Source organism: Suillus subalutaceus (genome assembly GCF_016647625.1).
Source record: "Suillus subalutaceus strain FC151 chromosome Unknown DFJ58scaffold_98, whole genome shotgun sequence".
In the NCBI taxonomy this organism is placed as follows: Eukaryota; Fungi; Basidiomycota; class Agaricomycetes; order Boletales; family Suillaceae; genus Suillus; species Suillus subalutaceus.
The window spans coordinates 128171-193853 of record NW_024540347.1 but is presented as its reverse complement, the minus strand read 5'-3'; the positions used below and the strand labels follow the sequence as shown (position 1 = coordinate 193853).

At 47.5% G+C, this 65683-nt stretch overlaps 9 protein-coding genes across 9 annotated transcripts; 4 read left to right on the top strand and 5 right to left on the bottom strand.

The window, feature by feature from the left end:
* Positions 1 to 3112: 3112 nt before the first annotated feature.
* On the bottom strand, positions 3113 to 3562 carry DFJ58DRAFT_664579 (uncharacterized protein; the record flags this gene model as incomplete). Its single annotated transcript, XM_041382441.1, has 1 exon — positions 3113 to 3562. One exon carries the CDS (start codon positions 3560 to 3562, stop codon positions 3113 to 3115), a length of 450 nt encoding a protein of 149 aa, XP_041240940.1.
* A 613-nt stretch (positions 3563 to 4175) lies between these two features.
* Positions 4176 to 4666, bottom strand: DFJ58DRAFT_614517 (uncharacterized protein; the record flags this gene model as incomplete). The annotated part of the gene is made up of 2 exons (XM_041380944.1): positions 4176 to 4345; positions 4408 to 4666. Coding segments are annotated over 2 exons (429 nt in total), but the record flags the coding sequence as incomplete, so codon positions are not given.
* Positions 4667 to 7261: 2595 nt separating this feature from the next.
* On the top strand, positions 7262 to 7962 carry DFJ58DRAFT_731061 (uncharacterized protein; the record flags this gene model as incomplete). Its single annotated transcript, XM_041385983.1, has 2 exons — positions 7262 to 7347; positions 7395 to 7962. The coding sequence occupies 2 exons, from the start codon at positions 7262 to 7264 to the stop codon at positions 7960 to 7962; spliced, it is 654 nt and encodes a 217-aa protein (XP_041240938.1).
* Positions 7963 to 8340: 378 nt separating this feature from the next.
* DFJ58DRAFT_664597 (uncharacterized protein) lies at positions 8341 to 11969 on the bottom strand (the record flags this gene model as incomplete). The annotated part of the gene is made up of 9 exons (XM_041382442.1): positions 8341 to 8781; positions 8866 to 9245; positions 9292 to 9681; positions 9730 to 10098; positions 10152 to 10368; positions 10422 to 10619; positions 10666 to 11364; positions 11409 to 11587; positions 11687 to 11969. The coding sequence occupies 9 exons, from the start codon at positions 11967 to 11969 to the stop codon at positions 8341 to 8343; spliced, it is 3156 nt and encodes a 1051-aa protein (XP_041240937.1).
* An 831-nt stretch (positions 11970 to 12800) lies between these two features.
* On the bottom strand, positions 12801 to 15151 carry DFJ58DRAFT_907211 (uncharacterized protein; the record flags this gene model as incomplete). The annotated part of the gene is made up of 9 exons (XM_041395047.1): positions 12801 to 13166; positions 13217 to 13285; positions 13336 to 13435; positions 13494 to 13746; positions 14031 to 14034; positions 14395 to 14656; positions 14717 to 14893; positions 14959 to 15073; positions 15127 to 15151. 9 exons carry the CDS (start codon positions 15149 to 15151, stop codon positions 12801 to 12803), a joined length of 1371 nt encoding a protein of 456 aa, XP_041240936.1.
* Positions 15152 to 16989: 1838 nt separating this feature from the next.
* On the top strand, positions 16990 to 18441 carry DFJ58DRAFT_894305 (uncharacterized protein; the record flags this gene model as incomplete). The annotated part of the gene is made up of 3 exons (XM_041394824.1): positions 16990 to 17262; positions 17321 to 17642; positions 17690 to 18441. Coding segments are annotated over 3 exons (1302 nt in total), but the record flags the coding sequence as incomplete, so codon positions are not given.
* A 17596-nt stretch (positions 18442 to 36037) lies between these two features.
* DFJ58DRAFT_801785 (uncharacterized protein) lies at positions 36038 to 36585 on the bottom strand. The gene is made up of 2 exons (XM_041390904.1): positions 36275 to 36585; positions 36038 to 36207 (listed from the first exon to the last, which is right to left on the bottom strand). The coding sequence occupies exons 1-2, from the start codon at positions 36497 to 36499 to the stop codon at positions 36112 to 36114; spliced, it is 321 nt and encodes a 106-aa protein (XP_041240934.1). The 5' UTR covers positions 36500 to 36585; the 3' UTR covers positions 36038 to 36111.
* A 19464-nt stretch (positions 36586 to 56049) lies between these two features.
* Positions 56050 to 57419, top strand: DFJ58DRAFT_843894 (uncharacterized protein; the record flags this gene model as incomplete). The annotated part of the gene is made up of 5 exons (XM_041393015.1): positions 56050 to 56117; positions 56331 to 56355; positions 56431 to 56459; positions 56766 to 57013; positions 57238 to 57419. The coding sequence occupies 5 exons, from the start codon at positions 56050 to 56052 to the stop codon at positions 57417 to 57419; spliced, it is 552 nt and encodes a 183-aa protein (XP_041240933.1).
* Positions 57420 to 57637: 218 nt separating this feature from the next.
* DFJ58DRAFT_514808 (uncharacterized protein) lies at positions 57638 to 59109 on the top strand. Its single transcript, XM_041380772.1, has 7 exons — positions 57638 to 57667; positions 57715 to 57960; positions 58030 to 58140; positions 58196 to 58309; positions 58368 to 58471; positions 58528 to 58701; positions 58750 to 59109. Exons 2-7 carry the CDS (start codon positions 57884 to 57886, stop codon positions 58932 to 58934), a joined length of 765 nt encoding a protein of 254 aa, XP_041240932.1. The 5' UTR covers positions 57638 to 57667; positions 57715 to 57883; the 3' UTR covers positions 58935 to 59109.
* Positions 59110 to 65683: the final 6574 nt, after the last annotated feature.

The window sequence follows — 65683 nt, the reverse complement described above, 5'->3', positions numbered from 1 at the left end:
GGAGTTGTTTCACGACTCTCCACCGGCTGGACACCCTGGACGTGCCAAAACCTTAGAATTAATTTCCAGAAACTATTGGTGGCCTTCAATGACGAAGTATGTCCATGATTACGTAGATGGTTGTGATCAATGCAAACAAACGAAAGTGTTCCCCAGTAGACCAACGGGACCTTTACAGCCAAATGAAGTTCCAGAAGGACCTTGGCAAACGATCTCATGCGACCTGATAGTGGACTTACCAAAGAGTGAAGGATGCGACAGTATATTTGTTGTTGTTGATCGATTTTCAAAACAATCGCACTTCATCCCCACCACCAAAGACGTAGACTCGAAGGGAATTGCCGAGCTATTTCTAAGAAATGTATGGAAACATCATGGTACACCCAAAGAAAGTGATTTCAGACAGAGGAACACAGTTCATCTCGAAGTTTATAGGACAAGTATCGAATAGATTAGGAACGAAATGGTCTGCCTCGACCTCCTATCATCCCAGGACAGACGGACAAACAGAACGTGTAAACCAAGAAGTTGAACAGTACTTGCGCATGTTTGCCTCATATAGACAGAATGATTGGGTATCTTGGCTGCCAATAGCAGAGTTTTCACATAACAATGCAGTCACAGTAACCGGTCACAGTCCGTTCAAAGTCCTCTATGGACACCCTTGGCAGCACTTTTTAGTGCTTCCCACGGTCTGTCAGACCCAGTTTTCGTGTATGGCACAACATGTCTCTGAGACATCCCTCTCCCCGGAGGGTCTCCCTCAATTCCTTAAGAGTAACCAGTGTACCCTCATGGGCCTCATTGGAGGGTTAACTGGTTAGCTCTGATTATTGCAGAAGGTGCCTAACAGCCTCCACTACGTCAGCATGGGTCTCTCGCCCCTCGTCAACATAACTTGGAGCCTCTCAGGTGTGCTCCTCGGACCTCCACATATGTTTTCCCTTATGTTATATCTTCATATTTATGTCGGAAGGGGTCTCTCGCCACTCGTCAACATAACTTGGAGCCTCTTGTGCTCCTCTACTTATGTTTTCCCTTATGTTTTATTTCATATCTTCGTCACTCACATTTATGTTTTTCCCCACCCGCTACTTCTCATATGTTTTTTTTTGCTTTTGTCGTTGTATTTATGTTGTAAAATGTCACTTTCCAATAAACATATCACGCTCCAGTTTCGCAGCGATTTCGAACAAGTTCTGAAGCAAACCAAAGCAGGCATTGGAGCCGCTATACTGATATTATCAAGACAAGGAAAAATGTAACGACCGCATGTGTAGCTACATAAATAGGGTACGAAAGCGGGACGAGTGTAGGAATGAGCAAACCACCATAGCAAGTTATCAGCATAAACAGACGAAGTAAGCACAAGAAGAAGAACCAAAGAGCAACCCAACCAATGACAAAAGCACGGGTGCATCAAAAGCCGATTATGATGAAGGAGGAGGTGGAGGGAGAGTGTGATCACGACTAAATGCTCGTGGCACAGCATAGTCCGAAGATGAAGATGCAACACTGTGGACGTTGTCCATCCATCTGGAATCCTGGTTACGAGCCCTGCCTTGAGGGTACCCCACTGTCACGGTATGGTCCTCCACCAAATCCCCGACGCTCGTCAAGGTCATTGCGTCGAGCATAGTCCGGACCAGGCACTGGGCTGTATCGGCTTGGGTATGAACGTTCACGCTCACCATGAGCATAAAGGGTGTCGCGGTGTGACTCCAAGGCTGGGGAACCATCCCGTGTGGTGAACTCGCTGTCAATGCGAGGATCAGTAGGTCCATAATAGTTGCGAGGTTGCAGACTAGTGTAGCGGTGATTGTGAGAGTCACGGTGGTACAAGACATCACGAGAGAGGTGAGCATCACGCTCGATCGTAGGAGTCTCTTCACGACGTCGCATGGCATCATGCATGTACCATGGCTCACGAGAATGGGCACGAAGAGGTTGACGAGTGTCACGGAGGGTATCACGTGGGTCGTGATGGGCAGTATCTCGAACATCATAGAGGACCTCATGACGAGGCTCGCGGGGATTGCGAAGAGGACCCCCCTCGTGAAGGTCGTCGCGAGGGTCAGAGATGACCTCCTGATGACGTTCCTGTTGGTGGTGAGGAGGGTTATCCTCACGAGATGATGACGTACAGGGAGCTTGTGATGAGCTTGGTGTAGGTCATGTGGAGGGTCGTGGGGGTTACGAGAGTCACGAACTGCATCGTGAAGACCCTCAATGGGTTTGGCGATGCGAGGGAGTTCCTGCTGCTTGTCCGCTGGCTTAGCATTGTGTGTTACCTCGGCCAAGCCTTCCTGTAAAGATTCTGCCGTGACATTGACCGAAGTAGGGGAGATGACACTCTCAGCAACCTTCTTGCCCTTGTCGACCTCAGATTCGTCTGACTGGCTGTATGCCATGCGGTGAGCACGCTTCATTTTACCTTTGGAGTCCTTGGTGATTCGGCGTGGTTTGACTGGAGGATAGATGGACATTAGTTATGTAGCAAGAAAATGTGAAATCGCTTACCCTTAGTCCGCTCAATATATGGTTCATCTTTAGGTCGCGCTGGAACCACAGCTATCAGCCTTGAGTCAAACGAAGTCAAGTGAGAAAAAAGTGTGCTCACTTTCAGGCTCTGGTGATCCCGCCACACTCGATGATCCCACTGTCAATGGGGACAACGGGCCACCCTTCGTCGGAGAGGTTGATGGTAAGGGAAGTGCTTTGGGTGGTTTCGTCTGAGCCCGTGACCCTTTCTTCCCTACTTTTGAAGTATCAGTCCTTCTCCTCGGATGATGCTTGCCTCTTTGACGCACAAGACGTGTTCGTAGCCTTAGCCTTCAGTTTCCTCTTCTTCCCGCGTGCTTCGTCATACTCGGTATCAGGCTCTTCGACATCCTCGGTCGAAGTAATTGAGATAACCTCGCTCGCTGCTGCAGTTGGTTCCGGCTTTTGAATGATTTTGACTGGGCGTGAGCGTGGTGCTGCCACAACCTTGAATGGGCGCGAGGGCAGGGGCGGTGGTAGTTCTACTCGCATGGTAGGTTTTCGGAGCTTGGGAGCAGCAGGTACTGCTGGGCGATCATCACCCGAGTCGGAGTCGGAGTCGTCGTCGTCATTATCGGAGGGTGGGAGAGGGGCCTGAGGCGCTTTTTTCTTTCTTAACCTTTGTAGCTGCACTGCTGGGCTGGAGACGAACTGGGCCATGGTAGTCGGTATCACCATTAGCAAATAGTCGTCGAGCACCCTCATGAGGCCACTCGGGTGGCGGTGCGATGCCTGTAATGACTGGCCTCTCGGAGGCCATCACAGCTGCTACACATGAGGTTAAAACCCAAAAGTGCATATTAAAAGGTAAACAAAACTCACCTCGGTGTGCCTTGTCAACTTTGAAGACTTGCATGGTTCCTCCCTTCAACGCATCTATCAGCGTTACAATTTCCTTCTGAGTCAGCGCGCCGATGCCCTTGTTCTTCGAGTTTTCATTGTGAGCTTCGCCAGGCAAGAGACACTTATGAGCCGGATAGCCTCTAATACAGAGATTGGCATCAGCAAGGGCGCTTGACATGCCCTTCCAAGGGAAATTTTTATCCCAGGCGCACTTGCCTCCAAGTTGGGCTATTTGTAGTTTAGGTCAAATGAATAAAAGGAGTGTCGACGTTCTAACATACCAACTTGTCTGATAAGTTCGAGCTTGATCCATTTCAAAGCCATCATCCCGTCCCTCAGGAGCCTGAGACTGATCACGATCATGGCTCAGGGTTGAATTTGGAGTTGAAGGGGTCGTTGCGGGTGCCATCGTTGCGGGGTGCCATCATTGAATGCTTCATCCACCGCAGCTAAAGATGTAGTATTACTGTGCGGGCATAAGTCATAGCATAAACAAAATTTAAGTGTACACTCACTACACGTGAGCCTTGAGATGCCCGACGATGGCATCATCGCTTGCACGACATCGTGTCTCCCAGAACTGTCTCTTTAAGTATACGTCAGGATGTAGAGTACAAAGAGACTTACCCCTGCAGCACCTGGCGTGTTATACGAGTGGCCAAGTGAACCATCTTCATTGACTACTTTCCCGCAGAGCACGATCGCTGCTTCAAAGCCTGACTTCATAGCGGCAGACTCGAGCTGTGATTACAACATGAGGGGATGATGGAACTTCGGGAAAGAAAACGTACAATCTGTATCACCCTTCGATAGTGTTTCTGGAATCCATGTCCACGCTGAGCTATTGTTTGAGGCGATGATCCGAGGAGTGATGCCTCCTCATGCATGAGCAGGATATCTTGGTAAGAGTCAGGATAGGCCTCTTTGAATTTGTCGTAACATTGCGTGCGCACAGTTGCACCTATAAGGGTTATAAACGTCCTGCGCAACAAGATATAAAATAATACTTACTTGGCGTGCCACCTCCAGCCTGGGCTTCTTTGCCAATGCGCGCGAGTTCTATCTGCATATGCTCTTTGAAGTAGTTGGCGTATAGGTTCCAATAGTTAGTGCCATTCACGGTGCGTCCACGACTCTTCAAGAATAGGTTGATCAATTGGGAAGTAGGGAGCGTGGTGGATGTAGCGAGCTCAAGAAAGCAGCGCTCTACTGCAGCAAACCCAACATCAAGTGCTGCATTCACCTCTGCAGACCTGCGTCCAGTGACCGTAAGTCCTTCATCATGGGTCACTGGCTCGTGTTCCTCAGGAAAGCGTGCACGAGAGGTAGAAGGATGGCCTCCTAAGTCCATCTGGGAATTGGAACCGCTCAGCAAAGTACCGATAGTATTTGTTGAGGTGGTGCTATCACCATCCTTGAAAGGCGTCGGTGGAATGACATTGGTGGTTGGGAGGGCAGGCAGGTGATCATGAGACGATGATGACGGAACTGGCTGAAGGACGAATGGTGAGACTTTGCCAGCAAGATCCTCAGTCAATCCAGAATGGGTTTGGCCTGTAGCATGAGGATCTAGCGAGCATCCACGAGAGGTCAAACCCGATGAACTCACAGGAAAAGTGTAACTTGGCGGAGGTGCTAGGTGGTCCATATCCTGGGGGACGAAGTGATTTTGCGATCCTCCAGATAAATAAGATTCGAACCCCATCATGCTAAAGGTATCCGAAGAGTTGGGATCCATCCAGGCGTGTGGCTGGTTCATGGAACCAAAAAACACATCCTGGAGCTGTTCAGGAGCGTGTGGGGCAGGAAAGGGTGAGGCATGGCGACTACTACCCACATGGAGCATTGACGATGATGTTTCGCTTGTCGAGATAGCAGCCGGCACCGCATGAGGTAAGTTAGGTGCAGGATCTTGCCCTTCCACAGCGAGGCGTTGATAAGCCTGGCGGCGGGTAGATGCACCTTTGACAAGGCCGGCATCCCGCTCTGTAGCCTTGAGCTTACTCCTGAGTCGCGAAGGAGTCAGCTCAACGGGTGGTGATGGGTTACGACGGCCACCACCAAACTGCTCTTGCATGTAATCGAAGGTATCAGGAAGACCCATGTAACTCGGGTGAGGAGATGATGGGTTATCGGGGATGTTTTGCGTCATGTCTACAGTGTGGTCAATATTGGAAGAAATATATGACAGCACGCGTACTTACTCGTACTATGTGCAGTAGATGCCAATTTTTGCAGACCGTCTATTGGGCGGTTTGCGCAAGAGTATATCAGATGGGAAATCAGAAGGGGCAGAAAAAAACCTACAGCGCCTTCATATTTATGAGGCTGATTTGAGCTGATGCAGACTAAACAAGTTAGAATGGTATGCTAGCATGGAATTAAACAAACGTACAAGATATTTGAATAGGCCCATCTGGCAAGGTAACCAAGAGGGTGTGAGCGAGGCTCTCGGGATGCTCGAGAGGCTAATAAGAGGGTTCAGAACGAAAGGAATGAGGATAACGCTGTACATAATGCTAAATGACTCACGTTGAAATGAAATGCTTGAGCTGGCAACCAAAGTGTAATTCTGCGTGTATATGAAGAAGTGAAAGCAGGAGGCTTACCGGAAGATCGTGAGGGAGGCTCAAGGGTGGCTCAAGAGGCTCAAAAGAAGCGAATACCGCCAACGATCGATCACGACCCGAGTATCCGCATGTTCAGAAAAAAAAGTACAATTCCGAAAAGATTGCTTGTATAAACATGTCATCTACGTTATTTGAAATCATTAAGATTCAGTCATACCGTATCTGTTACGCTTGGCAGGCCGATGTTCACTCTCACTAACATGTAACTCATCATCATATTCAGAAGTCGATGCAGACTGCTCGACAGAAGTGATGGGCGGGATAAGGTTGGTGTGATTAGAAACTGCTCTGGAAGCTGACCGGAGTAGCGGGCGTGATATGGTGCGAGCAGTGGATGATGGTATTGCCCTAGAAGCTGGCCGGGGTGGTGGGCGTGATATCTCTACAAAAACCTGAGTACGACGAGTAGGGTGTATAGCAGGACGAGCAGCAGGTGCAGGAGGACGAGCAGCAGGTGCATGAGGACGCACAGCAGGTGTGTGAGGACGCGCAGCACGTGCTGGAGCTTCCACCCAGCGTCAACTTGGAGACTACTAACTCCTGGGTCCTCCTCTGTCGACACAGCCTTGTCCACAAGCTCAAGCTAGAAGCAATCAGTAATCAGCAGCATCTGAATATTAAACTGACTAAGGACTTACGAGGTGACTGATGGTACAGAAGTGCGTGTCTGTTTGCGTGCCAACATCAACAAAGTGTGAGGATTGAGATATGATTGCAGTCATTCTGCAGCAGGATACAGACAAGGTACGATAGTTGAGACTGTTAATCGATAAGAAGAAGCCATGGAAATTTTCGGAATAATACAGTAGCTTCGAAGTTCAAGGGTACTAGCGCCGAAAAGCAGGCTGGAGGGTTATTATGTAAGCTGAAGTCAGCGCTCAGCCCCATGAGGCTCCATGGAGGCTACTACTAGTAGTGGGAGGCTCCATGGAGGCTACTAGTGGGAGGCTTGTCCGAGCCTCCTGTGGGGTGGACATGACATTGGTGAGCCAATGAGATTGAAAATACATATCGCACTGAATTGAAAACACAAATGTAGAGGGATTGACTGCCAGCCAACTGTCTCAACAGTAGCATCATCGACTGCCGTGGTGCGCCCCATCATGCTAATACAAAATCAAGGCAAGAACATCATGTTTCATGGCTGTATTGCATTTGACGGGTAAGAGGACAGTATCGCAATATGAACTTAAGACCAACTATGGTCTTAACACACTTTTGACCATTCACATTGCCCGGTCTCTAGTATGGGTCGCAAAGCTAAGTACTTCACATTTGAAGAGAAATCAGCAGCTGCACAGCAACACAAGACATTGTATGCTCGGTCAGAACGGTAAGTATTTTGCAATCATTTATTCTTGTTAATCATATGTTTTACAGAGGTAAACTCGTTCGACAAGCTCAAAACGCTCGTGCCTATGCCAAGCATCATGGTCGATGTGGGCCTCGTATCAGATCTGGGGATCTGCATGCTCTTCAGGCGTCTTCCCTAATCCAATATTCAACCCTCTCCCTTCCCGATTCCTATCTGTTTCACCAATCTCTCACTGGATCTGACTTGATTGATCAATCCGATCTCTTGCAGTGGAACAAAGCCCCTCCTTACGACCTTCCAGCTCCACCTGATTCACCAGAGGAAGACCGTTTCACGCAAAACCTCTGCGACGTGACGCATGGCCGGCACTTGCGCGCAGAAAGGGAATCACATGCTCGTCACGCAGCCATATATAACATGGGTGAAATCGCTGAGCTTCTGAAAGAGATCCGAGAAGCACATCAGCGGTTACTTACAGGTTGGGATGAGCTCAATGCTCGTGTTAGCAGCTTGCAGGCATGCACAAGACACAAGGTCATGGCCGAATGCTATCGCCAATGGGTAGCACGAAGGATATTGAATTATCAGAGGGAGGACAATATGCTAATTACTGGGAAGAATCCTTATACGTAGACCTTGTATTACTGTAACTCGAGAGAGCTGGTAATGCAAGCACCATACTCCGCACATAGCGTCGCAGATTGCCCATGTCCTGCTCATGTAGGCCTGTAACACAGGCTGCCACGTATAACAGTGAATATTGCAGCCAATACCCACACGCCACAATCAAAGTCGTTATTCTGAAGACGTTTGGTCTAAATAATACACGATGTCAGACTAGTCAAGAAAGCAAAGCATGAAACTCACATTCAGTGGTCGAGCCACCCACCCTGCAAGATCAATATGAACATGATGGCCGTGTTGACGCAGCAACTGCAAGGAACCGAGCAATCAGTCTCATTATATCCTTTCATATCATGTGTCAATCAGTCAGGTCAGACAAAAGAACTCTTAAAAAATTAATCTCACTTTGACGTCACTTTGCCAAGGGGTCCTGTCGCCCATGCTGTCAAACAGGTAAAGTTCTTTGGTCGACAACTGGATGACGCACATCACCCAGTGTCCAATCCCTGATGGACGATGAATCGGAAGAACCCATATGTCTTTTTCCCAATAACGAATCCACATTGTATGGCGCCAGATGTTGTCGTCTGGGGCATTGTAACGAATGCGGGGAAGATCGTGAGTGGAGAGTATCGCACACCGTGCAGCGGAGGTGTTCAGTTGAGAGCACCACAGGAGAATGGTGCAGTTGTTAATGCATGTATCATTGAGGCATGCAGTAGGAGAACTGAGTATACCGATTTCTTTTGGATCAAACTCTAGACGAGGGATTCTGTCATGCGAAGGTCGTATTCGCGCGAAAATTTTAGCAGGGTCGAGGACACCTGGCTCTTGCGATGGGACGCAGAAGTCATCCACAAGGAGATTCTATGACACGTCATCGTCAACTCCTAACAATAAAAATAACCGTACCTCAGGAAGGTTCCAGCAAATCACAGCATTAGCATCGCGCCCATAATTTGTTGAGTCATCGTCATCTAACTCAATTGCCCCCATCTCACCCTCCAGGACATCGGCCAGAGCTGCTTGTTCAGAGTCGACTTGGGGGCAATGGTCAGGATCGACGATAGGGAGTTCATCACAACCTTCAGAATCAGACACTACCAGCATGCTGGCATTAATCCAATGAAGTGCCATGTTTGGTGAGCCTCCCGAGAGGGTGGTCGCAATGGCTACTGCCTTGCTGACTTCATTAGTAAAGCGTACCGAAGAAGCCAAGCAATTTGACCATCGTGTTTGAAGGCAGATAAAATTGGCATGCCGTTGTTGCAATAGAACTGCGAATGGTTCACCTAAGGGTATATGAGATATGGAAGTTAATAAGAAAGGTTAGCTCACTGTTTGGCGACCGAAGGGCAAGTTCAAGTGCCCCCAACTCATTTCCGAAGAAGCGGCACAGGTTATCGGCCTCAACACCTAGCCGAACCTGCTCCTCTCGACACCGATCACGCTTGAGAAGTGCACGAATGCCATCTCTTGTAGATGTGTCGTCTAACCACCACGGAACCTCTCCATGAGACGGTGTAATCCACACATCCTCCATCAGTCCTGGGTCAGAACGTAGTTCTGCAAGTTTGGTGGGAAGGGGTGCGGGCAGTGGAATCCCCCAGGATGTATCATACAATGAATCAAGCCGCTCACAGTAGGAGTTAAATTTCCTGATAGCGGTCATTAGTGCGGGCTGACGCTTGGAAATTGCTTTACGTGTCTGTTGATGCAGCTTGGTGCCTAAAAGAATCTAATAAATCATTCACAAATGAATCGGCATGAACTTACCTAACGCTTGCTGAGCGCCACCGACTGCTCGATCTAATTTATCCCACTCGAAGAAACTCGCAATCGCACGTTTACGAACGTTCATTTTGAGATCGCGTGCCATGAGAAGGATGCGAACAAATTCGAGATTGATGCCATGAAGCTCAGGAAATCTGTCATGAACATTCAATGAGGAGTAAAGAGCCTCGACCTTGTTCATCAGGCGATTGTGTCCCCTCTCTAGACTTTCGAGAGCCTCTAGTGTATCATCTGAAGCCATATCTTTCTCCAACATCGTCCTGGTGGTTTGCAATGCTTTGTCTGAGGCGTCCAGATCTGCCTGGAGAGCTAAGACTGTGTCCAACTCCTTCTTGAGGCGGGCGGGTGCATCTTGTGATATCATTGAGCAATAGCCACGTCATTTAAAAATGTATAAAACTTACGAGCACGGATAGATAACTGAGATTGCCTTTGCTGCGACCACTCGGCTTGCAATTCTTCAATGGAGACCTCACATTGATCTAGTGCGTCTTGGGCTGCTGAACCTTGCCCCTTGATGCCCCGTCTGAGGCGTCGTTTGATCCAGTCGCCTAGATCAGTTCGCATCTCCGAAGCTATAGCCACTGCTTGCCGATCAATCAACCATAAACAGCGTTGGCGCTAAGCAGTGTTTTAAATTCATTAGTTTTAAATGAAAATAATAGAGTACATACACTAGAAGTGCGCTCAACACCTATCAATCGAACTAAGCGAGACCAGAGGCGTTCGGTCCCTTCACCATCAGATAAGCCAAGACCCACACATATTCGTGGGTTATATACGAGCTGGCAAGCCCACTCATGCCCATATGCGTGCATGGCAGTGGTTGCAAATCGAAGGCGTGAGGTGATGCTTTTGGGAAGAATTTCATGCTGTAAATGGTGTAAGCAATTGTTTCAGTCCAGGATCATAACGTACCTTGGAGAGTGTTCGTGCCAAAACACAGCCGACATCATAAAGAGCTACGACAGTAGCTTCGGGGGGGAGAAGTGAAAAGAAGTGCTGAAGTAAGGCTACCGAATACTTTTGCTGTTCTCCAGGTGAGTCTATGTTGGCAAAAAATAAAGGGATGTCGTGACGACAGATAAGGGCCATGATTCCAGTGTCGTCGAAGCTATCCATTGCCACTTTCTGTTTTTTGCCGTCAGCAGCCTCGTAAGCATTCTCGCATTGGTCAACGGCTTCATCAGGGACAAGGGGAACGTGAGACCTCACTGGTCGCTTACGTTGAGTGTCAATATGGCGCCCAATCGTGTCAACAAAGGTTTTCGGGAGAAAATAAGTAGGGTCATAGAACTTTGGACAGTCTCCAGCAGCACGTCGATGACGGTGATGGAAATTACCGTCCATTGCGACATGAATGTCACCTCCCTCATCTGTAGATCTACCATGAAGAATACCTGCAAAGCAAGCAGGACACCGTTGCACTAGAAGGGGTGCGCATTGAGTGGGCAAAGGTGAATTCGAGACTCGAGAGGATGCTTGAAACTCTGCTATACGATCACGGTGTTGTTGAACGACCGTCTCAACTTGGCGCTCAACTTCAACTTGCAGGATGTCGTACCATTGCACGGCATAGCCGAGGCCTCGTCGGAATGGGTCCTGTATAACTTCGCCCTGGGATGAATCAGTAGTGACCTAGTTATGTAAGTGATTGTTACCTGGGCGTCAGTCATCTGGTAACCCCGCCGGGAGTAGTGATTTTTGAGCGCTGATGCGAGAGCGTTAATCGCGTCACATGAGCGCTCAAACAATGCGCGGTAGAATGAGAGCAGGTCAACAGATACAGCCATTCGAGGCTGTGAAGGCGCGGTCGGAAATAGACCATGGTGAACGAGGACTTGCTGGAGAGTGGAGCAGGTACAACTTAGTACATCTATAGATGTGAACCCTATGTAGATGTCAGCAAAATTTTGATTACTGCAAGACATGGGCTCACGGTCGGAGAATAAACACATCATTGTTGTCCGTTTCGGTGTACACGAAGGCTTCCCACATGCAGATATGACTGGATGTATATTTTCCAGTGCTTTGCCCTGCGTTTGTCTGAAGTACTGGAGTACTGGATCAACAAGGGTTGGTATGAGTGCAATCCAGTTTTTGTAGAGTGAATTGGTGGATTTGTCGGGCACAATCCGCCGTTTGACAGGCGATACTGAGATCTCAAGAGATGGCTGTTCATCAGAGTGAAATTTGCTGACAACAAGATTGTCAGTATCCATGTGTTCCGTAGTCACAGTATCAGATGGTGGTGCTTGTGCCAACAACTGTGGGTGTGATTCCTCGTGTTGCGGCTTCAAAAGTCGTTCCATTGCGTCCAAAAGTCGGCGGCGCTTAGTCTCTGCGCCAGGAAGCTCAACATATGTTTGAGTTTTCCGTTTGTCTCGAGCCTTCCTTGGGCTTACAAAGTGAGATCCTAGGCCAGAAGATGCGAGTTGAGCTTTGCGAGTGCGACGTGGCGTCAAGGAAGACATGGTGAGGGAAAGAAGAGAAGAACTTACAGCGTGAATCGGGGAGGAGCAAGGCTCCCAAGCTCAGTGCATAAGAGATTACTGGAGGTGCACGAGAGGTTTTCTGGAGGTGCACGAGAGGTTTTCTGGAGGTGCACGAGGGTTTTCTGGAGGTGCACGAGGGGTTTCTGGAGGCGCAGGTACATCCTAGGAGGGTGTGTTATTATTAGAAGGCGGGAGGGTGGGTCTCACAGACTACTTTCCCACAACATAGGAACCGGGTCTCAAAGACCATTATTGGTTCCGAAAAGTAATGCCTGAGGTGCCCATTATTTGCACAACTAATTCAGCGGACTTTGAGCAGAGTAAATCAAGCAAAACAAGTAATTATGAGGTACACTAACACAATCCGATGTCACCATTCGTCCGCTGTGCCATCATTCTCCGACTCGTCACTCGAAAACTGCCAAACTATCAAGGCTGTGTGATCAACACCTGTGGCACTGTCATCTGATGGAACATTGGGTTCATCAAGCTCAGCTAGAGCATCTAGGTCACGGACATGAGAATCGCCTTTGGCCTCGTCAGTATAAGTATAGTCAATTAAAGGATATTTGCGCTACCTAGGCCCAATCCTCCGCGCACACCACCCATGTAGTACATGCCGTCCAGTTCCTCGTTAAAAGGTAAATCGCCATGGCCACCTATCAATGGCAATGCATCGGCGGCAACATCTTCGTTTTCTGTCAGTAGTGAGTTTGGATGCGGGTTCTCTGCAAGCTGTACAGCAGACAGGAGGTTCCTGTATACAGTCCAAACTGACGACCGAGTGACTGCAGGACGTCCCATTGCGTCATAGCAATGCTCGATAAAGTCGCCCAGCGTAGGTGGGACAATATTGAATACTGGATGGGAAGTGTTAATGTAGAAATTGCGAACATAGTCGATGCCCTCGTGATCTATAGAAACCTAGTTGGTACAGTAAGCCTTCGCACAGGGTCACTTATGCAAATCAATACCTTAAAGTCCAATGCTCCGAAATCTTCAGGAGAATCATATATAAGATTTGGGACACCGTGTGGGAGTACCTAGAGGGATTGCAGGCGCATATTTTAACAAGACAGAAACAAGTAGATACCTTGTTGCGGTCGCGCCTTTTGGCGCTATTGTTCACTCGATCTCTATAAGCATCAAGCTCCTGCTGCAACCAGGGTATAAAAACCCAACGAAATACCATCCTAGACGTGGACAAATGACATTATGAGCACATAAAAGTGTAAGATGAGTGCTACGTACATGTGAAGGGTATTCCCTAAATCATACCAGCCTTCAATGACCCCTTCATCCAGCAAGGTCTCGAAACCGGGAGTGAACCTACACCGGAGCTGCGACCAAGTAATCTCCGGCATTACATTTTTCTTCGTACGCATCCAACAATGTTGCAGGGTACCTTGGAGGGCTGGGTCGTAACGCTGGTGAAGAAGAGTCTGTGCATTTGCAATGCCATAGTTTTTGGTGCCTAGATCGCTTTGAGTGATCAGCGGCATGTCTGGCAGTTGTGTCAGTGAAGTATTTACAACTAGTATACCTGAAACTCACAACCAAGTTCCGCAATTGTCACGAATTCCAAACACAAATCATTATTCTTTCTTGAACACTCGTGAAACCTCTAAAGACATTCGTAAGACACCCGTTAAGTGCCCGTCACAAGCGCCTGTCGTTAGCGCTCAGTCAGCGTCTGTACCCATAACCTTTACAAACCCTAACCCGAACTCATCCTTCACATATCCGAACTTCTCTATTCCATTAGCGCCCACTACTTTTATCTCCGACATTCCTGATTTCGACTTCCTTTCACAAGTGATCAAGTCATGTGACTCTAGAACCTTCGAGAACCCTTGCACAGCTGTTACACGTTTTATGACATCATAGGTGCAGTTATATTTAGATCATCATACGATTCTCTCTTCTATTTAATGATTGGTTAGTTAGTTCATTCTCAGATTCAGTCTCCATTTCAATATATGTATATAGTTAGCTCGTTGTAGTCAGTAGTTCTTTAGTTCAAACCTCTTTTGTATTAGCTCACTGCTAGCAATCCTAAGACGTCCCTGCTCATATTCTCTTTTCTTGTTGTGATAACCTTGTTTGAGTCCTAGTCTCTGCCCCTGCGTTAATTCGTTATAAGGGTTGTGACAGCAATCGTATCAAGGTAGTAGCTGAGGATTAACTGTGGGTTTCGGTTAGAGTGCCAAACTCGAATCCACATGATCCGCCCTGAAAACGGCTCAATTCCAGTGTGAAGACCGAGCCCAAACCTCAACCATTTATCATGCTGGTCAACAGTAAAGAGATCGTTAACGCCGGCTGCCCAGAAGCACTTCCGTTTCAGTCGTCTGGCTTTACATTGCTGCACTAGTTCGGGCTCATAGGCAGCGAAGTAAGACATCATGACTGACCTAGTATTAGTAGTTACAATGTAAGTCTCTGTGACAAACTGATTAATTGGACAAAATCACTTAGCTACACTCATATTCTTTTCATGAAAGAGTAAACCGATCATCTCTCGTGTTCCAGCATGAGGGAACATCTGACGAAGTTCCGTGACAGCTTCGTGGATGGTCTCTACAGTGTGACCTTGCCAACGCGAGCGTTCAAGGCCCATATCCACACAAATTTGGCGAAACTTTGTGAGTCTAAGATAGATAGAATAGATTTCAGATCAGAAGATGACAGCTAATCATAATGTTCATCCACGCACCCGATACCATAGCGTTCTGTGTCGAAATGTTTCTGTAAAGCATGAACAATCTCTTTATCATTGAGACGTGTCTTCCAATAGCGCAGAATGTGAGGCGTGAGCTCATCTAAGGGGGCTAGGCAAGGTTAAAGTCAAGGAGTAGTAAAGTAAGATGTGTGCCACACGTACGTGTGGGTTTATACTGGTTGGGCATGCTGAGAGATACAGGACAGTCCCGGTTTACCGTGATGCTGTTATATCATCCGAATATCATCTCTGTAACGCCACCTTAACTTTCAACTTGGCATGCAGGTGCGTTCACAAGTATAACACTTACCTTGTTCTAACTTGTGCAGATAAGGACTCAGGCTGCTCCTCGGATATTACATAGAGGTCCGGAGCCATGTTTCTTGTAATGCCACCTTAACTTTCAACTCGGCATGCAGGTGTGTTCATAAGTATAGCACTTACCTTGTTCTAACTTGTTCATAAGTATAGCACTTACCTCGTTCTAACTTGTGCATCTTGCATTGGATCGCCTCTTTCATCATCCCATGTGAATCGCCTCTTTCATCCTCCCATGTAACACCACCTTAACTTTCAACTCAGCATGCAGGTGTGTTCATAAGTATAGCACTTACCTCGTTCTAACTTGTGCATCTTGCACTTTCATTGGATCGCCTATTTCATCCTCCCATGTGGATCGCCTCTTTCATGCCACCTTCATCCTCCCTCTTTCATCCTCCCATGTAGATCGCCTCTTTCATCCTCCCATGTGGATCGCCTCTTTCATGCCGCCTTCATCCTCCCTCTTTCATCCTCCCATGTGGATCGCCTCTTTCATGCTGCAAACATCTTTCTCTTTCATTGGATCGCCTCTTTCTTTCATCCTCCCTATTTTCATCCTCCCTATTCACGCTTTCGCCTTTGCAACTCTTCTTGGCGCCTAACTGGTACCCTTCAAGATGAGGCATTTCATTGATTTCTTGGTACTCTCACATCGCTTTCACATAGTTCTTGGTGCTCTCACTTGATTTGATCAACTCACTCGGTCCAACCAACTTGACGCTCTGAAGTGAGGCTTATGGCGCTCTCACTTGGTATGAACAGCTCTAACTACGGTCTAGACACTCTCTGAACAACTGACGATTTGGTATGACCATGTATTGATTTCCGGCAGTCTTTGAGGCAAGGCTCATGGCGCTCTCACTTGGTCTGATCAACTGACGGTCTAGTATGGACATTTGTTACAGTATTTAACTTGTCGCATCCCCATGTAGAATATAATTGTATCTTGCCTCTTCACCATCGATGGCCTCTCACGAACTTGTGTCACAGTTCACTGAAGACGCATTCGCCAATGAAGACCGCATCTGTGAACGCTCCACCTGTGCTGCCAAAATTCGGAAGGGAGAGCCATGTTTCTACATTGCTACAATAGTCATTGGTCAACGTGGACGCTTTGTTTGTGGACCTTGTCACCGACACTATCAAGGCAAAAGAGCAACATCAATCAGGCCTACCAGTGTTCAGCGTCCTGATGCTCAAGTTATCCGGCAAAACATCAATGCTGCATGGAGACCAGGTTCGTCTGCGTACTTGCATACTGTTTACCTTTACTTATGCGATTTCTCAGCGTCGGTTCAGCAGACACCACGTGTAGTTGCTACTAGTGCCCCTTACGGTCGTTCTGGGCCAGATATAGCCATCCCTTCCAGCTGGCATAACGCCAACACTAATGCCAACGCTATGCAGTCTCTCCCAGTTCCTTACCTGGCAGCTGGTCAGCCTGGCTACTTGGCGAACCATGCACATTATGGCAGTGAACACCAACGCTGGGCTAAGCAAGTATATGCTGCCCCCCCAGCAGAGACCATTAACCCAGAGATTTTGGTTGTTCGGGAAGGCGGAAATAAGAGGAAGGGCGCCCGTGGCATACCATTTGGTGTATGTAGATAGACTCAGAACACTACATTCACTGACATTTTTGAATTTCAGAACATATGCGAAGGCAAGAAAGACGTTGATGCACGTATCGACGCACCCAGACTCATCACACTTGCTCTGGACACCATCTTACCGAAGGTACAAGCTTTCGCAGTAGGCTTTCCATGGTGCCATGACCAATTCGTCATTCGAGACGGTGGATGGGTTGATTTATCAACCCATCCCCCATGTCAACCTTATTTTTACTCTCAATGCATGCATGCAACTCGCAAAGGCTCGCGCGCTATGACATTCAAGTCAAAACAATTCTTATTTTATGTTGTTGTGCCCATGGCTCAATGGGAGGACTATGAAATATGGCTTGATAAAGCTGAAGAGGTCGGTACTCATCAATGACACAGTGGGTACATACTTACATGAAATACAATACCCTTAGGAACGATTCAGCATGCATTTGCAGCCTGGGCTATTCTCTGCAGCTTCTGTGGAAGAGAATGTCCATTCGAGCATCGGTTCGAGCGTCCATTCGAGCGCAGCAACTGATTCGCCGACTATCTCATCATGCGAAGCACTGACATCTGAAGCACCATCCCAAGCACCAGGAAAGCGGTGGTTTCTCTGTGAGATCACTAGTGTCCCATCATCGCCTCCCCTCAAGAAAGCAGCACCTGCCAAGGTTGCTTTCTGTTCTCCAGATCGAGAACAGCTACGGGAAGTTTTGCAGTCTGGTGGGACTGCAGACATAAACGTCCAACAGAGTAAGCATGTCCTGTCACTTCTAGTCCTTCTCTGACGTCATTCCTAGTGCTCACTGTACAGCATGAGAACATCGATTTCTTCCCCATCTTAACGTGCCCGCTATCAGTCATTTTAGAGGACCCGGAGCTTCATGCTGCCTTCCGTGCGGATACTGAATTGAGCCACAGTGGCTGGCTTACAGTTCAGATTTCCACAAACGATATGCTCGGCATCGGAGGCTTCAAGACTGCCCATCCTGGTTTCCTGACACTTTTATCAGCCCCCGAAACTCTCCTAGGTGCGCACTCACGCCAAAAGGTTGCAGTCAAGCGACCCTTTTACAAGAAGTACCCTCTGGGCGGCAGCAAAAACCCGATGAATTTCGTCTTTGGACGTTATACAATAAGTGATGAGCTTCCAAAGCTATTCAGGGAGGCAAATGTGTTATACTGGGCGCGCGCATTGCTAACATTTTCATACGAATACATCGACCATTGTGTTTCTAACTCGTCTGAACCTCCGCCCTTTCATATCCCTCGCTTGCGCTTTGTTGAGGCTGGTCTTGCATTATCACATGATCATGCACAATCTGGCCACCACAAATCAAAGTCGCCGGCCATGCCTCGGGCTGTGTACCTCGTTGAAGAATTGATTACTGACGAATTCCTCAAATACATCCATAACATGGATTGCAACCCAATGCTTGACCTGGACGAGGTTGGCTATGAAATCGCCGCGTTTTTTAGCGTGCACACAACATATACAGTACGCTAAAACCGGCGGCCTTGCTTTCATCTCTGACTATCAAGGTATGTGCCATCAGTGATATCATGTATGACCTTCCAGGCTAATTGCTCTGCTGCAGGTGGTTGCGAGGTCTTATCCGACCCTCAAGTACTTACGCATCCATAAGTGATTTTTGCTTCGGCTTTACAGGTGTTGCTCATCGAATCATAGATCGGTTAACAAGGGCAAGGACGTCTTTGGTGACGGCAACATTGAATGAGCGGTCAGCACGTTCGAGCAGGCACACCACTGCAATAATTACTGTCAGTGGAGTGGGTTTAAGCTGGAGTGTTATAACACAGCGGAGCTGGAGACAGAGACTCAGATGGACTCAACTCAGATGGACTCGGAGGATGTCTTGTAGTATATTTATTAGTTTGCTGTTTGGACTCGGAGGATGTCTTGTAGTAGATTCGGACGTTGTCATTGGCTTGTTGTATTATTGCAAAGCGCTGTCTTCCATCAAGATGTAAATGTTTGGTTAGTACGCATCAAAATATTATTTGCACAGCTGTCAGTACGCAAAGATACGGTGTTTGGGGTCTTTTCGCAAATACGCTGACTAAATGAGCACGGTGCTCCGGCTTTCCATACTTTGCACTATGGAAAAACACATTTTGAGTGTATCAAAAACATGTCAAAAATCAATTACAAACTTGTTGTTAACTCTCAAAGCCCCAGTAACTTCCCCACCTTTAGCTTTCAAGTTATCCTCGGTTGCATTAGAAGAGCCAACACCAGAAGGAGTGTACGTTAATGAGGTTTCAGCGACGCTGGAAGAATTGAAAACGGCAGACCGAGCCATCATGATATTGTTCTGATGTGTGTAGTCTGCGTGCGCTCCTGTTTGATGTCGACGCCGAGGCGGAATTTACTTGTGATTGCCGCAGCAAGCTGCAAGACCCTCACTGGACAGTGATGTTAATGCGAAACTCTAGAACACCCCATAATGGAGAGCTCAAGACACCATGCAGGAGTGGCCCACCGAGGCATGCATAACGGAACAAGGGAGCTCGGCGAAAATTCAACTGAAATTTGAATGATAGATGCAAAGACAACTTGACAAGCCTCTAACAAATAAGGTGTCAAATGATTGTAACCGAAAAGGCCTGAACACGGGTGTGGTCGGCAGAGGTTTTGGGAGATAGGCCACCTAGGAGGGCGAACATGATCGGCTTCCCGTCTGGGCCCAGATGGGAAACCCATCGTGTTCTTCCTATCCTAACGTTGGGCGGACCTGCAACAGAGAGTGAGCAATGAAGAAAGTTGAATGCTAGAGCACCAAATCCGGGAAGCAACATGCCTTCAATTCAAACCCCCGAATCCAAAACAATCCAATGTTCCATCATAGCTGACTTGGAATTAATAGTAAATATTAAATACCTATTCGATGATCGTTAATCAGAGTTTGAAACGATTGATCTTCGATACTCATTGCAAATCACACATACCCTATGATATGAGTTCACATATGTGGACGATATCTGCTGACAACCAGAGGTAATTAAAGGAAGCTTCACAACCATAGAATCTCCGCTACGAACGTTCCAGAGAACAGAAGCCCAATACGTCACCAGGTGGAATATGATAGAATACTACGTCTTTGGTGACGACTCAATAAAAAATCGAGGGCATGGCAAATCTGGGCAATCGGTTGAGCCATGTACGTCGTCTTTCTATATGCCGCGCGGACCCCTGAAACAACTATGATCAAGCTTGTTTACTGATGTGGAAGGTTGCGGCGACACGACTTGGATGGATGAGTTCATGCGTTTGGATCATCAAGCAAGGTACTTATGATAATAGCCTCATGTTTTGGGCGTCTAGTGAGAGGTTATTACAATGAAGCAGATTTAAAACGCCCCATCACACGCACCTCTGCAACTTCGAGCAAGACGCTATCCCCCACACACGTCAAGTCCATCTCGACTGTGCTGCAGCTCCACTAAAATGACAGCCCTCATTCCAAGCACCACACCCATTCGAACATTCGAAGATCATGGGGATCACGTGGTCGCAATCGCAACCCTCCACGATGAACGCATGGTCACAGGCTCGTATGACGGGATGCTTCGTCTGTGGGACTTGAAAACAGGTGTAGTGTTAAAGAAGATGGAGGGGCATCGCAGTCGGGTGCGGGCATTAGCTGTTTCACCAGATGGAAAATGGATAGCAAGCGGTGATGAGAGCGGAGAGCTCATCGCCTGGCATGGAAGAACTGGGGAACAATTCAACCAAGCAATCAAAGCCCACAACGGCTGGATATTTTCGCTTGCATTTTCACGCTACGACACGCTGGCCAGTGGATCGTCCGACACCACCACGAATCTATGGAGGACATCCGAAACGTGGCAGGTGCAATATTCACTCAGTTGTCGCGGAAATGTCCGCTGTGTTCGGTATTCGCCGGATGGCTCAAAGCTTGCAATTGCAACGGACCAGAATATCAACATATACGATTCGCATTACTTGATTAATTACCATCGCAGTTACGATTACAATTACAATTACAGCTACAGTTACAGTTACCAAGGTCCTCAGTCCTTGGGAACGATTGACGGAGGATTCACCTACTCACTCGCATGGACGCCCGATGGCTCACGGCTTCTCTCGGGGGGCAACAGCGCTGATCCCACTATACGAGAGTGGGATACATCGACTTGGAAACAGGTCGGTGATCCCTGGGAGGGCCATTCCAGGAATATCCACGCCATTTCTGTGAACTCTAGCGGCACTCTCCTTGCCTCCGCATCTCATGATAACCGTGTCCGCCTCTGGAGACTCTCAGATCGACGAAACATTGCCATATTCAAGCACTCTGGGGAGGTGAACTGTGTCACGTTCTCTGCAAATGGCAAGCACGTCCTCAGTGGAGGGGTGGATAAAAAGATCTCAGAGTGGCCAACATCCGCTTTGCCAGAGGATGGCTCAAAGGATGGCCTCATGAAGGAGCAGGCGACACACCAGGTAAGTATGTTTTTTCTCGCCCATTCATAGTCTAAGTGTCTTTTTTATGCGAAGGCTCAAGCCTCTTCAGATTTCAAGGCATGTTCCCACCTTCGAGTCTTATAACGCAATGCGAACATGATTTACGCAGATCCTCGCTATGAACTCGACGGTCCGCAATGCGTGCATAGTTAGGGACTGGCCTACCGCTGAAAAGGTGCTAAATTTAGATATCGAAGCTCACCCCAGCGATCACACCGCCTATGCCAATCGCGCATTTGTTATGGCGCGAAAATGCGACTGGGACCAAGCACTTAAAGATGCAATTCAGGTAAGACCGACTGACTCATCATGACCTCCTTACAAAAGTTAACTTTGATGATGGCATAGTCCGTCAGCATACAGCCATCGTTGGCAGGTCATATCTCCCAGGGCATTGCCCTCTGTGGAAAGAAGCAGGTTCTAGCCGCGAGGATATCATTTGACCTCGCATCCATGTTCACGAACAGATATCTAATGACCGATCACATCCTCTTCTTGATCAAGGCAGGTAATATTTTTTTAACATACTCTGTCCTTCATTGCGGTTTTTAGGCCATTGCGTTGTTCAATGCAAGTGAACATCAAGAGGCAATGCTTCGCATCAGAGAGCTAGCCGCGTGTCGAAATGTCGATCCTGTTGCTTGTCGTATTGTGGAAGTGAGTGCCATGCACTCGATCGCACCAGGTTCATGTGCTGTCATTTATCTCTCTTGCCCTTTGTATAGGCCTACCTACGCGTCCAACTAGGAAACATTGCCTTGGATGGGGCGCGCCACAACGAAGCTGTCGAACACTTCACTGCCGCTGTGAATGCTAGCACTTTCTTTTACAAACTGCCAATTCATTTGAAATACGACGAATTTGTCGCGGTACGCCGATATGACTCAACCAAAAATTCTTTCGTATTCAACTCCGTGTTTTCCGCAGCTCTTTGGCTGGGACCTGAAGTCCTTGTGGCACACCGCGAACCAGCAACAGTGTTATGCACTCTTTCGAGCAGGTAGTTTTGGAGCAGCCACCGAATCTTATCAGTCGATCACGGATAAGACTGATGATGATATGAAGGCCGGCTTACGTGCTTGGTTCGCTGGTGAGTATTTCAGTAATGTCTCCCCGTCTCTCCATCAATAATCATCAACTACACTTCACTCAGCTCTCAAGTAAGATTGAAACGCGCTTCACGCTTCCCATGGAGATGGTGCGCTCGCTGCTAGCGGTTACTCGTATAGTTTGAATTTTTGAAACACAAAGCTCCTCAAATAGTTTTCATTTGTACCTTCACGGTAGCTGTATTGCTCGAATAGTCCTTAGTGCCCGTGTCATAATATACTGGCCCACTTGAATATGTTTACCTCATCCTTTACTTTCACTTGAAACCACTTCTGGACATCGTCTCGCACATCTGTCTTGACGTTTGAGGCTGAGCCAAGCGCGATCATATGCGTAACCTAACTAGTTGTGAATATTTCATACAGTGATCATACGACGGGACGCTGGACAGCCTCCACCCGTGGATCCCAGCTTCGCACCTGTGCAAGGCCGCGTCAGTCAATTAAGTAGACCGGTTTCAGCCAAGTGGTTATCACAACATAATCACAACCTGTTTCTCTCGAGATGGACCGTGGAGGTTCAAAACTTGCCCAACTTTTTTCTATTAGAACACACCTTACATACTAGTAAACCCATGGATGGTTTCCTCAGAGCCATATGACTGGTTTTAGCCAAGTGGTTACCCTAACGGAGTCGAAATCTGTTTGTCTTGGAGTTGGTTCGAAACCTACTGACAACATTTTTGTGGTGTAGAGAGCCTCGGAGGTCCATCTTAATGCGCTATCTGTGATCTAAACCCTTGACAGAAACTGTCGGGATTCACCACCAAACGAAAACGTTAATGGGGCCGGAGGCCAGAAGAATGTGCGCAAGCTAAGGACAGAGTGATTTTGACAGTTAGGAAAATGATGTAACCCGAGACATTGATCGAACATGATTCAATGCACAGGTCTTATGATACGAGAGTACTGCTGATAATGAGGATGCTCATCATAATGCCCCTCGATTGTTGGACTTGCTATGAGAGAAGCTGGTGGAAGGGCAAGCACTGCCAGGATAGCACAGTTCCAATACCTTCGCAAGGGCATGTATAGTAGGCCTTTGCACGATGGAAAAACACATTTTTGAGTGTATCAAAAATATGTCAAAAATTAAGTACAAACTCGTTGTTAACTCTCAAAGCCCCAGTAACTTCCCCACCTTTAGCTTTCAAGTTATCCTCGGTTGCATTAGAAGAGCCAATGCCCGAAGGAATGCACGTCGATGAGGCTTCGGCAAGGCTGGAAGAATTGAAAGCGACAAATCGAGCCATATTGTTCTGATGTGTGTAGTCTGTGTGCGCTCCTGTTTTATGTCGATGCCGAGGCGGAATTTACTTTTGATTGCCGCGGCAAGCTACAAGACCGGACAGAGATGTCAATGCGAAACTTTAGAACACCCCATAACGAGAGCTCAAGACACCACGCAGGAGTGGCCCACCGAGGCATGCATAACGGAAGAAGGGGGCTCGGCGAAAATTCAACTGAAATTTGAATGATAGAGGCAAAGAACTTGACAAGCCTCTAACAAATAAGGTGTCAAATGATTGTGACCGAAAAGGCCTGAACACGGGTGTGGTCGGCAGAGGTTTTGGGAGATAGGCCACCTAGGAGGGCGAACATGATCGACTTCCCATCTGGGCCCAGATGGGAAACCCATCGTGTTCTTCCTATCCTAACGTTGGGCGGACCTGCAACAGAGAGTGAGCAATGAAGAAAGTTGAATGCTAGAGCAATGCTAGAGGTTGAATACTACAGCACGCCGTTGAACATCCAGATACGCCACCCACAAGAGCAATCCTGGTGTGTGGGAAATAGTCAGTGGCATTAGTCACAAGATTGATGTTCTAGTACAGGAACTTCGGTCATGGCTGTGAGCTTGCAAGAAGCTGTGAGTCAAATAATAGAGCACATCTTGCAAGCACGACAGTAGTTGTGCTCACATTGTAGAGCTCTTACCTCTTTGTCATTGTTAGCCTTTTGGTGATATTAACTCTCATCTGAACTTCCAGCGCAGATAAACTGAAGATCTTCAAAACGACCAACATCAGACTCCTACAGCAAACGAGGAAAGCACCACGCCTTCAAACGCACCCATATAACACGTCTCCCGCACTCGTCTACTTCACTGTTTCGCTCGTGGAGACGTAGACATGGCTTCTACAACAATGAAAGTCAGCGTCCCCACGAAATCGATTTTGAAACCGGCAACGACTTTGAAGGGTGGATACACATCCATATGCTACTGTCCAGGCGACCAGCGCATAATCAGCGGATCTACCGACAAGACCGCTCGGCAATGGGACCTAAAGGCTGGTAAGGAGATTGAGGATGCGCAACGTGTTTACAAGTGGAGAGTATGTGTGGTGGCGGTATCAAGCGATGGTCGATGGGTTGTCACTGGTGGTGGAGATTACGATTGTGCGGAGCTGAAAGCCTGGGAGGTTGAGACCGGGACTGTTAACACATTTCAAGGCCACTCAACGGAGATCAGCTGCATTGATATCTCTGCGGACAGCAAACTACTAGCGAGCGGGGCAGGAGATATGGCACGGATATGGAACCTGGGTACTGGCAAACTTGTGGCAGGACCATTCGAGACCGTTGATTGTGTGGGCACGGTTCGGTTCTCAACAGACTCGAAGAAGGTCGCAATGAACGTGTGGACGGGGTGCCGCCTTGAGGTCTGGGACGTCGAAACACAGAAATTGGATGTGAGAGTAGGGGAATCCCGTGTAAAACCCGGACGAGTCACAAATGTGCCAGTGTTCTGGATAAACAAGAACAAAAACATTATAGCTACATTCACCTTCACGGACGACCACGCCAACACGATCTATGAGTTTGACGCGTCGACGCTGGAGACTATCGGATCTCCCTTCGAAGGGCACACCAAACTTATCACCGGTCTGGCACTTTCTTGTGATGGTGTTCTCCTCGTTAGTGCTGCTGGAGACGACACCATCAAGCTCTGGGCTTTCGAGTCCCGCCAGCTCCTCGCTTCCTTCGACGTTCAGGATCCCTTTACCCTTATCCTCTCGCCTGACTCACGTCAACTAGCTTACACGACTTATTCCGCGATCGTTGTATGCAACACTCCTCCTGAAATCCTTGCTAGTGTACGCATTTGTCACGTACATTTCTCGTCTGTGCGCTTACTCTTCCTTACAGGCACGTAAAAAGGCAACCCTCGGTGGTCTACTTAATGTACGCACCTCAAATATTCTTTCACTCGTTACACAACTTATCCATCACCACCATTGCAGTCTGACGCAACTCGTCGACCTTCTGCCTTGCCTCGCAATCCATTGATATTGCCTAGCCCACAAAGACCTCCGTCTACTGTAAACACGCAACAACCCCTCTTCCTTCGCCTCAACAACCTCCTTCACTTCTCTTCTCGCACGACTGCAGTTCCCCGTATCCAACCTCGTAATCCACTAGATGTAGGCGCTTCAACTATCTCAGTTTTTCTCTGCTGACTAGACGATGGAACCACAGGTCCCTGCTACGTTACCACTACCATCCTCTCTGTCGGGACAGGCCGCACCTCGGTTTGATCATGTCAGTCTTCAATTTTTTAGCAAACTGGCAATCCATGACTGACTGTGTATACAGTTCGAAATAAGCTCTCCGCCTCGCTCTTCGAACACTCCAGTCACCCAGTTCCTACGACAGCACCTTTCGTTCCTCGTGCCAAGACATAGTCATGTGCCACCAGTCGTTGATGTCGCACCAGGGCGGAAGGTCACTGTAACATATATTTCCCCACATCTTAGTGTTTTTTGCTGATTTGTGCATTAGCGGCTTGCTGCTGCCAAATTCCCAGAATACAGGAAAGTCGATGACACCCGACATCCGTTTGGACAGCAAGGGGGAGTGCCGCAGGATATTGACACGTCTGATATTGATTCACTCCCAGACGTGCATTGGGTCAAGGCGTTCCTGTGCTACTATTCATGTTGGTCTCATGGCAGACTGAGGAAGCCTCCTCGATGGCGCTTGGAGCGTGTTGATATACCCCGTCAGGATAACACGACAAACGCTAGTAGCGGCCGTAATGGCACTCATGGTCGCAGTTAACTTCGTGTGCACTCATCCATGTTTGTTGTATCCTCTGTAAGAGACGGTTTTATACTTATAGATCAATTCCACACCATCTGCGATACTCGGCGCACTTGCCGATGAACTTGCATGATTTGAATGATCCTTCCGTTGAATTCACTTCCCACTGGTCAAGATTGTGACATCCGTTTCGCTCAGTGTGTAATTTGGATGTCTCGCATACTCTAAGGTTGACATAGCGTATTTGAAATATGATACAACATAAACATGACGTCAACAATTTGTCAACAAACTTTGATGAGGCCATTTCCAATTTGCCCATACCAACCATGTTCGAAAAGCCCGTCATCGGTACTGACCACATCTCCAGAGCTTCAGCCTCGAACGCCGCCAACTCGACCGTCCATGGCACGAGTCGACTAGTCATGCATGGTATGTAATTTGTATTATGTTAGTAAATATAGAATTGCGTGTGCTAGACTGTAGATTGGAAACGCGAACTGATGGGGCCATCTAGGTCATTGCCACACCGATCGCCATCCCCAACCACCAGAAATCTAAGAAACATGTCTTCGAGTTGCCCATTCAAGAGCCCGAATCCAAGGTTCAATCATAGCCGACTTGGGATGAATAGCAAATACCTATTCGATGATCGTTAATCAGAGTTTGAAACGATTGATTATCGATTATCTTCAATGCTCATGACAAATAACACTAGATACCCACATGGACCCACATGATGATGTTGACAACCAAAGGAAGCCTCGCAACCGTAGAATCACCGCTATGAACGTTCCAGGGAACAGAAGGTCAACATGTCACCGGGTGGGATACTACTTCTCTGGGTGACAACTTGAGCAAAATTCGAGGGCATGACCATTCAAGTGAATCAGGTGAACCGTGTATGTCGTCTTGCTATCTGCCATGTGGACCCACTACGATCAGGCCTGTTGACTGATGTGGAAAGTAGCGCCGACACAACTTGGACGGATGAGCTCATTTGTTTAGATCATCAAGAAAGGTACTTATGATATTAGTCTTATGTTTTGGGCGTCTAGTGAGAGGTTAATGCTATAAAACAGGTTCAAAACGCCCCGTCACACGCACCTCTGCAACAACTTCGAGCGAGACACCATCCCCACGCACACCAAGTCCACTTCAACTGTGCTGCAGCTCCACTAAATGTCGGCACTCATTCCAAGCACCAGACCCAATCGAGCATTCGAAGATCACGGGGATCGCGTGGTCGCAGTTGCGGTTTTTCCGCGATGAACGCATGGTCACGGGCTCGTATGACGGAATGCTTCGTCTGTGGGACTTGAAAAAAGGCGTGATGTTGAAGAAGATGAAGGGGCATCGCAGTCGGGTGCGGGCATTGGCTGTTTCACCAGATGGGAAATGGATAGCAAGCGGTGATGAGAGCGGAGAGCTCATGGCCTGGCATGGACAGACTGGGGAACCACTCGGCCAAGCAAACAAAGTCCACGACGGCTGGATATTTTCGCTTGACTTTTCATTCGATTCCAGGACGCTGGCCAGTGGATCATCCGACACCACCGCGAAGCTATGGTACACATCAGCGGACTGGCACTTGCAGAAGGGATATCCCCTCGCTTGTGGCGGAAACGTCCGCTGCGTTCGGTATTCGCCGTCTACTATCTGTCAAGGAGCACTTCTTGCGATTGCAACGGACCACAATGTCCAACTAGTCTATGTCTACCCTGAGTGTTCACAATTCTCCACTTACTTGTTTAGCACAATCGGTGGAGGATTTACCTGCTCACTCGCGTGGACGCCCGATGGCAAACGGCTTCTTTCTGGGGGCAACGGGACTGATCCTACCATACGAGAGTGGGATACATCGACCTGGCAGCAGGTTGGTGATCCGTGGAAGGGCCATTTCAAGAATATCCATGCCATTTCCCTAAACTTTAGCGGCACTCTCCTTGCCTCCGCTTCTCACGACAATCGTGTTCGCCTCTGGAGACTCTCAGATCGACAAAACATTGCTATATTCAAGCACTCTGGGGAGGTGAACTGTGTCACGTTCTCTGCGGATGACAAGCACATCCTCAGTGGAGGTGTGGATAAAAAGATCTCAGAGTGGCCAACATCCGAGGACGCAGCTTTACCAGAGGGTGGTCCAAATGATGGCCTCATGAAGGAGCAGGCGGTGCACCAGGTAAATTTATTTTCATTTTCCCGCCCATCAATCATCTAAGCGTCTTTTTTATGCCAAGGCTCAAGGCTACTCTGATTTCAAGGTACATTCCCACCTTTGACTCTTATAACTCAATGTGAACATGATTTGCACAGGTCCTCGCCATGAAGTCGGCAGTCCGCAATGCGTGCATAGTTGGGGACTTGCCTACCGCTGAACTGGTGCTAAACATAGATATCGACGCTGGCACCAACGATCACACCACCTATGCCAATCGCGCATTTCTTATGGCGCGAAGATGCAACTGGGACCAAGCGCTTCAAGATGCAGTTCAGGTGAGACTGACCGACCAATCATGACCTTACATAAGTTAACTTTGATGATGGGATAGTCCGTCAGCATTCAGCCATCGTTGGTTGGCCATATCTCCGAGGGCATTGCCCTCTGCGGAAAAAAAGCAGGTTCTGGCCGCGAGGATATCATTTGACCTCACGTCCATGTACACGAACGGAGATTTAAAGACTGATCACTTCCTTTTCTTGATCAAGGCAGGCGATATTTTTCTAACATACTCCGTGCTTCATTGCGGTTTTTAGGCTATTGCATTGTTCAATGCAGATGAACATCAAGAGGCGATACTACGCATCGGGGAGCTAGCCGCGTGTCCCAATGTCGATCCTATTGCTTGTCGTATCGTGGAAGTGAGTATCATGCGCTCGATCACACCAAGTTCATGTGTTGACATTGATTTCTTTTGCCTCTTCGTACACCAGGCCTACCTACGCATACAACTGGGAAACATAGCCTTAGATGGGGCGCGTCATAACGAAGCTGTTGAACACTTCACTGCTGCCGTTAATGCTAGCACTTTCTTTTACAAATCACCGATTCATTTGATGTACGAGGAATTTGTCGCGGTACGCTGATATGACGCCACTGAACATTCTTTCGTGCTCAACTGCGTGTTTTCTGCAGCTCTTTGGCTGGGACCTCAAGTCCTTGTGGCACCACCGCGAACCAGCAACAGTGTTATGCACTCTTTCGAGCGGGTAGTTTAAAAGCAGCCATCGAATCTTATCAGTCCATCATGGATAAGACTGATGAGGATATGAAGGCAGGCTTACGTGCTGGGTTTGCTGGTGGGTATTTCAGCAATGTCTCCCGTCTCCGCCTATAATCATCAATCGCACTTCACTCAGCTCTCAAGTAAGATCGAAACACGCTCTACGTTTCCCATGGAGATGGTGCTCTCGCAACGAACGGTTACTCATATAGTTTGAAATGCAAATCATCGAATAGTTTTCATTTGTACCTCGACGGTAACTGTATTGCTCAAACAGCCCTTGGCGCTCATACCACAACATACTGGCTGACTTGAACATGTTTACCCTATGTTCCCATTCTCTTTACTTTGGATTGAAACTACTTCTGGACATCGTCTCGCGCATCTGTCTTAAGACGTTTCAGGCTGAGCTCAGCCCGATCATCATACGTGTGATCTAACTCGTAAATATTTCATACATGATATTGATCTTCTTCCTGCACTCTGCCCGTCCCACAACCTGGTCCTAAGCCTTACCAAGGCCTTGCACAACTGATCTCTGCCCTGACACTCTAAAACGAGTCCTTGTTGGAACCCTGCGGTGTCGGAGTGAACCTTCATCTCATCACCTCGACGAGTTCTGCATCTCCAGTGGAGAATAAGACGTACGAGAACCCTCAGAAGAAAAGACAAACAGTGCTGGAGCGAGTCTACATGCACGCCATGGAAGGGATGAACGTGTGAGGGGATAAAGATATTTTTATATGAGATATATAGCGTGTTCAGGAACCGAGGTGCAAGACATTGTGAAATTCGGGCATGAATTGGGGCGGATGAGAACATGGTAGGTCAGAATCGAGACGCATACTCCACTGCCATCAACTCGGCATCAAAGAGATGACAGAAGGACGTGATATGAATGTCAAAGGCCCGGGTGGCATGGTTTCTGCAGAATGTGCTCAGCATCATTATAAAATGAAGCTAGTTGCCTCGCCAACGAACAGAGCCGTCGTGCAACATCGAGACATATCTCAAAAGTGATTGATAGCAGTGATGGAGTCGTGTGCCGTTTGTTGGCTTGATGTTTATAGCAAAGTCAAAGATGCCCAACTCGTTCGAGCGCTGCAACACTTTCCCTACTGAAGTCAATTGTCAGTTCATCCCTGTTGTGGATGTAGATGGGAGATTGCGGAGGCTGGCTGTAATTCGGAATAGCTAGCTGACGCTCATGGACATATGGGCGAGCCTGCCAAGGCTGTTTGTATATACCCTTCTTCAGCTCATCAAACCTTCCTGTCAGATTAAATAACTCCATATCGGAATTGTTGAAACATTTCAAGTATGAAGGCCACTCGAAAGAGATCAGCTGCATTGATATTGCTGCGGACAGCACTGACCATCAGACTGGAAGAATGTCCGTACGTCACAGAAGCCTTGGAAATACGGAAATCGGATATGAGAGTACTCGGAGTTATCCGGTGGATTCCAGACTGACTCGGAGTTGGACCGTCGACGTGTCGACTATCAGATCTCCCCACAAAGGGCACATCAAACTTATTACCGGTCTGGCGCTTTCAAATGATGGCGTCATCCTCGCTAGCGCTGCCGGAGACGACACCAGCGAGCACTGGGCTTTCGAGTCCCGCCAGCTCCTCGCTTCCTTCGACGTTCAGAATCCCTTTAACCTTATCCTCTCATCTGACGCACGTCAGTTTACACGACTTATTCTGCGATTGATGTATGCAACACTCCTTCTGACATCCTTGCTAACGCATTTATCACGTACACTCACTAACACTTCCTTACAGGCACGTAACAAGGTAACCCCCTGCTACATTACTCCTACCATCCTCTCTCGCGGGACAGGCCGCACCTCGGTTTGATCATGTCAGTGTTTGATTTTTAGTGAATTGGCAATCCATGACTGACTGTGTATACAGTTCGAAATAGGTTCTCCGCCTCGCCCGTTGGATGCTCCAATCATGCAGTTCCTACAACAGCACCTGTCGTTTCTCGTTTCTCGTGCCAAGACACAGTCATGTGCCACCAGTCGTTGATGTCGCATCAGGGCGGAAGGTTACTGTAACGTATATTTCCTTACATCTTAGTGCTTTGTGTTGATCTGTGCCTCACAGCGACTTGCTGCTGCCAAATTCCCAGAATACAAATACAGGAAAGTCGATGACACCTAACATCCATCTGGACAGCAGGTGGGAGTGCCGCAGCATATTGACACATGTGACATCGATTCACTCCCAGAAGTGCATTGGATCAGGGTGTTCCTGTGCTACTATTAATGCTGGCCTCACGGCAGACTGAGGAAGCCTCCTCGATGGTGCTTGGAGCGTGTTGACATACCCCGTCAGAATAGCACGACAAACACTAGTGGCAGCTGTAATGGTGCCCATAGTCGCAGTTAATTTCGTGTACACTCATCCATGTTTGTTGTAGATCAATTCTACACCATCTGCGATACTCAGCGCACTTGCCGAATCTCGTCACAAGATAAACTTGCATGATTTGAATGATCCTCCCGTGGAATATCGATCAATTTGCGCTGGTTAAGGTTAAGACATTCGTTTCGCTCAGTGTGTAATTTGGATGTCTAATCATATTGCTGTATGAAACGGTCACACAGAACGCTGCAAACAAGTATGACGTCAACAATTTGTCAACAAATAGTTACTAGTACTACCAAACTTTGATAAGGCCATTTCAAGTCCCTTCAATTTGCCCATACCAACCATGTTCGAAAAGCCCGTCATCGGTACTGGTCAGCATCTCTAGAGCTTTAGCTTCGAACACCACGAACTCGACCGTCACCTATGGCACGAAAATCACATGATATGTGATTTGTATTATGTTAGTAAACCTACATGCAACACGCATAATGGTTCCATATAGAATTGCATATCATCTAGTAGGTCATTGCCATACCGATTGCCATACCTGTGATGCTAACAACCAGGGGAAATCAAAGGAGCCCTCGCAACCGTGGAATCTCCGCTACGAACGTTCCAGGGAACAGAAGCTCAACATGTCCGACACTGGGTGCCTATCTGCCGCATGGACCCCTGACATAACTACCATCAGGCTTGTTGACTGATGTGGAAAGTTGCGTCGATACGACTTGGACGCATGAGCTCATTCATTTAGATCATCAAGCAAGGTACTTATGATAAAAGCCTCATGTTTTGGGCGTTTAGTGAGAGGTTAATGCTATAAAGCACGTTTAAAACGCTCCATCACACACACCTCTACAACTTTGAGACGCCATCCCCCCACACACACCAAGACCACCTTAACTGTGCTGCAGCTCCACTAAAATGACGGCCCTCATTCCAAGCACCACACCCATTCGAACATTCGAAGATCACGGGGATCGCGTGGTCGCAGTTGCGGTGATCCGCGATGAACGCATGGTCACGGGCTCGTATGACGGGACGCTTCGTCTGTGGGACTTGATAAAAGGTGTAGTGGTGAAGAAGATGGAAGGACATCGCAGTCGGGTGCGGGCATTGGCGGTATCGCCAGACGAGCAATGGATAGCAAGCGGTGATGAGAGCGGAGAGCTCATCGTCTGGCATGGACAAACTGGGGAACCACTGGAGCAAACAATCAAAAAAGCCCACAACGGCTGGATATTTTCGCTTGACTTTTCACAGGATTCCCAGGCGCTGGCCAGTGGATCATCCGACACCACCACGAAGCTATGGAACACATCAACGTGGCAGGTGGAACATTCGCTCAATTGCGTTGGAAATGTCCGCTGCGTTCGGTATTCACCTTCTGGCGACACACTTCTTGCGATTGCAACAGACCACAATATCCAAATTTACCAAGATTACAACGGTGTATGCAATGCTCCACCATTCCCCAATCAGTTGATAACAACCATTTATGGGACATTCAACTACTCACTCGCATGGACGGGCGATGGCTCACAGCTTCTCTCGGGGGGCAATGGGGATAATCCCAGCATACGAGAGTGGACTACATCGAACTGGCAGCAGGTCGGTGATCCCTGGAAGGGTCATTCCAAGAATATCCACGCCATTTCTCTCAACTCTAGCGGTACTCTCCTTGCCTCCGCATCTCATGACAACCATGTCCGCCTCTGGCGACTCTCAGATCGACGAAACATTGCCATATTCAAACACTCTGGGGAGGTGAACTGTGTCACGTTCTCTGCGAATGGCAAGCACGTCCTCAGTGGAGGTTTGGATAGAAAGATCTCAGAGTGGCCAATATCTGAGGACGCGGCTTTACTGGATGAGGGGACGCACCAGGTACCTTTGTTTTCGGCTTCCCGCCCATTCATCATCTAAGTGTCTTTTTTCTGCCAAGGCTCAAGGCTACTCTGATTTCAAGGCATGTTCCCGCCTTTGACTCTGATAACACAATGTGAACAAGATTTGTACAGGTCCTCGCCATGAAGTCGGCAGTCAGCAACGCGTGTATAGTTGGGGACTTGCCGGCCGCTGAACTGGCGCTAAATATAGATATTGACGCTGGCACCAACGATCACACCACCTATGCCAATCGCGCATTTGTTATGGCGCGAAACAGCAACTGGAACCAAGCGCTTCAAGATGCAGTTCAGGTGAGACTGACTGACCCATCATAACCTCCTTACAAAAATTTAACTTTGATGATGGCACAGTCCGTCAGCATTAAGCCATCGTTGGCAGGTCATATTTCCCAGGGCATTGCCCTCTGCGGAAAAAAGCAGGTTCTTGCCGCAAGGATTTCATTTGACCTCGCATCTCTGTTCACGAACGGAGATTCAAAGACCGATCACTTCCTTTTCTTGATCAAGGCAGGTCATATGTTTCTAACGTACTCCGTGCTTCATTGCGGTTTTTAGGCCATTGCGTTGTTCAATGCAGATCACCATCAAGAGGCGATACTGCGCATCGGAGAGCTAGCCGCGTGTCCCGATGTCGATCCTGTTGCTTGTCGTGTCGTGGAAGTGAGTACCATGTGTTCGATCACACCAAGTCCGTGTGCTGTCATTGATTTCTTTTGCCCCTTCGTACACCAGGCCTACCTACGCGTCCGACTGGGAAACATAGCCTTGGATGGCGCGCGCTACAATGAAGCTGTCGAACACTTCACCGCCGCTGTGAATGCTAGCACTTTCTTTTACAAATCGCCGATTCATTTGATATACGACGAATATGTCGCGGTACGCTGATGTGACGCCACCGAAAATTCTTTCGTGCTCAACGGCGTGTTTTCTGCAGCTCTTTGGTTGGGACCTCAAGTCCTTGTGGCACACCGCGAACCAACAACATTGTTATGCACTCTTTCGAGCAGGTAGCTTAAGAGCAGCCATCGAATCTTATCAGTCCATCATGGATAAGACTGATGATGATATGAAGGCCAGCTTTCGTGCCGGGTTCACTGGTAAGTATTGTCTCCCTGCCTCTGCGTGTATATCATCAACTGCACTTCACTCAGCTCTCGAGTAAGATCGAAATGCAATCTACGCTTCCCATGGAGATGGTACGCTCGCAGCGAGCGGTTAATCATAGTTTGAAACACAAAGATCCTCGAGTACTTTTAATTTGTACCTTTGCTGTGCACTGCCGCAGTGCACAGCGGCATGTCGTTTTATCCATTTCTTCAGCCCATCAAATCTTCCTGTCAGATAATAACTCCATATCGGAATTGTTGAAACATTTCAAGCATGAAGGCCACTCGAAAGAGATCAACCGCATAGATATCACTGCAGACAGCGAGCTACTAGTAGCGAGCGGGGCTGGAGATACAGCGCAGATATGGGACCTGAGTACCGGCAAATTTGTGGCTGGACCATTCGAGACCGTTGATTGTGTGGGCACAGCTCAATTCTCATGAGACTCAAAGAATGCCGCAGAGGCCTTCGAAACACAGAAATCGAATATGAGAGCAGGGGAATCCGGTGGAAGACTCAGACAACTTGCAGTCATAAATGTGCCGGTGTTCGGGACAAACACAAATAAAAACATTATGTACATCAACAAAAGTGACATTATCATGTAATAGCATACCATGACGTAGAATCAGTAAAATAGGTACCAGATAGTACATACTAGTGCCAGGTTTGCACACACCCTTAAATGTTGATGCTTGCGACTGCTTGCATTGATGTTTGATGGCAGGTTGACACAGTATGTATGCTAATTTACGTGATGTATGCAATTTCACGCCTTGTATGTGAGGTCCATCATTAAAGCTAGAGAGTCATGCATGTACCATAGCATACTGGGGCTTGTTATTATTTCACACTCGAAAACAAGAAATAGAAAAGGGCATTTGATTTGATTTACGACTCCGAGTATACATATTTGGGACAAAGCGACTACAAGCAAGTACTAAATAGTACCACCTACAGGCAAACTCATCATGTCACCCTCAGTGAGCATGAATTCAACAGACATCGAATATTGAGATCGAACAACGAATCGATGCTAGATTATGCACCAGCACAACACGCATTAGAATCTAAATGTATTCCTCAGTTTTCAAACTACATACCTGCGTGTATGCAGTCATCAACTGTGCTTCAAGCTTCAAGCCTTGACTGCCTCTGCCCTGCAAACTAGCGTAAATGAGGGAATGGCAACAGTATGTATTAAAATACTTCCCAATTGTTGGAAATAGCCTTTGCACCATCGTGTCACCGAGTATATGACAGAGCAAAGTCAATAACCTTACAATAGCAATCCAAACAATGTGAATCTCTGACTTACCCACTCGCATCGTTTTACCAACTTGATGGGCAGTCGGGATGGGCACAGTAGGAGAACGACTCAGGCAGTCAGGGTGAAGGGTATAGTGGGGTCACGGGTGTGAGCAAAGTCTGAGCGACGCGTCGCGTCGATATTCATATTCACGAGGATCGGAGTTCAAACTGAGTTTCAACCACATGTCACATGATGTCTGCGTCATTCTAAGCGTTTTGTCCTTAGTGTGCCAAACGAGTTGTAAGTACGTCTCAGTGATAAAAGCAGAGCACAACCTACGATGAGAGTAATAACTTGAAGGTTCCATCAGCATCACAGAATGCTCTGTGACTCACATGTCCCGCTCAACCTTGGTGTGCTGTGTGACTGACCTTAACATTGTCCACTTCTTTGGCACAGTGTCACGAATTCCAAATACAAACCATTATTCTTTCTTGAACACTCGTAAGACACCCGTTAAGCGCCCGTCACAAGCGCCTGTCATTAGCGCTCAGTCAGCGTCTATACCTATAACCTTCACAAACCCTAACCCGAACTTCTCTATTCCATTAGCGTCCACTACTTCTATCTCTGACGTTCCTGATTTTGACTTCCTTACTCAAGCGATTAAGTCACGTGATTCCAGAACCTTCGAGAACCCTTGCACAGCCATTACACGTTCTATGACATCATAGGTAGTTATATTTAGAACATCGTACGATTCCTTTTTCTATTTAATGATTGGCTAGTTAGTTCAGATTCAGATTCAGTCTCCGCTTCTGTTAAGACCGTACTCAAGTAGTATCGGATCCGAAGGGCTTCGGCCTCAGCTCGTGCGCTGTGCCCCTTTCCCGAGTCTTGCCCCTTATTTCAGAGAGCTAAAGTATCGCGTATATAGAGTAACGGCCAATCCGGATCGGATCCGGACTAGAAACTAACGGGTGAGGACTGTCCGAAGACAGAGGCGGATATGTAGACTATAGGAATCTATCCTAAGTCTCGGAGTTGACAAGAGTAGCGTACTCAAGTCCGGATGGATAACGGAGGGACTCAGAGTCCAGACGGAATGAGTGCAATCTAAGATGATATTCGAACTGATCTACTACAGCGCATATACAAAGGTTTATATACTACGGATAGCTAACGGAATGATCAATAAGCAAAGGTGCGAGGCTATGTACGAAAGTATAAGCAAAGTCTAAGTGGAGCGTATTGGTAAGTTGGATGGATCACGAATCATGAACCGGGAATGAAGTACAAGTAAAAGCGGATTCGTAAGTGTAGCGGATCAGTAAGCATAGCGGATCAGTAAGCAAAGCGGAAGTAAAGGATAACCGGTATACCGGTGTACAGGAATACCGAAAGGAGATGAACGATAGTTAGAGTTATATGAACAGGAAATGAAATAAGAATCAAAGCGGATCTGTGGACCGGACGACGGATATGTTCATTGGATCTGGATCGGATCTGAGATCCAGATCATCGGATCTGTAACCGGATATATGGTATATGACAGTATCCCCCCCTTAGGGCCGATCCCTAGAGGCACAAGAATCAGCGATCCGGAACGGATGGTATGAGTGCGAGACAATGGAGAAGCTGATGGGAGAAGTTGCTGAGTTCGGATTCTGACAGATATACGGATGCCAAAGCGTCGCAGGGTGTTCCTTCCTTTCCCTACTTTTTCACTACCACTAGCTTATCTCAACCATGACTGATAATGGATCCGGCTCTAAGAAGACCGCTAAGCAGACTCTGGCGGATATCCAGGCCGCGCTGGCTGCTGCTGAGGCCGAGGTTCAGAAGGAGGAAGAAGCTGAAAAGCTGAAGCAACAAGCGGAAGAGGCGGAACGGAAGCGCTTGGCAGGGATTAAGAAGATTGAACGGGCTGAGGCCCGAAGGGAAGCGGAGGAGGCTAGGCGCAGGGCTATAGTGGCGGAAATGGTGAGTTATGACTTGTTCTATCGGATCCGTCCCTTATCGGATCCGTAGTCTCGCGCCATCTCAGCGGATAAGGATGGGGCTTGTACCCGCTGCGCTAAGAAGGGCCGAGCCTGTCTGTGGTCCGATGCGGATAGCAATTCCTTGGTAAGTCATCCTTGAATCTTCGGATCCGTGACTCTTAACATTCGGATAGATCAAGGCTTGTAACGCGTGCCGGAAGGACAAGGCTCCTTGTCCCGGACGACCTGGAACCGTTACGGATTCCAAGTCTAAGAAGAGGCAGCGCGCTGCTGAGAACCCATCTCCGAGAGGCAAGGGTAAGAAGCGCCAGCAGAGTCCGACTCCGGATCCGGATATGAAGACGGTAGTAGCGGATGAGGTGGAAGTGGAGTATGATGATCAGGCCTGGGTCGCGGCCGCTAATAGCATTGTAGCGGAACTGGCTCGGACCAACAGATTGCTCCAGCAGAGCATCGGAGCGGCGGAAGGGAGTAGGACTGCTATAGAGCGGATGAATACTAACTTGGAGGCGTTTTTGGAGCAGCAGAGGGAGTTCCAGACCATCCTTCTTGAGGGGATCCGGAATGGAATCCGGATTACCGAGGCGGCTCGTTCTGAGGCCACTGACAAGGACGTTGATGAATCCGGATCCGGATCGGGTGGGGACATGGAGATGGATGGCTGAGGATTTTCGGATCTGCCTTCTCTGCTACTAATGTACTTGTATATCCGCTTTGTATATTCATTGTATAGCAATAGGACCGGGTTTGTCTGGATATGCAGTGTGGAAATCCGAGACTAGATCGGACGCGTTTCCGAGTTCCGTGGCTAGTAGCCATGAAGTCTCTTCGTCTGTTCCTTCGTATCCGGACCATCGGATGAGGTATAAGAGTTGGCATTGTCTTCTACGACGGTCCAGCTTAGAGTCTAGGATTTCGGATATCTCATATTCTGGTTCTCCGTCGACTTCGACCGGAGGTGGAGGAGGCTGGATCCGATTGGGAATTGTGTTCAGAACGGATGGTTCTAGCTGTGAGACATGGAAGATGGGGTGGACGGATTTCATGGATTCGGGAAGTCGGATGGTAAAGGAATGGGTACCCGGACGGGATATGACTTCAAACGGACCTAGATTCTTTTCCGAGAGTTTCTTAGATGGACGAGTGGACCGGAAGTACTTAGCCTTGACAAAGACTTGGTCTCCGATATTGATATCCGGAGCAGGTTTCCGTTTAGCGTCCGCAGGTCCTTGATATCTTTCTTGGGCGTGAGCCATTTCTTCTCTAAGGAATTGGTGAAGGTCGTCGAGGTCTATAGCATAGTCGCGAGCGCGGATGGAGGATAGATCGCGTTCCGGATGGACGGATATGTTCGGATGATAACCCTTATTAGCAAAGAAAGGCGATACTCCGGTAGTAGCACTTGGAGCGTTATTGTAGGCAAATTCTGCTAAGGGAAGTAGTTCCGACCAGTTGTCCTGTTGATAATTGCAATATATCCGAAGGTATTGTTCCAGGGTTTGGTTGGCACGCTCGGTTTGTCCATCCCCTTCCGGATGATATCTGGATGTGAAGTGGAGGACCATATCCAATGCTTTTCCTAAGGATCGGAAGAAGTGGGATACAAACTCTGTACCGCGATCCGAGGTGACATGGGACGGAACTCCGTGCTTGGAAAACACATGAAGTAGGAATAGACGAGCGAGATCCGGAGAGGTAATGGTATCGTGAGTCGGAACAAATATTGCTTGTTTGGATAAACGATCTATGATAACGAGGATGGCTGTAAAGCCTGACGAGTCCGGAAGTTGCTCTATGAAATCCATGGATATGGAATTCCAAGGCTTTTCCGGTATGGGTAGTTGCTTGAGCAATCCGTAGGGTTTATGTCTCGGAACCTTGGCTCGGGCGCAGGTAGTGCAGGACCGGACGTAGTCCTTAACATAGGTGCGTATACCCGGCCATGTATACTCGCGTCGGATGAGGTCTAGGGTTCGGTTTTGACCAAAATGTCCGGATAAGGGGTGATCATGAGTATTACGGAGGACGCGAAGTCGAAGGTTATCGGATTCTGGGACATATATACGGTTGTCGCAACGGAGGAAACCCCTATCGTCCACTGTCCATCTCGGATCTGAAGGTACCGGAAGATGGTTGGTTGCAATAGGGTCATTAGGAAGTGCGGTCAGGATGTCTTTCCGAAGGTCATCAATATCCATTAGAACAGCTGCTCTAAGAACCGGAGTTGCTAAGGTTGAGGCTCGTAGGGACGAAGCTAACTGTTCGGACGTGAATACTGGACGGAAGTTATGAGGGTTAACTCGAGCGTAGTCCTTATCCCCCTCTTTGGGATAGATCCGGAGGATCGGACGATAGAGAAGCGGATCGGAGATCGACACCGGATGGTCGAAGGTATATACTGAACTGGACCGATCCTTCTAACTTGCAGGCCCGGCAAAAGGCAACTGCATTGATTAGGGATATATTAGGAACAGTGTTATCAGCGGAGGGTACGGATGTAGTTGGAGGAGGTATGGTTTCCGTCGGAGGAGGGATATCCGAGGACGGAAGTGACGTCGGAGGGGTCGATGGCATTCCATGAGATGTCGTCCGGAATTCGATGCTGCCCAAAACCCAGTCAATCAACGGATTGTGTCGGGTGAGCCAGCTATATCCAAGAACGATAAAACAAGATGAATCCAAAGGGGTAACGTAGAACGTATCAGAGGTGACTACACCGGACGGAAAGCGGACGGACAAATCTATAGCTTCGGAAATAGTATTATTACAAGTACCATCAAACAAGCGGAGCGGAATCGTAGGTATCGGATATGTAGGGATTTTGTGTTTTCGGATGAACGCAGTATCTATGAAACAATGAGAAGAACCACAATCAACAAGAGCTGGAAATTCGGATACGGATGGAAGTAACGGAAGTGAAACATATGGACAGAGGGAAGTCGGATCCGAGAGCGCGACAGCGTTGAGTCTTAACTCCTTTGTGCAGGCAGAGTCAACGCGACCCTCTTCCTGCACGGAGCTAGGAGAGTCGCGGACTATTTTTTTGTCTCAGTAGAGACATCCGGTTTGACTTCCGGAGCGACTACTGCAGCGCGGCCTTTGGCAGCACGCGAAGTAGACTTGGTGCATTCCCGAGCAGTATGACCGGGTCCACCACAGAATAAGCAGAGTTTCTTGTCCATCCTTCTCTGCCGCTCTTCGGACGTTAACTTTCCGTCCTTACCCAGCTTGGAAGTAAGATCTGGAACCTTAGGAGCGGACGAGTTCGAGGACGCGGATGGCTTTGTAGACTTCTGATCATTGGAGTTTCCGGATTTGTGATTTCCGGATCCGGACGTATTGGAGTTCGTCCGGTCAGAAGCAGATTGCTTAGGGGTAGTGGATGAAGTGGGTTTAGCTTCTCGAGAGATCTCTCCCTTCCGTTCCCAGTATCGGGCGTCGATAGTCTGAGCGAGGACTTTGTATTCGGAAAGAGTAGAGGGTTTACCCATGCGACTGATTTCATCCTTGATACGGGCCGGGAGTCCGTTGTAGAATTGGCGTCGTAAGGCTCCGTCGCCCCAGCCACGAACCTGTGAAGCAAGACGCTGGAATTCCACAACGTACTTGTTGATGCGCTGTCCATCGCGCATGTGGAGCTGTTCGAGCTGCATTTCTGCATCACCGGATGGGTCATGAGGCCCGAAGTTGGCTTGGAGTTCAAGCATGAACACGGAATAGTCATCCATCCAATCCGGATGGTCGTCCGAATCATCGGACAGGAGATCCGGTTCAAACCATTCAAGGGCCATACCCTTAAGGTAGGATTGGGCGAAGTTGACTTTAGCCCTTCCGGTACGGAAAGCCTTAGGCTTGCTCTGGAAGTTAAGCTCACACTGGACAAAGAACGCACGGAGCTTCCGTGGTTCGGATCCGTCGAAGGTATCCGGTTCTCGGACCTTGACTCTAGAATCTTCGGATGCGGGCGCGCGACGATTATTGCGAGCAAGGTTATCGATGGCTTCTGAGAGTCGAAGCATAACGCGGTCTTGTGGGTTTAGACCGTCATTTTCATCATCCTCAACATCCGGATCATCATCCGGATCACCACCGTCATCATCGGGTGGATTACCAGGGAAATCATCATCACCATCATCGGGATCATCATCGTCCGGAGGTCCTACGGCAGGAGTGCGTGTTGGGGTTTCCGGGGTGTCGACGATTAAGGAGTTCGGATATGGTTTGAGCGGTTCCGTGGGCGCTAACACGGCGCTGAGAGAAACTGGTGAAGGTGTTGACTATAGGTGTCGGATCACGACGGAGGGAGGTTAGTCCGACCGCGTGCAGAGTTGTTTGTGTCTTGGTAGGAGGCATGATAGATGTTAAGTAACTCGGAAAGGTATGAGTTCGAATATACTGTTAAGACCGTACTCAAGTAGTATCGGATCCGAAGGGCTTCGGCCTCAGCTCGTGCGCTGTGCCCCTTTCCCGAGTCTTGCCCCTTATTTCAGAGAGCTAAAGTATCGCGTATATAGAGTAACGGCCAATCCGGATCGGATCCGGACTAGAAACTAACGGGTGAGGACTGTCCGAAGACAGAGGCGGATATGTAGACTATAGGAATCTATCCTAAGTCTCGGAGTTGACAAGAGTAGCGTACTCAAGTCCGGATGGATAACGGAGGGACTCAGAGTCCAGACGGAATGAGTGCAATCTAAGATGATATTCGAACTGATCTACTACAGCGCATATACAAAGGTTTATATACTACGGATAGCTAACGGAATGATCAATAAGCAAAGGTGCGAGGCTATGTACGAAAGTATAAGCAAAGTCTAAGTGGAGCGTATTGGTAAGTTGGATGGATCACGAATCATGAACCGGGAATGAAGTACAAGTAAAAGCGGATTCGTAAGTGTAGCGGATCAGTAAGCATAGCGGATCAGTAAGCAAAGCGGAAGTAAAGGATAACCGGTATACCGGTGTACAGGAATACCGAAAGGAGATGAACGATAGTTAGAGTTATATGAACAGGAAATGAAATAAGAATCAAAGCGGATCTGTGGACCGGACGACGGATATGTTCATTGGATCTGGATCGGATCTGAGATCCAGATCATCGGATCTGTAACCGGATATATGGTATATGACAGCTTCAATATATGTATATAGGTAGTTCATTGTAGTCAGTAGTTCTTCAGTTCAAACCTCTTTTGTATTAGCTTACTGCTAGCAATCCTAAGACGTCCCTGCTATCCTTTTTCTTCTTGTTGTGATACCTTTGTTTGAGTCCTAGTCTCTGCCCCTGCGTTAATTCGTTATAAGGGTTGTGACATTAGGTTTGAACTATAGGGGACTCCGACTCCACGCATTACCGCTTGCATACCTTTTCTCTTTGATCTGAGCATCTTGCGATTATCCGCGATCCTCAATCAAACAGAACCGTTACACGTTTTACATTGCCCGGCTTAACAGCTGCGACCTTTGATTCTATCACTCTCCCCTTTGCTCATTTGAGCGCATTCATACCTATCCGTTTTCGTAGTTAGTAGTCCTATACCAGGCCCTGCCTTACATTGCAGCTGCCAGTATACGGAGGTGTTCACGACATTAGGCGTGTCACTACAACTTTGAGTGCTGGCCCAAGACCCTGCCTGCTCAACGTTACTATAATTTCCTTTTACCTATCACCTTTCTTCGTACAATACGTAGGCTACTCTACCCGAGTATTTAGAGGAATTTCCTAGTCCAGACTCGGTCGCTTGTAAGCTTCGGCTGGAAGAGCACCTTGGCGTTCTAGTTTTCCCACTTGGCGAGTATAGTTGTTACGTACACATCTTTTTTAGTCAGTATCTAGGGAAGAGTCAGTTGGGTTTTACCAGGACCCTTTGACCCTGAAGTACGAGGTAGATCCGATCAGATATCGGGGACCGCTTCAGTTTTCCAGATTACGTATCTCTTTTTCATCTTCCCTTTTCACCATCTTTCCCTTCCGGAAGAGCCGTTACGACTAGCTCTTCACAGACATCAGTAAATCGGGTTCCAGAAAACAACTGGTACTATGTCTGAACCAACCGCACCAAGAATGCCGAGTAGCAGCGAAGAGTTTGTACAATATGTACAAGAGCAGATCGCCGCAAACAATGCACTGTGGCAAAATCAAGTCACGGCTTTGCAAAATAAGAATGACGAGCTACAAACCAAGAACGAAGATCTAGCTCTACGGATTCAAATGCAACAAGCCGAGATCGACAAACTCACCGCTTCCCCATCCCTCGGATCATCCGCCGCCTCTACCACAGCCTCAATCAAAATGGCTAAACCCACAGAATTCACAGGTGATAAAGATTCCATCGATGCCAAGATGTGGGCAACACAAATAGCGCTCTATATGACGCAATGGCCCAGCATCACAGAAAGGCAAAGAATTTCGATCATGCTTTCGTTCATGAAAGGATCTGCTGCTAAATGGGCGCAGTCCTACATTGAAGAACATGCTACTGGAACTCTCACTATGAAGAAGTTGGATGAAGACTTCACCGCCATGTGGGCACAAGAAGACCTTGAAGGCAAGGCAGTTCGGGAATTGGATTCCTTAAGACAAGGATCCTCTACCGTCCCAGAGTATACAGCTACTTTCAAACAAAAAGCTGCACACACCAGATTCTCCGACTATGACTTACGACAGAAGTATAGAGCAGGACTGCAAGACCGTGTCAAATTGCAACTCGCTCATCTCGCCTACAAGGACAAAGATAACATGCAGAAATTGATAGAGCATGCAATCCAAATAGGACGAAACTTCGAGGAGTTAGATGCGGAGAAGAAGAAGACTTCTTTCTGGACCCCTAACAGGGCCGCGAGAAACTTCGAACCAAGGGCTGGTCCCAGAGACAGTAACGCCATGGACGTCGACGCCAACAAGCAGAGAGGAGCTCCCAAACCTCAAGGAAAGACTGGTTCTTTCAACTGCTACCGTTGTGGCGAAGAAGGACATATGGCAAGAAACTGCAAAGGCGCTCCGAAAGCGCAAGTGAAGGCTACTGAAGTGCCAAAGGAAGACTCGATGCCTCAATGGTTTAAAGACTATGTCAAAGCCAAAGGAGATAAGGGTTTTTAGAGAGGTCTGAGTTAGAGTCTGCGGACTTGGACCCGAACAATCGTTTCTCCATCTTATCTACGTTCTCGGATGTAACAGAAGTATATTTGCGATCGAAATCAGAGCATTTTTACATTCCGATTACCTTGAAAGGAAAGAATCGACAAGCAGACGTGAAAGCACTTGTGGACTGCGGTGCATCAACATTATTTATCAACGAGAAGTTTGTGAAAAAGAATGATGTAATATGCCGTAAATTATTAAGGCCTATTCCGGTAAAGAACATAGATGGTTCTTTAAATGCCGCAGGATCAATGACTCATTTCGCTGAACTAAGTCTAAAGATCGGTGATCATGTAGAAGACAAAGCAGCCTTCATGATTACAGACTTAGGAAACGATGATGTTATTATCGGCATCGACTGGTTAAGATATCATAATCCAGAAATAGACTGGAATGCAGGACAGTTTTCACTATCTAGGTGCCCGCTTAAATGTATTACAAAAAAAGAACAAAGACAAAAAAATAGAGAAAACACAAAAACACAAAAACAAACGGATGGGATTCCAGATCTAATTCCCACAGAAGAGGATGACGATGAAAACATGGAGATGAAGAAGGCGACCTGTGAAGAGGTAGAAGACGAGGATAGTCCTGAAAGATGGATTAGATACAAAGCCTCGGTTGCCACGGAACAAAAGGTAGCAGAAGAAGCTACGAAGAAGAAGAAGTCTGTTGAAGAGATGGTTCCAGACTGGCTTCACGATTACCTGGGAGTGTTCTCAGAAGAAGAGTCCAAACGATTCCCTGAAAGAAAGAAATGGGATCATGCTGTGGATCTTAAGGATGACAATGATCTTCCTCCGAACGCGAAACCTTACCCCTTATCACCGAAAGAAATGGACACTTTGAAAGATTGGTTAAAAGCCGAGACTGCACTAGGACGTATTAGAGACTCACAATCTCCAGTTGCAGCACCTTTCTTCTTTGTGGCCAAAAAAGATGGCAAACTAAGACCTGTTATGGACTATAGAAGGCTTAATGAGAAGACGGTTAAAAATGCGTATCCGCTACCGAGATCTCAAGACCTGATTGATGCCCTTACTGGTGCCACGATGTACTCCAAGATGGATGTACGATGGGGGTATAATAATATTCGGATGAAAGAAGGAGACGAATGGAAGGCAGCTTTCAAAACGCCCTTTGGTCACCACGAACCAACCGTAATGTATTTTGGGTTGACGAACTCTCCAGCAACTTTCCAGACCATGATGAATGAGATATTCAGAGATTTAATAGATGGCAAAACAGTGGTCGTTTATATTGATGACATCTTGGTCTTTACGAATGGAAGTAGAGAGCAACACCAGAAAGTCGTGCGAGAAGTACTCAAATGATTGAAAGAGAACGACCTGTTCTTGAAGCCTGAGAAATGTAGCTTCGAACAGTCTAAAGTCGAATTCCTTGGGTTGATTGTGGAGAAAGGCAGTGTGTCTATGGACCCCGTCAAGGTAGAAGGAGTATTGAAATGGCCTGTTCCCAAATGCGTAAAAGAAATACAAGCATTCATGGGTTTTGCCAACTTCTATCGAAGATTTATACTTGGGTTCTCAGATATCGCCAGACCAATGAATGATTTGCTGAGAAAAGATGCCAAATGGGATTGGACAGAGAGACAGCAAAACGCCTTTGATGAGTTAAAGAAGCGTTTTACAGAAGCTCCCGTCCTAGTAATGCCAGATGTTGAGAAAAAGATGAAAATAGAAACCGATGCTTCCGACTATGCAACAGGAGCAGTTTTATCTCAACTGATGGAAGATGACCTATGGCACCCAGTGGCTTATTACTCAAAGTCAATGAACGATGCAGAAAGAAATTATGACATCCATGACAAAGAGTTGTTAGCAATCATTCGTGCGTTGGAAGAGTGGAGGCACTATGTGCAGGGAAAACCCCAACATGTGGAGATCTGGACAGATCATAAGAATCTCGAGTACTTTATGACGAGTCAGAAGTTGACAAGAAGGCAAGCCAGATGGAGTTTGTTCCTGGCGGAGTATGAATTTACGCTCCAACATAAGCCTGGTGTAGTCAATGACAAAGCCGACCGTCTATCTCGGAGAGAAGACCACAGAGGGGGGGTAGAAAACGATAATTCTGATCGCATTTTGTTGAAACCGGAATTTTTCAAAATCAATGCTGCTAAACGAGGCCAAATTCTCATAGAAGGAGAAAGCTCGCTCATGAAAAAGATAAGAAAGAGCACAGAAAGAGAGCCCGAAGTAATGAAAGCGCTAGAGACGCTAAAAGCAGCACCGGTACAATTGCGCAGAGGAATCGAAGAGTGGAATGTTGAAGACGGATTGGTGTTGTTCCGAGGATTGGTATACGTTCCAAATGATAAAGAGATCCGCCGAGAGATATTGGAGTTATTTCACGACTCTCCACCGGCTGGACATCCTGGACGTGCCAAAACCTTAGAATTGATTTCCAGAAATTATTGGTGGCCTTCAATGACGAAGTATGTCCATGATTATGTAGATGGTTGCGATCGATGCAAACAAACGAAAGTGTTCCCCAGTAGACCAACGGGACCTTTACAGCCAAATGAAGTCCCAGAAGGACCTTGGCAAACGATCTCATGCGACCTGATAGTGGACTTGCCGAAGAGTGAAGGATGTGACAGTATATTCGTTGTCGTTGATCGATTTTCGAAACAATCACATTTCATCCCCACCACCAAAGACGTAGACTCGAAAGGAATTGCCGAGCTATTTCTAAAAAATGTATGGAAACATCACGGTACACCAAAGAAAGTGATTTCAGATAGAGGAACACAGTTTATCTCAAAGTTGATGGGACAAGTATCGAAAAGATTAGGAACGAAATGGTCTGCGTCGACCTCCTATCATCCCAGAACAGACGGACAAACAGAACGCGTAAACCAAGAAGTTGAACAGTACTTGCGCATGTTTACCTCGTATAGACAAAATGATTGGGTATCTTGGCTGCCAATAGCAGAGTTTTCACATAACAATGCAGTCACAGTAACCGGTCATAGTCCGTTCAAAGTCCTCTATGGATATAATCCTGAATTCACAATATCTCCAAACTCTACATCCCTTATTCCCGCCGCAGATGAGAGAGCAGATCAGATGAAAGAAGCAAGAGATGATGCGGAAAATACTCTGAAGATGGTTAACGAACGCATGAAACGTTTCTATGACCGAGGAGTTAAAGACGCACCACAGTATCAGAAGGGAGACAAGGTCTGGCTAGACGCAAAGAATATCAAACAACGTCGTCCAAGTCAAAAGTTGTCAGATCGTCGTCTTGGGCCCTTTGAAATACTAGAGAAGACTGGCGAAGTGAACTATAAATTGAAATTGCCAGAGAGCTACAAGATTCACCCGGTTTTCCATGTGGAATTGCTTACGCCATATTATGCATCTCAAATGATCCCTCACGCCCAACCTACCCGACCACCTCCAGACATTGTCGATGAACAAGAAGAATTTGTCGTAGAAGAAATACTAGATAGCCGACAATTCCGAGGAAAAGTGCAGTACCGAGTAAAATGGGAAGGATATCCGATAGAAGAGTCAACATGGGAGCCAGAAGAAAACGTTAAGAACTCCCCGATTCTTATTGCAGAATTCCATAAGAAGAATCCCACGGCTGCTAAATCCAAACGAATTCTTGGATCTATTCTAGATACGGATGCTTTCAAACAATGGAGAGAGAAGAATATCCGACCATCTTACATTCGCGATGACGCTCATCCTAGAGAGGGGGTAATGTCACGAATTCCAAATACAAACCATTATTCTTTCTTGAACACTCGTAAGACACCCGTTAAGCGCCCGTCACAAGCGCCTGTCATTAGCGCTCAGTCAGCGTCTATACCTATAACCTTCACAAACCCTAACCCGAACTTCTCTATTCCATTAGCGTCCACTACTTCTATCTCTGACGTTCCTGATTTTGACTTCCTTACTCAAGCGATTAAGTCACGTGATTCCAGAACCTTCGAGAACCCTTGCACAGCCATTACACATTCTATGACATCATAGGTAGTTATATTTAGAACATCGTACGATTCCTTTTTCTATTTAATGATTGGCTAGTTAGTTCAGATTCAGATTCAGTCTCCGCTTCAATATATGTATATAGGTAGTTCATTGTAGTCAGTAGTTCTTCAGTTCAAACCTCTTTTGTATTAGCTTACTGCTAGCAATCCTAAGACGTCCCTGCTATCCTTTTTCTTCTTGTTGTGATACCTTTGTTTGAGTCCTAGTCTCTGCCCCTGCGTTAATTCGTTATAAGGGTTGTGACACACAGGGATTCTGTGATGAAAAGGCGTAGCCCAAGGGCTAGCGGGCCTTCAATTTGGTTATGATGCGCGCCACCGAGAGTCTCGTTCCTTGTTTTCGACCTTGTCTATCTTACCATCACAGTTCTGTAATAACAATATTATCCTATTCTCCTCCTCGGATCTTTATCTGAGCCCCAACAGCAGACTTAGGGTGTTGCTGACATTAGGTCGAAAACAATCTCTTCACGCCCAAAACCATTATTCCACTCTACCCCTATCATGTCTTCAAACAATAACTCACTCAATGTTGATGAAAATATGTCTTCCCCTAATGGCGCTGATGGAAACACCCTTCTTCAACTCCTTGCACAGTTGGTGCAAGGGCAGCAAGACTTTGGCCAGGTTGTCGCACAAGTTCTAGCTCACCCTGTGTCACGAGTTCCAAATACAAACCATTATTCTTTCTTGAACACTCGTAAAACACCCGTTAAGCGCCTGTTGTTAGCGCTCAGTCAGCGTCTGTACCTATAACTTTCACAAACCCTAACCCGAACTTCTCTATTCTGTTAGCGCCTACTACTTTTATCTCCGACATCCCTGATTTCGACTTCCTTACTCAAGCAATCAAGTCACGTGACTCTAGAACCTTCGAGAACCCTTGCACAGCCATCACATGTTCCATGACATCATAGTGTAGTTATATTTAAATCATCGTACGATTCTCTTTTCTATTTAATGATTGGCTAGTTAGTTCAGACTCAGATTCATTCTCCGTTTCAATATATGTATATAGGTAGCTCGTTGTAGTCAGTAGTTCTTCAGTTCAAACCTCTTTTGTATTAGCTTACTGCTAGCAATCCTAAGACGTCCCTGCTATCCTTTCCTCTTTGTTGCGATATCCTTGTTTGAGTCCTAGTCTCTGCCCCTGCGTTAATTCGTTATAAGGGTTGTGACACCCTGCTCCAGTACCACAAACTCCAACTGCGCCGACTATCCCTAAAGCATCAATTGCTGAACCAGATGCTTATGACGGGAAGTATGAGACGTTCGACGCATTCATGAGTCAACTTTTTCTATTGTTTTCTGGCAAGCCGTCGGTCTATGCTAATGACCAAATGAAAATCATTACGACCTTGTCCTTTATGAAGAAAGGTTTCGCGGGTACGTGGGCGACCAATATCATGAAGCAGCTGAGGGAAGGCACTCTTGTCTTTGCGAGTTGGGCAGAGTTCGAGAGGAAGTTGAGAGGTGTATTCGATGATCTGAATAAGAAATGGCTCGCGCAGGTTAAGCTTCACGCGCTGAAGAAAACTTCCAAACAATCCGCTGATGAATATTTCGCCGAGTTTGATCAACTCGCAACAGTCGCAGGCTTCAACGACGAAGCCTTGCTTGATATACTCCATCAAAACCTTGACAAGCCCACATTTGATGCAATTGTGGCTGCTCCGCAGGTTGATAGAGAGTTGATGGCATGGAAGGACTATGCGAAGAAGTATGATAGGAATAAGAGAGTGAATGAAAGGAGTGATGGAGGAGAATTTGCGAGTGGAAGGAGGTTTGGTGAAGGAAGAGGAGGACCGGGTTGGTTTCGGCCACAAGGAGGTATAGGACGAGGATCTCCCCATACAGGTACCACTGGAACGAGTGGCACCACTACGGACACTGGGAGTCACGTGGGCACAGGCACCGGGGGCACCAACACGGCGGGGGGCTGGCACACTTTTCCTGGACGAGGGGAGCCCATGGATCTTGACCGACAGCGTGGACGAGCTACCTCTACCCAGCTCAAATGCTACAACTGTGGAGAGACGGGGCACATTGCTCATGGTTGTCCTAAGCCACGAGGATGGAATACAATGAGGGCAGTTTTCAAGGGATTGACTGAAGAACAAAAGGGAGAAGTAGCGGAGATCTTTAATTTACGAGAGAAGTCTGGAGAGAAGCAAGAGGATTTTTGAAGATGCCGAGAGAGAAGGGTGCCAACTCACCGGCGGATTGTACGATAAGTGCTGAATCAGTCAATGAAACTTGTGATTTGGACTCCCAAGCACCCACTTCTATAGATCAACCAAAGAGTAAACTACAAAAGAAAAATCAGCGGAGAAAGGAGCGAAAACAGAATGATAAAAAAGAGGAAGCTAGTAAAAGACAGCTGGAGGATGACGAGAAGGTGAAAAAGGGTTCCTTGCTATGGACCATGGAGATGCTTCGTTCTGATGATGAAAAGGCGTTGAAGACGTTACGTCATTGGACCAATCGTCAGCGCATCTCAGAGGTTGATATTGACCTCCTACTCCAGCTTCAACAGCTCACACCAATTCAACAAAAGGAGGTTCTCCGAGAGTTAAAACGTCCAAAAACCTGGATCCAGTCAAAGTGAAGGGTGTACAGGAATGGCCTCGACCTACTATGAAACGCGAACTCCAGCAATTTTTAGGATTTGCCAACTACTATCGCCGTTTCATTCAAGGTTTCGCTCATATCGCTCATCCTCTTCACCGCTTAACTGGTAATGAACAATGGCATTGGGGAATAGACGAAGAAAAGGCATTCCAAGGCCTGAAAACTGCTATCACCACGGCACCCGTACTTATCCTACCCAAAGACGATGCCCCATTTCGTGTCGAAGCTGATAGTTCCGACTATGCTACAGGAGCAGTACTCTCCCAACTCCAATCCGATAATCATTGGCACCCTGTCGCATTCCTTTCGCGTGCACTATCTGATGTCGAGCGCAATTATGACATCCATGACAAGGAACTGCTCGCTATTATGCGGGCTCTTGCTGAATGGCGACATTATTTGATGGGTGCGCAACAAACCATCGAAATTGTCACTGACCACAAGAATTTGGAGTATTTTACTTTGGCAAAGAAACTAAACCGTCGTCAAGCACATTGGGCCTTGGAACTCGCAGAGTATGACTTCCGACTTACCCATAAGCCGGGAAAATCCCATGGGAAGCCTGATGCCCTCTCGAGACGAGCAGACCATGGATGGGGGGAGGAAGATAACGAAGATCGAGTTTTATTGAAAGAGGAATGGTTCCGAGCAGTAACAATGGAGATAGAGATGGAGGGTGATGAAATCTTGTCGAAGATTCGCACATCGAAGAGGGTTGAGAGGTTTGTAAGAGAAGCAATAAAAAAGGTGAGAGAGGCTGGAAGGAACAGAACGGATTGAGGTTGTGGAAGAATCATATTTATGTGCCGAATGAACAATCCCTCCAAGATCAGATCATCCACTTTCACCATGACCTGCCTGTATCCGGTCATCCAGGGCGCTACAAAACGGCAGAGTTAATCTTGCAGACATATTGGTGGCCACAAATTCATGCGGATGTAACTGTTAAGACCGTACTCAAGTAGTATCGGATCCGAAGGGCTTCGGCCTCAGCTCGTGCGCTGTGCCCCTTTCCCGAGTCTTGCCCCTTATTTCAGAGAGCTAAAGTATCGCGTCTAGTGAAACGGATAAGTATTGCAATGGATCCGTTAAGACTTCCGGATATCGAACGTATAGAGTAACGGCCAATCCGGATCGGATCCGGACTAGAAACTAACGGGTGAGGACTGTCCGAAGACAGAGGCGGATATGTAGACTATAGGAATCTATCCTAAGTCTCGGAGTAGACAAGAGTAGCGTACTCAAGTCCGGATGGATAACAGAGGGACTCAGAGTCCAGACGGAATGAGTGCAATCTAAGATGATATTCGAACTGATCTACTACAGCGCATATACAAAGGTTTATATACTACGGATAGCTAACGGAATGATCAATAAGCAAAGGTGCGAGGCTATGTACGAAAGTATAAGCAAAGTCTAAGTGGAGCGTATTGGTAAGTTGGATGGATCACGAATCATGAACCGGGAATGAAGTACAAGTGAAAGCGGATTCGTAAGTGTAGCGGATCAGTAAGCATAGCGGATCAGTAAGCAAAGCGGAAGTAAAGGATAACCGGTATACCGGTGTACAGGAATACCGAAAGGAGATGAACGATAGTTAGAGTTATATGAACAGGAAATGAAATAAGAATCAAAGCGGATCTGTGGACCGGACGATGGATATGTTCATCGGATCTGGATCGGATCTGTAACCGGATATATGGTATATGACAGTAACGCGTTATGTGAGTGGCTGCGAGAAATGTCAACGTACTAAGACCTTTCCCGCAAAGCCATTCGGATTACTCGCACCTAATCCAGTGCCAGAGCATAACTGGCAGTTCGTATCAGTGGATCTCATAACTCAACTTCCCCAAAGCAAGGGAAATGACGCCATCCTCGTTGTTGTGGACCGACTGTCCAAGATGATACGTCTCGCGCCGACAAATGGAGAGTTGACTTCTGAAGGTCTTGCACGTTTGTACCGAGACCGGGTATGGCAGGATTTCGGTGTTCTTGAACGCGTCATCAGCGATCGCGGCTCTCAGTTCGTGTCTAGCTTTATGCACGACCTCAATCAGTTGCTCGGGATCCAAACCAATCTATCCACAGCATATCATCCACAAACAGATGGTCAGACCGAACGGATAAACCAAGAAATCGAGCAATATCTTCGTTTATTCACCAATTACCGTCAGAATGACTGGGCAGAGTGGTTACCCCTCGCCCAATTTAACTATAATGACAAAGTGCAAACCTCCACTGGATATTCCCCCTTCTTCCTAAACTACGGTCATCATCCTCGCAAAGGAATTGAACCCCGCTCTAGTGTGAGGGCGGAAAGCGCGGACGTCTTTGCTTCGCGAATGCATCATCTTGCGCAGGAAGCCACTTGTTACAGTCAAGTACGCCCCTATTCATTTTCCTCTTCTTACATCACTGTATTACATCACGATCGCATCTTGCCGTTGCTAGGTGATCTATTCTTGTTATCTCTGACTCGTCTTATCTCTGACTCGTCCTATCTCTGACTCGTCTTATCTCTGACTCATCATATGACCCCATCGTACCGACCCTAAAGTCGTTACCATTCACTATATAAACTCGTCCTGTACTATGTAGTTCTTTACTTTAATCTTACTAGGTTTTACCTGGAACTTCCTTCGCTTAATACCTCCAATCTTAAGTCGTATTGAACGTGATTCAAGTCGAGGACACTCTCCTAGACTTGTCTTAGTGAAACCACTGAACTTCGGTATACACCGAAGTCTTGAAATGACCTTGGCCGATTACTCTTATCGAGTAGCCATACGTCAGAACCCACCTAGTTCGTAACACCACTAGCACCTTGACAAAAGCAGCGAATGACATGAAATGTTATTATGATGAACACCGTCGTGAGGCTCCTGAATATCAGCCAGGAGATTTAGTTTACTTGGAGGCCACCAACCTTAAATCTGACCGCCCTTCGAAGAAGCTCGATGATCGTCGTTTTGGTCCTTTCAAAATCATTCAGAAGGTTGGAGAGCGAGCCTACAAACTGGATTTACCTCGCACTTGGAAGCGGATCCATCCAGTGTTCCACACTGTTCTTCTTCGTCCCTACACACCACCAACTTCCCCATTGCAACAATCACCGCCGCCGCCACCACCAGTAGATCTCGGAGGAACCCCAGAATATGAAGTTGAGAATATATTGGATAGTCGAGAGAGACGTGGAAGAAGAGAATATTTGGTAAAATGGAGAGGACAACCAAGAGAAGAGAACACTTGGGAGCCGGAGCAAAATTTGAAGAATGAGTACGGAACCAATGAGGCGTTCAAAACTTTCCTGGCACGTGAACGAGAACGCCTCAAAATTCATATACCACCTCGGGGAGAATGGAGATATGCGATGCCGAATCGAGGAGTGTACGATTGGAGGATAGGGACATTTAGAGAGATCGTCGATGAGGACATCGACCTTGGGAGAGGGTAATGTGATGAAAAGGCGTAGCCCAAGGGCTAGCGGGCCTTCAATTTGGTTATGACGCGCGCCACCGAGAGTCTCGTTCCTTGTTTTCGACCTTGTCTATCTTACCATCGCAGTTCTGTAATAACAATATTATCCTATTCTCCTCCTCGGATCTTTATCTGAGCCCCAACAGCAGACTTAGGGTGTTGCTGACAGATTCACGCAAATAGGTCCTTCAATGATACTCTGTACGACGTTCAGCCTACTTATGTTTTCATCTGCCTGATTCCAAGGCTCCTACACGACCTGCGAGCTCCTACTATCTGTCGCAGACGCACGCATTGTCTTTCGCAACATATCCGAAGATTCCGAACTCACTGTGCTATCTGACATGCTCGTCTCAAAGCTCGAGACAGCGATCGAAGATGGATGCAAGGGTGTGGGCGAGGTTTTCCTGTGGTGAGTCTGTCCCTCTCAATATTAAGCGGGACTTCACACTGATGCTCAACTAGGGATTGGCACGGGTAGGGAGCTTGCCTGTACTCATTTCGGCTCGTGTATGTTCGTTCTGGCTCGTTCTGGTCTGTTCTGGCTTGTCTGCACTCATTCCAGCTTGTATGTATTCGTTCTGACTTGTCTGCACTTGCTCTGACTTGCATATACTCATTTTAGCTTGCCTGCACTCATTTCGGCTTGTGTATGTTCGTTCTGGCTCGTTCTGGTCTGTTCTGGCTTGTCTGCACTCGCTCTGACTTACTCAGGTTCATTGTAGCTTGCATACACTCATTCCGGCTCTTTTTGGTTCGTTCTGACTTGTCTGCATTTGTTCCGGCTTGTCTGCACTTGCTCATTCACGCTTGTTTGTTGCGCTTGTTTGTTGCACTGGTTCCTTGTGCTCATTTGCACGCACTCGTTTTTGTTTGTACTCATTTGTGCTTGTTCGTCGTGCTTGTTCTGCGTGCTCATTTGCACTTGCAATTGGTAATGTAGATTCGTTTTTTTTCAATGTTTTTGTATCTAATAAGTTTCTTATCTATATATGGTACCTGCGGGTGAACCCGCATGGGTGTGGGTGCGGGTCTGAGTTTGTCATACCCGCTCTGACAGGTACGGGTTCTCGCCAGGTACGGGTGCGGGTATGGCCTCTGATACCCGTGCTAATCCCTATGCTCAACATCCCACAAAGTACTGCTTTTTGTGCCCCCATACACGACCTACATCACTGCATACCCTCGCGCACCCGCACCTCGATGTCCTCAGCTCGCCGCTGCAGCTCACGCTCCAATTCTCACGGTGGCTCAAGGAGAGAAAAGAACTCGTCAAGGCACATACACATGCATGGGACCTACGCTGCAGTACGTCCTTACGTTTCATCGTCTACTTTACATCACTGACACAACACCAGAACTGAATGGCAATGACATACCTGACGAACTCCCTTCCGAACTTATCCCTCCCTCCTCCCAAGATCTCAATACTTCCTAAAGGATATTCTGAAGAACGATACACGTGCCCGATCTCCATCGGGTCTCGACACTCCCGTTTCACGTCTCAAGGAACGCTCTTTCAATTCCACCAGGTGCTGGTGGCCGACAAGATGCCACAGTCTACAAGCACACCAACACAGAGCCTCCTGGCGGGTTCTACCAGCCCCACAGCAAGCACACCGACCGAGTAATAGATGACGCAGGTCTGGGGGCAGAGGATGGGGAGGATGATGATGATGATGACGACGACGACGACGGTTATGCCGAGCTTTGAAAGTAGTCATTTGAAACATATCACTGACACCCTCTGCCCTTGCATGCGGTCAAAAACATTTCACTCCCATTATAAGGTGTATCTCAGGCTGGCAGAGTCATGCAAATGGCTCAAACAATTTCACACTGAATAAATGCACATACAATGTGCGTGCCAGGCTGGCATAGTCATGCAAATACCTAGAATTATTTCACACCGAATTAATGTGCATACAATGTGTGTATCAGGTTGGCATCAAGATAGAATCAGTAAAATTCCATATTTGATTTTGTCACTTTTGTTGATGTAATTACAGATGACCGTCGACCATCAGATCTTGAAGATGCGGCTACAAATGATTGGCTCAAACTGGTTTGGGTTGGATTTTGTGGGAGCTCGATTGACGTCCGAGTCGATGAGTGCTTGAAGTCGTTCGTATATCGCGAAACCTCTGGTATTCGGATCAACCTTTCACACTTACGACCATGTCCGACTGGGCGAAATTGGCGAGCAGTGTTTTCTCCCGAGCGTCCGACGCTTTGACAGAAGCCAAACAACGAGTGTAGGCTATTCGCTCCTTGATTCCTAGCCTTTTACTGATGCAGTACAATCTATACACATACTTCGGCAGTCAAGCCATTTCTCAGGATGATCTAGACCCGCAGAACATTGACTGGTCTAAAGTATCGAGCAATGTTCTCTCCCGTGCGTCTGACGTTCTGACAGAGGCCAAACAGCTCGTGTGTGTTTTCTGCCTCGTAATCACTACACCTTTGCTGACGCGGTCTAACACGCAGCAATCAGGCCGTGTCTCAAAGAGATATAGACCTACAAGACGTTGCCTGGTCCAGATTTCCAGCCAGTGTTATGTATCGCGCGTCCGATGCTCTGACAGATACCAAACAACTGGTGTATGTGATCCGTTCCTTGATTGTTATGCCCTTGTTGATGCGGTTTGGTACGCCGCAGACGATCTAACGGGAATCTAGACATATTTCGCAACCACTGGACCAAATTGGGGGGCAGTATTCCCTCCAGCGGTTTGTTCGCTTTGACAGAGGTCAATAACTGGTGTAGGTGTCATTCAGCTCTTAATCGCGATGCTGTTGGATTGACACATACTTTTCAGCAATCAGGCGTCCATATAAATCAGCTGGAGCCTTGCTACTCATCTCTGTGTTTGAAAATCCTATGATGCTTTTGACATTATTGCAGCTTATGGGAATTATAATATCCTTGTGTTTTTTCCTTGTGCGGTGGATTATCTGGCTTCTTGGCTTCAGGAGTCGAGGAGTCGCAAAAGGTACAAAAGCACAGCGCTTTTCACTTTCTAACTAAACATGCCATACAGATTCGTTTGCATCCCAATATCAGTCCCGTCACCACAGTGGTAATGTGCCACGAAGCTCTGGATTCGCGAAACTCCAATCATATGGGGCCACCATGCCGACGGCCACCTCAACGCTTGTCTCATTGTTGTCGTGCGCTGGAGCTGCCATTGTCTTGGGCCGGGAGTGGGGATGGTGGCTCCAATGAGGTGACTGGCATCGTATTGTATCGAATGCAGTTGAAATGAGACCGTCTTGTTGAGGTATGCCCGTAACTGGTCTCAAAAGAATGACAAAGTTTGTGTTGATTTTGTGAGAACTTGATGGATATCGGTGCCAGTTGCTCGTGACTGATGCATAAAGTACATAGGAGTGCAGGTGTTGGCTAGGGCTGTGGTTTCGATCCTTCATACAGGTCTGCAGCCATATCCCAGGAATGTCTAGGTCTGCCTAACGTGGACCGGTAGAAATTGCCAGGCGCTGCTTTCTTGTATTCTGACAGTCACAGGAGCCAGACGGGTATTTACAGGTGATTCGAATCTTGATTACACTTTTTGTTGATAGGCTTAATTTTCTAAAATTAGGCACTCGTGGTGCTTTGCGTAGCGCAATATTTAATGTTATCGAGGTCTTCATGCACCAGATCGTGCGATTGTTCGGATAAATGCTGCAATGCGCAAGAAAGTCCTCGCTTGCCTGCTACTGGGTATATGCGTGCTATCATAAGCCCCTAAGCCACGTAGCGTTTTATGAAGAAACTGCGCGCGTTATTAAAGTGAGTGAACGCCTACCGATGATAGCTAGCTCAAACTAACCAGTCATTTTGAGGTCCGTTTATCTGTATTTCCATCAGACTCACAACGCCTGCCAGACCGTGCTACTTACGCGATGAACATCCGAACCAGGAAACCAGGAGACTGTGCAGTTGGGTGAGGGATTAAGCTTGCGAGTGACCAGGCCGAAGAGCCAATGATACTACGTATATATATGACCTTTGTCGAGAGAAATTAGTCAGTGACAACGCAGGGTTGGTTCATGTGGAAACGTGATCCATGGGCGCTCGGCGCTTACTATATATCGCTTTATAAACAAATTTGTCCAGTTGGCTTTGTCCATCAAACGTACACGCATACAGCCATATGGCCCAGCAAGTTAATAACTGGTGTAGGTCATTTGTTTCTTCTTCACGACGTTGTTTATAACTAATTAAACACTCTAGCAATCAGGCATCCATATGTCGCGGCTGGAGCTTTGATATGCATCTCTGCCAATCCTGATATCTTACTCACGCCACTACGAATCTGTTTGTATACCTTCGGTTTCAGCGGACATGGCATATAGCGAAAGGTACATTCCAATCAATTAACTACAGGTGTCTCATGACCCTAAACACGAATATGATAGATTCATCATCCAGGGTCGCTGAATATTACAATGACTTGGAAGCGATGAGATTAGCGGGCGATGACTTGTCAGTGGAAGCGCTGAAATTAATCAAGGATGACTTGGAAGTGCTGAGATTAGCGGACGCTGATGACGAGAATAGAGATTTTGAAGTAAGATCGATGCTTGCGCATGGTGTCTCCTGGCTTTCAGCTATTGGAGCTGTGTTTGTCTTGGGCAGGACGGGGTTGGTGGAATTGATGGGGTTGCTGGACAATGTTGATAACGTGTAGGTTTGATCTGGAGGGAGTGGTAGTCAGTACCAGAGACACGAAATATCATAGAGCCATATCAACGAAACTAAATGACGTGTTCATATACTCAGCAAAACGTACGCTTCCTCTTAGGATTGTGCATGACCCGTCATACTATCGAGTGTCAGAAGTATCGCCACCGGCCAGTGTTGAGTTGACGACAGAGTAAGTTTGTAACTATAATGAACCACCTTTTGAAAAATTCTGTTTCGCTGAGCCAACTAGTATATGTGTGGAGTTGGTTGCTGCGGGCTGCTGACTGAGCCTGACTCTGAATTGGTCACGCGGTTGTGAAATTGTGAATATCTTCCCGCCCTCGAGCTGCATGTAAGCTATGTACATGCCAAACGTGTGGCTTCGACGTATGCATTAAAATTTAGGATAGCATATGACTTCGTGAGTCTGACAAATTCGGATTTGGTTTCGTGGGAGTTCAACAATTGATGGTCCAGGCCTAGTGTCGATAATCATGAGCGCTTGGTTGCTCCTGCAAAGAATCATAAAGCCTGTGGTATTGAACTTTCACGCCTACAGGTCCAACCATGCCCAAGGAAGATAAAGACCTGCTCGACTGGTCGAAATTGCCGGGTACCGTTCTTTCCAGTGCTTCTCATGCTCTGGCATTCCCATTCGATGATTCTTAATCAGAGTTTGAAATGATTGATTGTCGATTGTCAATATCTTCGATGCTAATGGTAAATCATACATACCCGTGATGCTGATAACCAGAGGAAATTAAAGGCAACCTCGCAACCATAAGATCTCAGTTACGAACATTCCAGGGAACAGAAGCTCAACATGTCACTGGGTGAAATACTACATATTTGGGCGACGACTTGATAAAAATTGGAGGGCATGGCCAATTAGGTGAGTCAGGTGAGCTGCATATGCCGTCTTCCTATCTGCCATGTGGACCCCTGAAACAACCACGATCAGGCTCGTTGACTGATGTGGAAAGTTGCGGTGACACGACTTGGACGCATGTGAGCTCATTCGTTCAGATCATCAAGTAAGGTACTTGTGGTAATAGCCTCATGTTCCGGGCGTCTAGTGAGATGTTAATCCTATAAAGCAGGTTTAAAATGCCCCATCGCACGCACCTCTGCAACTTCGAGTAAGACGCCATCCCCCACACACACACCAAGTCCATCTTAACTGTGCTGCAGTTCCACTAAAATGACGGCCCTCATTCCAAACATCACACCCATTCGAACATTCGAAGATCACAGGGATCGCGTGGTCGCAGTCGCAGCCCTCCGCGACGAACGCATGGTCACGGGATCGTATGACGGGATACTTCGTCTGTGGGACTTGAAAACAGGTGTAATGTTGAAGAAGATGGAGGGACATCGTAGTCGGGTGCGGGCATTGGCGGTATCGCGAGATGGGTATTGGATAGCAAGCGGTGATGAGAACGGAAAGCTCATCGTCTGGGGTAGAGCTAGTGAACCAAACTACTGGGAACTACACTATAGGCAACCGTCGACCAATGAAGCCCACGACGGCTGGATATTTTCGCTTGACTTTTCACAGGATTCCCAGGCGCTGGCCAGTGGATCATCCGACACTACCGTGAAGCTATGGTGCACATCATCGTGGCAGGTCAGACATTCACTCAGTTGCGGTGGAAATGTCCGCTGCATTCGGTATTCGCCGCATGGAACACTTCTTGCGATTGCAACGGACCACGATGTCCAAATTTACCAGAATTACTGCAACACATATCACTACAATTACCATTCCGATTACAATCCCAGAGGTCCATTCCCCACTCAGTTGAGGACAACGATTGGTGGAGGATTCAACTACTCGCTCGTGTGGACGCCCGATGGCTCACGGCTTCTCTCGGGGGGTAACCGGGCTGATCCCACCATACGAGAGTGGGATACATCGACCTGGAAGCAGGTCAGGGATCCCTGGGGGGGCCATTCCAAGAATATCCACGCCATTTGTCTCAACTCTAGCGGCACTCACCTTGCCTCCGCATCTCATGACAACCGAGTCCGCCTCTGGCGACTCTCAGATCGACGAAACATTGCCACATTCAAGCACTCCAAGGAGGTGAACTGCGTCACATTCTCCGTGGATGACAAGCACATCCTCAGTGGAGGTGTGGATAAAAAGATCTCAGAGTGGCCAGCATCCGAGGACGCTTTGCCAGAGGATGATCCAAAGGATGGCCTCATGAAGGAGCAGGCGGTGCACCAGGTAAGTTTGTTTTCATTTTCCCTCCCATTCATCGTCTAAGCATCTTTTTTATGCCAAGGCTCAAGCCTACTCTGATTTCAAGGTATGTTCCTACCTTTGACTTTTATAACGCAATGCGAACATGACTTGCGCAGGTCCTCGCTATGAGCTCGACAGTCCGCGACGCGTGCATAGTCGGGGACTGGCCTACCGCTGAAAAGGTACTAAATCTAGATATCGAGGCTCACCCCAACGATCACACCGCTTATACCAATCGCGCATTTGTTATGACGCGAAAATGCCGCTGGGACCAAGCGCTTCAAGATGCATTTCAGGTGAGACTGATCGACCATCATGACCTCCTCTCACAAGTTAATTTTCATGATGGCATAGTCCATCAGCATTCAGCCATCGTTGGCAGGCCATATCTCCAAGGGCATTGCCCTCTGCGGGAAAAAGCATGTTCTGGCTGCGAGGATATCATTTGATCTCGCATCCATCTTCACGAACGGAGATTTAAAGACCGATCACTTCCTTTTCTTGATCAAGGCACGTAATATTTTTCTAACATACTCTGTGCTTCATTACGGTTTTTAGGCCATTGCGTTGTTCAACGCAGATGAACATCAAGAGGCAATACTTCGCATTGGAGAGCTAGCTGCGTGTCCCAATGTCGATCCCGTTGCTTGTCGTATCGTGGAAGTGAGTACCATATGCTCGATCATACTAGGTCCATGTGCTGTCATTGATTTCTCTTACCCTTCGTACACCAGGCCTACCTACGCGTCCAACTGGGAAATATTGCCTTGAATGGTGCGCGCCACGATGAAGCTGTCGAACACTTCACTGCCGCCGTCAATGCTAGTACTTTCTTTTACAAATTGCCGATTCATTTGATGTACGACGAATTTGTCGCGGTACGCTGATGTGACACAACCGAAAATTGTTTCGTGCTCAACCGCGTGTTTTCCGCAGCTCTTTGGCTGGGACCTCAAGTCCTTGTGGCACACCGCGAACCAGCAACAGTGTTATGCACTGTTTCGAGCAGGTAGTTTTGGAGCAGCCATTGAATCATATCAGTCTATCATGGATAAGACTGATGATGATATGAAGGCCGGCTTACGTGCTGGACTCGCTGGTAAGTATTTCAGTAATGTCTCCCCGTCTCTCCACCTATAATCACCAACTGCACTTCACTCAGCTCTCAAGTAAAATCGAAATGCGCTCTACGCTTCCCATGAAGATGATGTGCTCGTAGCGAGCGGTTACCCATATAGTTTGAAATACAGAAATCCTTGAGTAGTCTTCATTTGTACCTTGACGGTAGCTTGCATCACTCAAATAGCCCTTGATGCTTGTGTCATAATATACTTGCCCCCTTGAACATGTTTACCCTATTTCCGAGTCTCTTTGCTCTCACTTGAAGAAACTACTTCTGGACATCGTCTCGCGTGTCTGTCTTGACATTTCAGGCCGTGAACTAAGCGCGATCATCATGTGTATTCTAACTCGTTGTAAATATTTCATACAAGATATTACTGTCCGATGATCTCCTTCCTGCACTTTGCTTATCCCACAACCTGGTCGTAAGCCTTACCGAGGCCTTGCACAATTGATCTCTGCCTTGATGGTTTGAAATGAGTCCTACGGTGTCAGAGTAAAACTCCATCCGATAACCTCGACGAGTTCTGCATCTCCAGTGGAGAGCAAGACGAATGGAGGACCTCAGAAGAAAGAACCAACAACGCTGAAGCGAATCTACGCGCATGCCACAGAAGGAATGAACCTGCGAGGGGATAAAATATTGTTGTATGAGATGGATAGCGTGTTTAGGAGTCAACAGAGGTGCAAGATTAAGTTGCGGAAATCGGGCATAAATTAAGGAGAGGATTGGGAGCAAGAATATCGTAAGCGAGATGCGTACCATCACCATTAATTTGGGATCAAAGAAATGACGGAAGAACGTCATCTTGATGTCAAAGGTGCATAGTTTCTGCAGAACGTACTTAGTATTATTATGATCATACATAAATCAAAGCTAGCTGCCTTGCCAATGAACAGAGCCGTGCAACAATTGAGAAATAACTCCAAAGCGATTGACAGCAGTAATGTATTTGTGTGGTTTTGTTGGCATAGGAAAGTTGAAGATGTCTAACTCGTTCGGGCGCTACAACACTTTCACTACTGAAGCCAGTTGTCAGTTCATCCCCGTTGCGGATTACAGTTTATGTATCCCTTCCTCACCAACGTCATGTAGTGCACAGCAAGTTCTTTGCCCCTTCCTTCAGTTCATCAAACGCTCCTATTCATTTCCGCGAGGTCCTCCAGTTCTGTCAGATTCTAATTCGGACCAGATGCAGGCAGCGTCCGATTCTTTTCCGATGAAGTCCCACATGAAATCGATGCTCAAATCAGAGTTCCTTTAGGGCTTCCATCGCGTTCGTTTGTGTGCGTCATCCCGGGCCAGAGTGAAGTCATCAAATTCTGTTTCATCTGTCCGTCCTGGGGACACGATATATACCCCGTATCCAAGGGCTGCGATTGCATCATACAGAAGATGGAGACTCTATTATGTAACGAGGTACGAGCGAAGGAATAGAGTAAGGTCTTCGAGCGAACGAGAGGCGCGGGAACGCACGTCTTGCTTCCGCGCCACGTCCATCGTTCGTCACTCCGTAGCTCGTTCTGCTTGCTCTTCTTTTCTTTCAAAACAACATAGTCAATACACTAGCTTAACCTACTAGAACTACCCAATTTCCTCTCTCACTCGCGAAAATGGCCGATCCATCTACTGAAGTCCGCCCAGACTTCGCCGGCGGCCTCTATGCCGGAATAAGGAACGACCTCATGGCGGCCACAGGAAGCACAGAGCAAGAAGTCATAGATCGTTTGGCCGAAACCTGGGACACTGACCACGAAGAACGTGTCCGGGACTGGAACCAGCGACAGGAAGCAGATGCCCTCGCTGCAGAAGAAGCAGAAAGAGCACTCCGCACTCAGCGAGACGAGGAACGCGCCCAGCAGGAAGCAGAGGCTGAGAGGGAACGCTTGGAGACGGAGAAAAAGAAACCAA

Bases quoted from the DNA above. Each gene is read 5' to 3' on its own strand.
- DFJ58DRAFT_801785 (XM_041390904.1), bottom strand. From the start codon at position 36,499: ATGCGAGTGGGTAAGTCAGAGATTCACATTGTTTGGATTGCTATTGTA. The intron at 36,208-36,274 runs GTATGTAGTTTG...TGCATAATCTAG, and splicing joins TGATGACTGCATACACGCAG to CATCGATTCGTTGTTCGATC.
- DFJ58DRAFT_514808 (XM_041380772.1), top strand. From the start codon at position 57,884: ATGTCCGACTGGGCGAAATTGGCGAGCAGTGTTTTCTCCCGAGCGTCC. The intron at 58,141-58,195 runs GTGTGTTTTCTG...TCTAACACGCAG, and splicing joins ACAGAGGCCAAACAGCTCGT to CAATCAGGCCGTGTCTCAAA. The intron at 58,310-58,367 runs GTATGTGATCCG...GGTACGCCGCAG, and splicing joins ACAGATACCAAACAACTGGT to ACGATCTAACGGGAATCTAG.